Source organism: Callospermophilus lateralis, unplaced genomic scaffold (assembly GCF_048772815.1).
Source record: "Callospermophilus lateralis isolate mCalLat2 unplaced genomic scaffold, mCalLat2.hap1 Scaffold_101, whole genome shotgun sequence".
Classification (NCBI taxonomy): Eukaryota; Metazoa; Chordata; class Mammalia; order Rodentia; family Sciuridae; genus Callospermophilus; species Callospermophilus lateralis.
Window position 1 is genome coordinate 839,162 of NW_027510272.1, and position 72,089 is coordinate 911,250.

Here is a 72,089-nt window from a genome sequence, read left to right on the forward strand (position 1 = left end):
GTGTTGACACAGTCCTGGGTCAGCTATGGTCTCAGAAAACAGGTTCAGCACTCACTCCAGGGCAAGCAGAGATCCTGTCTCCAAATAGTCACATTCTGAGCTACTGAGTTAGGATTTCAACATATGCACTGTGAGCCTGGAGTTAGCCCATCACACAGATTGGGCTCATTCCTCTCCAAACACTGGGCCACTGTGAGAAGTTACATGATCCAAGCCATGTGAAAATTGCTTAATCTATATCAACATGGTAAGGCCATTTTGAATTATGCCAATACTGTGGGGAGATTTTAATCAATACCAATCCAATAAGGCAAATTTAATCTATACCAAACCAGTAAGGCCACTTAATCAATACAAATCTGGTAAGGCAACTTTAATCTATAATTGAATCTGTAATCCTGTGAGGACTTTTTAATCAACACCAGTCCAGGGAGGATAATCCCATTGACACGAGTCCTTTCATCAAGACAAAGTGGGGAGGACATTTCCCCTGTACGTGGTTGAACTGTTCTGCTCTAACTTCTCAGGATAATACCAACATATGTCCAATTACTATGTGACAATTAGGAATAAAATGACATAATTTTATAAGTTAAATTTAAAAAACTCACTTAGGATGTTAAAAAAAAGACAAACTTGGGATGGGGTAGTGGCTCAGTGGTAGAGTGCTTGCCTAGCATGCATGAGGCACTGGGTTCGATCATCAACATCACATTTAAAAAAATGTTAAATAAACACAATAAATGTATTGTGTCCATCTGCAACTAAAGATCTGGGGAAGAAAAACAGACTTAAGGGGAAACAATCCTCCCCAAAATAGGAAAGAGAATCTCAGATAACAGCAGTGGACTTGACTGCTGCCACCCTCTAAAAAATGAGTCAAAGTTACCTGCCTTCTACACTGTCAGCAGGTACACAGAGGGTCCCTAAGCAAAGGAGACAGGACTGGCCACACCCTGGCTAGCTCATAGCTGGTGAGGTTGCTGTGCTTAGCCAGGCCTGTCTATGAAACCTCCTCCCCAAGCATTTTTTTTCCAGGTCCAAAGGACAGGCTGGGTGGGGTTCCTTTCACAGGGAGTACTCAGGGACCCCATATTCTTATGCAATGGTTGTGCTTTGCAAAGAGTGGGTCTCTCTGATTTGCTGTAGTCCACAATGTGGAATAATTCTCCTCCTCCTCCTCCTCCTCCTCCTCTTCCTCCTCCTCCTCCTCCTCCTCCTTCTTTCACAGGGAGTACTCAGGGACCCCATATTCTTATGCAATGGTTGTGCTTTGCAAAGAGTGGGTCTCTCTGATTTGCTGTAGTCCACAATGTGGAATAATTCTCCTCCTCCTCCTCCTCCTCTTCCACTCCTCCTCCTCCTCTTCCACTCCTCCTCCTCCTCTTCCACTCCTCCTCCTCCTCTTCCACTCCTCCTCCTCCTCTTCCACTCTTCCTCCTCCTCCTCCTGCACTCCTCCTCCTCCTCCACTCCTCCTCCTCCACCTCCTCCTCCTCCTCCACCTCCTCCACCTCCTCCACCTCCTCCACCTCCTCCTCCACCTCCACCTCCTCCTCCTCCTCCACTCCTCTTCCTCCTCCACTCCTCCTCCTCCACTCCTCCTCCTCCTCCTAAACTCCTCCTTCTCCACTCCTCCTCCTCCTCCTCCACTCCTCCTCCTCCACTCCTCCTCCTCCTCCTCCACTCCTCCTCCTCCTCCTCCACTCCTCCTTCTCCACTCCTCCTCCTCCTCCTCCACTCCTCCTCCTCCTCCTCCTCCACTCCTCCTCCTCCTCCACTCCTCCTCCTCCTCCTCCACTCCTCTTCCTCCTCCTCGACTCCTCCTCCTCCACTCCTTTTTTTTTATCTTCTCTCACTTTCTCTTACTGTTCCTCCTCCTTCTCTTCTGTTCCTTCTTTCCTATGGCTTTTTACCTTTCTTTCCTCCTCTTCCTTGTCTTCCTCCCCTGCCTCCTCCTTTCCCTCCACCTCATTCATTTTCTCTTACAGGTGAAATAAGAGGAAGAATCCATTGTGCTTTATTTCTATGACTGTGGACACCAGACATTACTCTGGGATTGCTTCTGCCAGTTCACCTCTTTTTTGACCTCTGGTTGCTTCCATAAGGAGCTGTGCCAGGCACACTAATGAAACTGGCATTGTCAGTATCAGAGGAATGACATTCTTCTTGGGGATAAGGCCTTCCAGTGGCTTCTTCAGGTCTTACTCCCAAGATCTGAGCCTGGTGGGTTTCCCGATGGCCATACTTTCAAGGAACCAAGGTGCCCATCACTGATCTTGAGAGGCCTCTGGCCTCACACCACTTACTGGCAATGTCCTTAGCATAGAAGGGCCTATTTTTAGTGGTTGAGAATCTGACATGTCCTTGAGACCACAGATCCTGGGCACTTTAGTCCATTTTCCTCAAAATGGACATGATGAAGTCAGATGATGAAGTTCCAGGGTTCTAGAAATTTCAGGACTGAACCCACTGCCTGTCCAGCATAGGAAGCAAAAGGACCTTGAGGTCATCACTCACATTCCCCTGCATCTATTGTACCGCCACCTCAGACAGACTGGTCTTGTTTCCACAGAGCAACCTCTACAGTGAAGATGGCTTTGGGTTGGCAACACACAGCACAATATACTGTCCTGTCCTTCTGTCTTCCATGTTTCTCTCAGCTCCTAAGTCATGTGTCTCCATTCCACATCCCTGCCCCATGAGGGTCTGGGTGGCCCTCAGGGACTTCTCTTAGGAAAGCAGGCATCCATGATGTCCAAATCTCTTCAACTCCCCAGAGTCCTATGAAATAGCCATCAGCAACATGAAATTGTTTTCATTCTAAATAATTAAAACCAAAAGTCTATTTCTAAGTCTCCCCAGCCACAATTCACAAGCTTAATGGCCACATGGGACAGACACTATCCAGGAAACCAAAGCATGCTGAGCTAACTCTGCCCAAGACCCTGAAAAGACAAACTCTAAAAATTGTCATTTCCTCTGACAAAATATTTGACCCTTACCCCGAGATGAGGTTTGTGGCTCTCCATCACTGCCACTGAGCTCCTGAGGGTTCACAGATTTTGCACATTCATAAATAAGTGGTTGACAAAACAAAATGTCACAATGACTCATTCTCAGAAATTCAGCTTAATGAAAAAATTTTCATCGACTGATGTCTGAGAATTTAAGCATATTCATAGATTTACTACTACTTTAAAGGGGATCCTTTAGACATTTTTTAAAAATTCTGAAAGGTATTTAAATGTGCTTGTGTCACTCTAGAATTTTGAAATTCAAAAAGGACTTGAGATATGCTTAAAGATCTAAGGTCAAACAGATCATATTGTTGGAACTGAATTCTCACTCAGTGGAAATGGAAAGTCAGGACATTCAGTATTGGGGGGTGGAGGGTCATCCTCTTGCACTTGAGCTGACCAAAGTCAGAGGTACTCAGCATGTGCACAAATATTAGCCTCAGGGAGCAGAGCCTAGGGGCTCAGGCTGTAATTCAAAAGGCTGCTGACAGCCCATATAATCATATATGATGCAAAATTCTAGGCAGAATTGGGGAGAAGTCACTTTGAGTAATCTTAGAGTGTGGAAGATGAGATGGAGTTCCATTACACTAACCAGAATGGGACAGGACAAGAGCTACTCAGAGCTCCCAGATGACACTTTGGGGTATCCATCTTCAGGGAAGTTTCCCAGAGGGGCTGTCCTCAGGATTGATCTGGAAAGCCAGGAAGAGATGCTGAGGGCAGGAGAAGAGGTGAGGAAAATTCAGGTACAAAACTGGGGGAGGGATTATGGAGAGTCAGAGACAGGTGGTCAGAATGGTCAAGCTGCCACTGCACTTTGCTCCACATTATATGGGAAGATCTCCCAGTACACAGGCAGGATAGCCACCTACATGTTGGGTAGGTAGCCCCAACACAGGGCTTGCCAGAGTCTGACAACCAGTGTGGTCAGGGCTGGTACCCTCTGAGGCTTCTCTCTGAGCTTGCAGATGGCCTCCCTCCCTATGTCCTTATACTGGTACCTCTGGGAATCTGTGCCCAGTTTTCTCACCTAAGGACGCTGATTGCATCTGAATGGAGCCACCAGAAAGCGTCATTAAATTTAATAATCACTAAAAAAAAAAAAACCAAAAAACCCTGTCTCCAAATACGGGCATATTATGAGCTACTCAGTTAGGACTTCAAAGTAAGTATTATGAGGGGCTAGGAATCAACCCTTCACACGCACAGGGCTCATTCCACTTCAAACAAAAGGCTACTGCAAGAAGTTATGTGATCCTAACCCTGTGAAGACAGCTTAATCAATACCAATGTAGAAAGATCATTTTTATATATACAATCCTGTGAGGACAGTTTAATCAATATGAATCCTGTGAGGCCACATTAATCTAAACCAATCCTATAACGACACCTTAATCTTTACAAATCCAATAAGGACATGTTAATCTATGCCAATCAAGTAAGGCCACTTTAATTTGTCGCAATCCTTTGAGGACTTTTTAATCAACACCAGTCCTGGGAGGACAGTTCCATCTACATGAGTCCCTTCACCAAGGCAAAGAGTGGAGGTCTTTGACCCTGTACATGTTGATTGAACTCTACTGCTCTAACTTCTTAGGATAACACCAACATATGTCCAATTACTATGGGATAATTAGTAATAATAATGCTTTTACAAACTAAATTTTAAAACATTAAGAAAAACACAGACATGAGGGGGAAAAATCCTCCTCAGGATAGGAAAGAAAGTAGCAGTGGCCTTGATTGATGCTACCCTCTAAAAACTTTGAGTTGAGGGCATGGACCTGCTAAACTGCCCAGTAGCTCCTCAGATGGTCCCTAAATGAAGGATCCAGGTCTAGCACTACACCCTGGCTGGCTCATGGCTGGTGGAGGGTGCTGTGCCTAGCTAGGCCTGGTCATTCTGCTTTGCTTTTCTGGTCCAAAAGCCTGGATGGGGCTGCTTCCACAGGGAGCACTCAGGAACCTCATGTTCTTATTCAATGGTGGTGCCTCCCAACTATCAGGTCTCCCTGACTTGCTTTCACCCACAATGTTCTCTTTTGTTAAAACATTAATTCTCAAAATAATTCTCTTTACTTAAAAGGAAAAATGCAATTTTGGGGAAAAAATAAATTTTGAGGGAACTGTGTCCTGGCAAAGCAGCTGGAGTTTCACCATGGTGCTGGAGGTCTGTGTCGACTTTCATTCTTACCTCCTTCTCTTCCTCTTTAGAGTATTCTGTTTGAGAAGAATGAGGAAGCTGCTTTCACCAGTTTCACACTTGCTTCCTGTTGGTGGAAATGTAAATTGGCACAATCATAATGGGAAGCAGTATGGAGGTTCCTCAAGAAATTAAAAAAAGGCCTATTATACGACCCAGCATTCCCACTTATGCTCAAGTCAAAACATGTTACCTGCCTTAAATATACACAACTTTTACTTGTGATTTACACATGAATTAAGCTGGAGAACAGGAAGTTGGTAGAGAAGCAATAAAACAATGCATGATTGGAATACTTCCATGCAGAAATCTCTGAACAGCAATGAAGGAGGAGAAGGTCCTGCTGCTTTTAGACCTTCCAGGTGTCTTGTCCCTCATTCTGAGACCTGGTGGAGAACTCCTCTGTTTCTGGAAAAAAAAACTCAGGTCCCAGGCATTGATGGATGCCTGCAGCTTTGGTTCAGCTGGAAGCCAACTTTGAGTCTTTGGGAGTCTTAATGAAGATACCAAAGTCAGAAAAAAAAAAATAAACTTCCCAGATGGTCTTCTGTCTAAGTATTTTTGGAAATGTAAGGAGATAAAAATCTGAGCTCTGTATAACACTGGACTGGATTCTGGGAAATATCACCCAAAGGAGATGCAGTAACCCAACCTAGAAACAGCAAGGCCAATGTGTTCCATTCTCAAGTCTGACATCTCTTCTGAGATAATGTCCCTTCTTCCTTAAGAAACAAATAATATCCTTTTCTTTACTGTCTTTTCAATACTTTGGTCATTAAGTCACACTTACATGGTGGCAGATAGCATTGCAACGGAATAGAAAAAAATGTTTTAGTAAGCTTTTTTGCTACTGTGATTAAAGGAACTGAACAACACAATTATAGAAGAGGAAACCCTTATTCAGAAGCTCATGGTTTTGGAGGTCTTAACTCATAGAAGGCTGGCTCCATTTCCCAGGAGGCAAAGTGAAGCTGAACATCATGATGGGAGAGTGTGGCAGAGCGAAGCAGCTCACATCATGGTGATCAGATAGCCAAGAGACAGACTCCACTTTCCAGATATAAATATAGACACTAAATCCGTTCCCTAATTCCCACCCCTACCAGTTCAGTTATCACTCAGTTTATCCCTAGCAGGGGATAAAATCATTGATTAAGACTCTTACCACCCAATCACTTCTGAACCTTCTTGCATTGTTCCACATGTGAGCTGGGGGACACCTCACACCCAAACCACAACAAAAGATGAATGACAAGCACCTGGTGATGAGGTGATAAATTATTCCTAGGAATTAAACTATTTCACTTATACGTGATGCTTGAGGCAGCAAACCTCCAAGGAATTTACCTAAATAAAAGAATCCATGAATACAAATGACCATACAGTCAACCTGAGTTGAGTCAGGCACTACAGAGAAGTTTAATCTCATTTAATCTTCATATCAACCTCAAAGTGAAGGGAGTATCAATAAATTCATTTTCAACATGGGAGAAGAGGGCCAAGAGGAAATTCAGAAATGAAAATGTGATCCCACAGAGGTCACCATTAGCAAAGCACATACTAAGGCTAATAGAGAGTGTCATTTTGATATCTTCTGTCTCCCTTCATTCAGGAAAAGCAAATCTGGAGGTAGCACATGAGGGCCTCTGAGGCATGGGATAGTTGCTCTCTGCTCTGAATGATGGGAAAATTGTCAGGCTCAGCATAACCTGAACAAGATATCCATCACCTCCCATCTCACTTTCTTTTATAAACCCATGAAACAAAAAGTATCTGCCGTCTGTGTGGAGGAGACAGAATCAACCAGGAGACTACTGCCAAAGTCCAGATGAGAGATGGCAGAGGTGGTGCTTATGTGAAGAGTTTCCTTATGAGGAGAGATGAGATGTCATTCTGTGGGTTTGGACTTCAAGGACTGCTGGCTTATGTTGGACTCAAGAATAAAGTTTGAAACTTGCTAGATTTGGATGCCTATTTGAAAGCCAGAGAAGTGCTGAGTAAGAAGGCAGGTATGGAACACTGAGGTAGAGGTGAGATATTCTGATGTAAACTTGAGAGGGATTAGCACATCTCTGGTACTTAAAGGCCCACAGTGGAAGAGAGTGAAAGAGATGATTTGAAAAGAGTGTTGATTTTAAAAAGTGTGTTGATTTTTAAAAACTGTATAGAAAAAAAGTAGGAGAGTATTGTGGAAAATCTAATTGAAGAACAAAGTTGTTTTTACAGGAGTGAATGAATTATAGGAGTGTACTGTATTGCTCAGTGCAGGTAGTAGAATTGCCCAAAGATTTTGATAGGTCATATGATTTGCATTGACCTTAGGCAAATTATGTTAATTGACAGAAATAATCAGGATTGTTTTTCAGCTTTTCTAATGCTTTTCTTGACTTTCAAATATTTTGAGTTGGCCATAGTAGCTTTTCCTGTTTCGATTTTATTTAATTTTCAGAACATTTTCTAAATCTCAAAATATGCTAACCATTGGAGGGTGTTAACATTGAACAATGAGGAAATAAAGGATTATATATTCCTTCCTGTCATAAATCTTTTACTATAGTGAGACAATTGTATCGCTAGACTAATTATGTAGTATATAACCCGAGTTTAAAAGAATGTTGGCTAAGAATATACTAGGGTTACAACAATTAAAATTCAGTTTCCTAATATGTCCCAAGCAACTCTATTTTTATTGTACGTATTATTTTTTTCCTGCCTCATTTGAGAAATGGGCTTGGACTACTTGTGTTTCCATTTACTAAACCACAAGTATGACACTGAGTCCATTCTCTTTGACATTACCTGGTCCTGTAGACTGATTTCTTCCCACAAAAATTCATATATTGAAGCCCTAATCCCCAAATTAAACTTTTATTTTTGTGATAAGTTCTATAAGGAAGTAATTAAGGTTAAATGAGGTTATATAAATGGGGGCTTCGATATGGTAGGATTGATGTCCTCATCAAGCCCTCCCTGTAGTTGTGGAAGAGAGCCTTTCCAAAAACCCAAAAGAAAATTGATCTTGGACTTTTCACACTTTAGAACTATGAAGAAATAAATTTTCTATTCCTTGAGCCACCTAGTCTATGATATTTTATTTTATGCTAACTGAAAAAGGCTAGAATACCTGGGAATAAGATGAAGTAGTTCCGGTCTCACCTGCAACTCACTCCAACATGTGTTAGGTATTTTAGCTTGAGTCTTACTGTGTTAATGTGGTAATGCAATCATTCAAATATCTATTAGCTTATATTTGTTGTGCATGTGTTACGTGACAGACACATTTCTAGATATTAGATATACAGAGGTGAAATAAAATCCACATGCAGCCTATATTGCAGTGCACATAGAAAACAAATAAGGAAATGCAAACAATAATTTCATTTAGGTCACGTGTAGAGGTACCTACAGAAATAAAATTTCAACCCTCGATTTTGATTTTGTTCTTTTAATTGCTCCCAATAATTCTTCCATGCCTGAGGAACATTTTCCACAAATTGTTGCTCAAATGCTCAGATGTTAACTCCAATAAACATAATGGCCAAAATCTCCATCCACAGAATCATACTTCCTCAAATTCTTTTCACTTTCCTATGTAATTAGTCAAGATTCAAGATTTTATATATATATATATATATAGTGTGTGTGTGTATATAGTGTCTGTATGTAGTGTTTTTAGAAATTTCGTTCAGAAAATGAAAGCATATCTTTGTCTCCCTTAAGAAGTAGGCATGCTTCCCTATTTTATATAATTATAAACATATATTTAGTCAGCTCTTTGGTAGTCAGAAACAGGCGGAAGTTTTAGAATCACTTCTGGAAAATCCACTCAACCCATGGAGGGTTCATGTTGTCATTATTTTTATTTGGACTTCATTTTGCTGATTGTGCTTTAACTCCTCTCATTCAGGTTATACATTTATATGTGATAAGAAGAGCTTCATTTAGAATCTTGGAACTGGTAGTGTAACCCCTTCCTGAAACAATAGTATTAAAAATAAATGCTTTTTCAAAATAAAGGAACATAATAGCCATCATGTATACACAGTTGACCTGTTTATATATGAAATTTTCACATTGTCTATTGATATTGTACACAAGGTAGAAAAGTAACAAGCAACACCATTGTGCTCAAGCTAATGGATGAAGACAGCATCTCTCATGCTTCTAGACAGACAAAGGACAGGAAAATGTTAATTGCTTCCAAGCAAAGAGTAGGAGATGATCTCCCAGGATAATCAACTAGGCGTCCTAAATTTGCCGGGGGGAAAAGACGACTGAGACTGATTATCACATGTCTCACAGGAATATTTCTCTCAAACAAGCCATATTGTGTGGATATGTAGGTACTAGAAAGCAGAAGAGGGGAAGAAACTACATACAGGAGAGATTGAAAATCTTGCAGTAAGAGAAGGGATTTGCTTTCCTGTTCGGAACTCTGCTTCAGAGCTGAAGTGAAGACATCCATGCCCAAATTCCACAGAATCCAGCCAAACATCACAGCAACTGTAAGGCTTCCAAAACTTCAGCAAGCCATTGCAATCTTGAGTTTATTAAAATTGACTCAGGGTGGATATAGTGCCCTGGCAACCCCTAAGAGGGTTCTGGTGTGATCACGTGATTGTCTTCCTTCTATGTTGAGTGACTGAGTTAACCCCAGGCAGGCCTGCCTAGTTAGATTGAACAGCTTCTTTCCTTGAAAGGGACCCTGGAAGAAGAATGAGCCCTCTATCTCCTGGAATTGGCCATTTCCCTTTTTATAGTCCTCTCATTTACTTTTCCCAGATATCTCTGCTCCCAACTAGAACAGATACCCAATGAGTGAAGAGAGTCCACCAGTTAACAGCAGCATTTAGAGAAGAAGGATAATATGTATCCCCTCGAATTAAAGACAAAGATGGGAAGAAAACCAGGTTGGTGTTTGGCAGATAATAGCTGCATGACAAATGGCTATGGATTACTAATCCAATAACCTCTTTCTTTTACAAACCAAATGTACATGCAGCTTGAAAACTGATTTCTGCACTCAAGCGTCCATCTCAACTGGAACCAAGAAGGTTCAAGAATGGAACCAAGAAGGTTCAAGAATGGTGATAGTTGAGTAAAGGACATATTCCCCTACTTCACATCCATTTATTCTTTGGGCCAATAATTAACTCTTGATTTATATACTTTACTACACACATCGACATGGGCCCAAGAGTATCCAATCTCCAACACTAAAGCACCCCATAATATAAAAAATATTTAATCACATCCAATTTTTATGAAGAAAAATCGAGATTTTATTCTTTTAGTTATTGAAGAGAGGAGTAATTCTTTACTCTTGAAACTTCTATATAATTCTCCCAGGATTTGGGGATATAGCCGTGCCAGTTACTTGCAGAAGATGTCCATATTTCACAACATATGCCTTAAGGGGAACTGAAATTAGCCTAAATATTAAGAGCCTTTATGTGGTTTGAGGCCTGACATTTTGTACTTTGCTTTTGCATCCAGTTTAGGTGTCATAAACCATTATAAACATTGGGGAGAATGACCAATATAATTAAATTTGAGAAAGAGTTTCCACTATAAGCTTTGTTTTTTTTTTTTTTTTTTTTTTTTTTTTTTTTTTTAGAAAGAGTGAGAGAGAGTGAGAAAGAGGAAGAGAGAGAGAATTTTTTTAATATTTATTTTTTTAGTATTTGGCGGACACAACATCTTTGTCTGTATGTGGTGCTGAGGATCGAACCCGGGCCGCACGCATGCCAGGCGAGCGCGCTACCGCTTGAGCCACATCCCCAGCCCTCCACTATAAGCTTTGATTTGAGGACACTTGAGAATTTTTAAATAATTCCACTTTGGTTAAAATTTTCCATTTTGAGTTTTTGCCCAAAGGTAATTTCTTTGTTTTTGTTTGCTTTGGAAAAAATTGAGGGAATTTAACAGTTTGAGGGTTTCAATATATTTATTTATGATTAATTTTGATGAATACTTTTATAAATTATATTCTAAATGATGTAAATTTCCTGAATTGAAAATTACAAACTTGGAAAGTGAAATGATCATTAGAAAATGTTAAGCTATACTAAATATTTGTAATGAACATTTGAATTAAGAAGAATGATCATACACACCCACACATGCATAATTTTATATTAAATATAAAGAATTTGGGTCAAATAAATTTCAGCTCACACTCTGTCTTGTACCTACAAAAATCTGAAGAATGTACCCTCCTGAATTTAATTAGAATTCCATAAGAGAAAATTCAACCTTATTCTGTCAATTCCCCTATCTCATTATATTAGAGTAAGGAAAAAAAATCTGTTCCCCTTGAATATTAGTTTTTGATTTTTGTTTAAAAAACAAAAACAAAAACCTGTCCTCCCTGCATGTTTCCACCAATGTAAATATTAGTAGTGGAGATAAGGGTTTTAATGAATCTAAAGATGTCAGTTCCTATATACAAGGATCCTGTATTTTGTCATCCCTATATTACCATAAGAAAAAGCAGATTACTACTAACAAATAAACTCCAATAATTTTTCTTATACACATCAGAAAAACAAATTTCCAGGGCAAACTGCCTCCCCAAAATCTGAAAAAGCCGGGGATTCAGAGAGTCCCAACAGAGACTTTGTTGCCCAAGATCTGAAGCAGAGGTCACTATAGCCATAAACTGGTGGAAAGATTTCAGTAGCAACTTTGAGAAACTGCTGGAGGCTTAGTGTGAACTGTCAGGAGATGATTAACTCCTGGGAGCTGCAGCCTGAAAGTTTGGGGTTGTACCTCTATGTTTTCTATGAGGTTCTCATGGTAAATATCCAAGAAGATCCCTTCATGGCTCTGACAGGAAAATATTTTGAAAAATTCTTGTGAAATTACCCTAGAGTGTTCTCCGTAACAGTCTACTCTTCAGGGACTGGAAGGGCAGGGGGTTGGTTAGAACAGAACAGAAAAGAAAAATGGAAAAACTGTCTTTGCCACAAAATCTCAGGTAGAAGAGGAGCACACTCTATTCAGCTCCTTTAGCATTCCTATTTCACTTTAGAGAAGAAAAAAATAGTGTGAAGGTCAGATTTCATGGATATGGACACACTCATGACTGGCACTTAGTTTTGAGATTAAGGATTCATTACCATCACAGCAACAGAGCTCTAGTATAGTGGGCTACAACTTAAGTGATTGAAAGATCCAGACTCCCTGAACAAGAATATTCAAGAGGTCAAAATCAAGACAGGATACAAAGGTAAGAACCAAGGAGTAACTTAAACTCCTTGCATGGACAGCGAACAAACCTTCAATAAATTCCAAGCCTGAGACAAACTAGCAACAATTTTCACACTCTCTGCCTTATGTACTTTGATGAACAATACATCATTCAATAAAAAAGTGTATAATAAGGATTAAGACAAGAAATAAATAACAGTGTGAAGAGAAGAAGCAAGTAGCAGAATCAGATTCAAATATATCAAAGGCTCTAGTATAAAAGGCAGACAACAGAAATGCAAAAACAGACAGAGCATGGAGATGTGAACTCAGCAATTGTTACGGTTTGGATGTGAGGTGTCCTCCAAAAGCTAATGTGTGAGACAATGCAAAAAGGAAATGATTGGGATATGAGAGCCTTAACCCAATCCATGGATTAATTCCATTGATGGGATTAACTGGGTGGTAACTGAAGGCAGGTAGGGAATGGATGGAGGAGGCAGGTCCCTGGGGACATGTCTGTGGGATATTATTTTGTATGTGGCTACCAACATTCCTCTCTGCTTTCATCATGTGAGCTACTACTACACTCTGCCACACTCTTTTGCTATGATGTCCTGCCTCACCTCAAGACCTGAGGAACGAAGCCACCTGTCCCTGGACTGAGAGCTCTGAGACAGTGAGCCCCCAAATCCACTAGTTGTTCTTGTAAGATCTTTTGCTCATAGCTGCAAAACTGCTGACTAAATCAGATCTCAAAAATTCTCCCTCTGTCTCTCTATTTCTTATATATAACAGAGATTAACTCCAGCAGCTAGATACTATATCAAAAACTTTTCACCCACATATATCCACCTCAAACTACAGAAAACAAGACAGAGAAAATCTTGAAAGGAGTCTAATGGAAGAAATACTGCACCTATGGAGAACAAAGTTAAGAATTATAGGGACTGGAGTATAGTTAAGAATTATAGCTCACTGGGGTATAGAACACATGCCTAGCATATCTGAGGCCTTGGGTTTGACCCTCAGCATAACTTAAAAAAAAAAAAAAACAGACGAATTATTTGAACTTATTTCTTCTTTCCTATAAATTATATGCAAGCAAATGAAGAGTACAATGAAACATCTAAAGTGTTGCAAGAAAAAAATCCAAATTTGAATTTCATATCTATAGTTAAACAAAAACTTCCCACTGTGTACAGTGACTTTCTTCAAAATATTAAATAATGGATTAGGATTTTAAAAAAACAATACTTTTACATCAAAGAAGCTATATGTACCACTCATAGGATGTATGAAAATGATACTTTATATCTGAGATTTTATATCTGAGATTTTCCTGGTAAACACCCACAAACCTGACTTAATCAAAGGAATATAGCAAGAAAATACCAGTTAATTGGCATTTTGAAATAATGTTTGTATTATGAACTCTTAAGAATGTATAGATCTGTACCATTGAATATAGTTACTTCTGGCCACATATGATCATTGAATGCTTGAAATGTGACTAGTATGAGTTAAGGAGGACTATACATGCAAAATAAAAAACAGGTACCAAAGAATTAAAATAAAAGGAGGGATACAATTAGTCATTAAACACCGATTATGAACTGAAATAATGATTTTTATATTTGAGTCAAATTACATTATTAAAATTAAATTTGTTGATTTTTATTTTTTACTTTAAAATGTTTAATCAGCACATAAAACTATATATATATTCAGGTATGCAAAACGATTGTATGTATGTATGTATACACACGTAAATGTGCACATATCATGTATCATGTATTGATCACCATGGTCAAATTAATTAATATAGCCATTACCACTCATAGTTACTATGATTTCCAGCATTTTATATGTAGTAATTGGAACATTTCAAATTACATATGGTCCATGTTCTATCATAGACCATATCTATTTGATTATTTTTTTTTTACCATGTTCATCGGATCTTTATAGAAATCTCATAAAACATCAATCATTATAAATGTAAAAAAATATCAATACCTTAATCATACCATATTCAAACTGTGGATAACCAAATATAAAGAAAAATAAATTAAAAGAAGTTCTATTAAAAAAAAAAACACCTTAGCTCTTTGGGAGCAAGCATGGAATTTATCAGACATTGGTAAGAAACCTTACAAATAAAAAAATGCAGCAAAATATTTAAAGCATTGAAATATAAAAAACCACCCACTTAAAATTCTGTATTCAGTAAAATTATCCTTCAAATGTGAAGCAGAGATAGAGATTTTGTCAACAATAATTGAGGTATTCTTTGACAGTATATCTGCCCTGCAAGAAGGATTAAAAGAAATGCCACAGAGGAAAAGAAAATAACACAGCTCAGAAAACACATCTACATATAGACATGAGTATTAGATGAAGAATAAGTTAAAGCAAAATGCAAAAACAAATTTTTTTCTTATTTTTAATTAGTCTAACACCATTGTGCTAATACTAATTAGCTGTATTTAATTTACATCAATACAATTATACATTTTGCTCTCCAGCCCACATGAAACACCAGCCAAATCAAACCACCTTCTGCACCATAAAATACACCTTAACGAACAAATAGAAATTACAATGCCTAATCTCAGATCACAATGAATAAACTAGAAACTGACAATAGGAAGATAGTGAAAAGCCCTGAATATTGAAAAGGTAAAAAAAAAAAAAAAAAAAAAAAACTTCTGAAGTGACAAATGAGACAAGTAAGAAATTTAAAAGCATTTCAAAATAATCTATAAAAATTTGTGGGGAACATTAAAAAAAGCAGAAAATTGATAATGTTGAATGCATATATTTAAGAAGAAAGATCTGAAATAACCTAAGCTTTTCACTTAGGAAACCAGAAAAAGGAAAGCAGACTAAATCTTAAATAAACAGAATAAAAAGAAATAATTAAAATTAGAGCAGAACTCAATGAAATTGAGAACAGGATACCAAAAGAGAAAATGAATTAAAAAAGATGGTATTTTGAAAAGATAAAATTGGTTTTAAGAATCTAATCAAGGTAGCTAAAAGGGGGGGGGGGAGAGAAGGAGAGGAATCATCAATTACTAATATTGGAAATGAAAAAGAGGCCATTCCTAAATATTCTCTGAATGTTAGAAGGATAATAAAGTAATATTATGAATAGTTATATAATGAGAAGTTTGAAAACCTAGATGAAAAATTTCTTGGAAGACAAAATCTACCAAAATGCCTACTACAAAAATAAGTAGATGATATGAATGGTACTGTATATATTAAAGGAATTGCATGAATACCAAAGGGTTATTGTATTTTAAAGTTAAAAACAATGTGTTTCTCCATTTTTCCCATGTCTAACTCCTCTCCGCTATGGATCAGCATCCACTTACCAGAATATTCTGCCTTTGGTTTTTAGGGATTGACTTATTTCATTTAGCATGATATTGTCCAACTCCATCCATTTACATGCAAATGCCATAATTTTTTTCTCTTTTAATGTTGAGTAACTTAAATTGTTGAGGCTGGGGATATTGCTCAGTCTTTGAATGAAAGAGGTAGAAATGATACCTCATCACATTCTATAGGGACACACAATAGAGGCCAAGATCCTGCAAACTAAGAAACTGCATAGACATCTATCTTTCTCACAGGTGCCACAGGATAATTTTATCTTTGAAATTATCTAATCTTGGTCAGAATGGCATATCCTATTCATGAGACCCTTATGTGATAATTGAATCAAGTTTATGAAAAAAAAATTCCTTCATGTTCTCAGAATAATAAACTAAATGAGGTAAAGGAAAATGCAAAAGACATGGAAAGAAAATGATGAAATGGATAGATGAAACAAGGAGGAAAATATTAAAATTATTTCTAGCAAAATTAGTTATTACATTAATTATTCAATGACTAAGTTCAAAGCCAAATAAGATATACTTTAACTTGTGAGGAAAAATCCTGATAAAAAACTAGACTTGAAATATTTGGATTAAATTCTAATCATATGATGAAAAACCTGCTTATGTGTATAAGCACATGTAAATCAAGACCTGACAGGTTACATTTTTCAGGGGTTCTTTTTATCTTCCCTTCATATTTTTTGCTGGTTCCTCCTGAACTTAGTACTAGCTACCCTACGTTTTCTTACATCAGGATCCGGAAGCCTAACTTTCAGATACCTCAACCATAAATATATTGGCTTTTGAGAAAAGCAATTTTCACAAGAAAGACAAAAACCATCTTTTAGATTTGTCAATAACAAGAACAACTACAAAAAGCAAAAACTCACTATAAGAACGTTCAAGACTTGGAGTCGGGGTGGGGGGCTCGGGTTGTGGCTCAGCTGTAGAGCGCTCACCTGGCACGTGCTAGGCCCTGGGTTCCATCTTAGGCAATGCATAAAAATAAATAAAATAAAGGTATTTTGTGCAGAGCAGCACACCCCAGCAACTCACCCTCAATGTCTTTTTCTTTTAAAGTCTTCTCCCACAAACCCGAAGAATGGAATCCTCAGGCCAGATGGAGCAAGTATTTGTTGAAGATCAATGTAGAAGACTCTCAGTTCAACACACTGCGTGAGGATGCGTCTTCTTTTCTGCCGCCATCGCCTTCTTCGCTGCCGCCTCCTCCTCCTCCTCCTCCTCCTCCTCCTCCTCCTCCTCCTCCTCCTCCTCCTCCTCCTCCTCCTCCTCCTCCTCCTCCTCCTCCTCCTCCTCCTCCTCCTTCTCCTTCTTCTTCCCTGCCGCCGCCGTCGTCGTCTTCTTCTCCGTGGCCGCAGTCGTCTTCTTCTTCTTCTTTGCCGCCGCCGCCGCCGCCGCCGCCGCCGCCGCCGCCGCCGCCGCCGCCGCCGCCGCCGCCGCCGCCGCGGTCTTCTTCGCCGCCGCCTTCTTCTTCTTCTTCGCTGCCGCCGCCTTCAGTTATCTTCTGCGAAGTGTGCCTAGCAAGAGGCCTTATATAGCCCTCCGGTTACTGTGATTGGCTGAAAGTTATGCTAATTAGGGTTTGAAAAATGTACCAATGCTATTGGTCCAGACTTTGGCCAATCAGATTTGGAAATGATCTAATGCTATTGGTCAATTCTTTTTTCCCACCATTCATTCATGTCTGCCCCACTTCCATTTTCTCAATGGAGGTTGAGTAGTGGGAAATTGAGGTTGTGGGCCCAGCTGCAGTTATGCATGGCATGGGCTTCTGCAGCAGGCCTCCCTGCTGTGCCAAGGCCTGGCTGCTGCAGATGACAGGTCTGACAGGTCAGGGAGCCTTGACTCCCTAGGCACTGGCTCCAGGCAGCAGCAGGGCCGCTGAAACTCTGACCCACCCAGGCCAACACCCCACCTCTCTTGCTTCTTGGCAGGGATTAGTAGACAGGCTGTGTGACTTTGTAGCCAGGGCCATCAGTGCTTAAATACACAAATAAGATAGACTTTAATTGCAGGGGAAAATCCTGATAAAACTGGATTTAAAATATTTGGAGGGCTGGGGATTGGCTCAAGCGGTAGCCCACTTGCCTGGCATGCGTGCGGCCCGGGTTCGATCCTCAGCACCGCGTACAAACACAGATGTTGTGTCCGCCAAGTACTAAAAAAAAAATAAGTGTTAAAAAATTCTCTCTCTCTCTCCCTCTCTCTCTCACTCTTTCTTTAAAAAAAATAAATATTTGGATTAAATTTTAATGATATGATTAGGTGTATAAGCACATGTAAATCAAGACCTGACATGTCTTGCAGAAAATGATCAACAACACTGGGGACAAAGCCAGGCACAGTATTGGTACTCAATAAATTTGAGCTATTGGGTATGCATGTGTATCTGGAATGTTTTCCCACTAGAGGAGAATGTTACAGTCAGCTCTTGCAGTGTAACAAGACAACTTAAATTTTCAAGGCTGAAAACAACAAACTTTATCATCTTACATTATTGCTTCTCATAATTTAGTGGGTCCAGAATTCAGGTAAGGCACAGGTAGACAGTTCTGCCCCATGTGACATTGGTGGGATTCAGATAAGGCATAGCTAGACAGTTCTGTCCCATGTGGCATTGGTGGAGTTCACTCACTGCCCTCATCTGGTGGGACCTTCCAGGTCACACTGGGCTAGAAACTCCAGGAGGCTCCCTCACTTGCCTGACCCCATGGTGTGTTTCCATGTGGTTGCCCCTACTTCATGGATGTCTCATCGTTCAGTCATGGTGTGAGTTTCTTCACAGCATGACCTTGGCTTCCAGAAAGATGGTGGGAAGGGCCAACCCTGTTCAGAATGAGGCCCCAAACTGGCAATTTGTCAATTCTGCTGCATTCTGTTGCCCAGGAAGCCACTTGATCCAAAGTGCCAGAAGATGTAGCCCACCACTCCTTGGGTGGAGTACTGAGTGTGTTAAAGAGGAAGTCATCAACTGTGAGTGTCTTTGAAAGCCACATCCCACAGAGAGGATCCAGAACTTTCCTGACTATCCAAATGCTCCAACCTATCATGCCTCTAGCTCTTGGAACAAGCCTTTCTCTCCCCCTGCCTCGCTTGGCCTGACTAACTTTCTCCTCACTCTCCCTGGTCCTGATTCAACCACCCCTGCCTCTGGCAAGGCTTCTCTGTTCCCCTAGATTGACTTGGTGCTCAATAGCTACTTCTCAAACATCCTGTCCTCTCTTCCTGAAGTAAGGTTAGCACTCCTGTCAGTAATTATAAGTCTGGTACCTGGAACCTTTCAAACATGGAAGACATGGAGTACAGGGTCATCTGTGAAGGACTTCATTCCCAGATCCTGATTCAGGGCCCAACACCATAGAAATAGACCACAGATGTCATCATCAAGAGTGTTGACTCTTGTGTTGTAGCCTCACCTTGGTCCCTTCCTCCTGGTATGGGCTGGAGGTTGCAGATTCCCGAGGAAGCAACTTCTGGGATGGACAATGTTCAGGACATTTAGTGGGATGGGAGGGAGGAAAAGGATTGGGGCTGGAGGCTGAGGATGTCACTCAATGGCCGAGTGCTTTCCATGTGCATGAGGCCCTGGGTTCTGTACCTAACAGCAGGACCCCCCAAAAAAGCAAGTATCATAGTGAGAGAGACTGGGCTGTGATAAACCTGAACAAAGCCATTAGCCAACCCTGTGAGGACTCTGAAGATGGGCCATCACTCGGATTGTGGCCAGGGTCTGTGTTATTATTACCAGGCTTTACCAGTCTTTGGAGGCCTGCTGTTTTGAAAGAAGATGTAGCCTTGAGCAGAGGGGACACTTCAGTGGAAGCCAGTGCCTGGAGCGGGCTGGAGCTGAAAATATCTCTCTGACACCATGAGTTCAGGGGAATATGTCCTTTGTCCTGAACTGGATCTGCACAGCCTGCAAGAGTGACACTGGTCTAATATCTCTGGACTTCCTGTTGTATTTCGGTGATGAAGAGAAAACCGGTACACCATCTTCCCCAACTCCCAAGAAGGTCTTAACAAATGAACCTGGAAATGCCACCAAGTTTCTTGGGCTGCTTTGCCAACATTTACACAGACAGGCACCATCTGGCTTCGGAGGAGGCACTGCTGATCCAGGAAGGGACACCGCACCCTACAAACATGAGGGGAAAACACAGTATTATCTTGATGGGAAGCCCCTCTGCATGGGTTCAGTACCCATTCTGGGTTCTCCAGGCTGACAGATCACAGTGGAAGAACTGAGCCTCCTGCTTTCAGATCTATGGATGCTTGCTAAGTCTTCTGCTTCTAAGCCAATGATATAGCCAAGGTGCTTTGGTGGATATTTGTGTGACAGTGACAATATTTCCTGATCACCAAGATGCCAGTGGCTATTGACCATTCCCTGACATGTCTATTCAGGCAGCAAAGAGAATGAGAAGTTTAGATCATGGGAAGACTCTGGGCAGGAGACGCTTGTAAGAGGCCATCCATGGGTGATCTGTAATAATGGCAGCTTTCCCAGGCTGAGACCAGTCTGTTAGTTTTTAATGATCATGTGCTATTACCAGGCTCAGGGCAAAGTCCTTCAAGTACTTTGCCTTGTTGAATCCTCAATACCTTCCTCCCATTTTGCTGACAATAGAGCTGAAGCTCACATGATCTCACCAGTGGCAGTGACTTCAGTGGGATTCAACTTTTGGAGATCTGGATCTCCAAAGCCTAGGTTAGCTCTCAGTCACTAGATGCATCATGTAGCCTGGCTAACATCTGTACATTGAGGGAGTTCTAAAGTGAACTTGGCCCATCTTGTCTTTAACTGGCTGGCCATGTTAAATGACAATAGCATGTGACACAGATAACAATGCTATAGATGTTTCCCCTTATTCCTGCACACTCTTTCCTCTGTCTCTTACTCTCTCCCTCTCTTTCTTCTCTGCTCATTGATTGAAGGTCTATGTTATGTGCGACACTGCAGATATACAGAAACTGAAGCCACTTGTCCTCTCCTCTCTCTGTCTTCTGGGAGCTGCAGCCCTAGGAAAACCAGACACACAGGCAAATGTTTACAAAGCAGTGAGAACTGTGAGAATGCAGAGATTCAAAGAGAGGTCCTCAGGAACATGCAAAGGCAACCTAATTGCCTGGAAAAGCTTAAGCAAGGGGCCTCGTGAACATTGACTTGACCTGGGTAGACAGAGAGCCCAGTGGAAAAAACAAAGGAGTGGGGGAGACCTAAGCCAAAGGAAGGCCCAGTACCACGGCACGTGTGCATCCATGTAGAAGCAAAGGAACTGGCAGGCTGGGGAGACCTGGGCTTGGGTGGAAGTCTCAGATGTGAGGGGAAGATGGCAGGGCTCCAGAGAAAGCTCTTGTGGTCATGACAGATCTGGAATGCCATGCTCAGGTGACAAGACTTAGGACTGGGGACCCATGATAGATATTTAAGTGAGAAGGGATCAGATCGGTTTCATGGCTTGGAAAGATCAGTAAAGAGGTGTGTGTAAGCTGAACAGAGGACAGAATCAAGCTGGGGAGAAACTGGAGGCAGGGAAAAGAAGCCAGAGATGGCTCAGGCGGAGGGGTGTCTTCTGTTCCCCATGGCCCTGGCCTCTGAAAATCTGTGTGTGCCAATGGGTTCAGCAGGGCCTGCTTTGCTCTCTGCAAGCACTTGCCTGTGTGAATAAGATGGGGCAAGGCAGGCCTGGAACAAGCCATCCTAGGGTGGGCTTTCAGGCTGCCCAGTCCATAGAGATACGTTTCAAAGTTCTTTGAACACTCTCAGAGACCACCATGTCTTCCAAGCTGACCTTTCCCAGGTTCTCTGTGTATTTAGCTTTATTTCCATCAAAGACCTTCACTAGAGTCAACAAACAGGTTGGGCCAAGATGGAGGCCACCCCATTATCTTATTGAGCAGCCCCATAGCTGGTTTGTCCCCAGCAGAGTAGAAAGTGTCTGGCAATAGTTTCTCTCTTCCACCCTGAAATAAAAGACAATGTGGCTGGTGTTTTTCTGCTCTCAATTTTTCCAGCCACTCTCACAAGCCATGCCTCAGTCTATATTAATACTTTTACTTGGGATGACATTTTCTCCTACTGTCGTTCTGTCTTTTTTGTCTTCCTCCTTCATTCCCTAATTTGCCTAATGTGCATAATTCAAGCCTGTGTATCAAGTCATCCACAAAACTATCACATTACTAAGTTCCTTCCTCTCTATTAACCCCATCTCTGTCTCTCACAGAAATTAGAGGGAGGTGACTGCAAACCTGCAAGGGCAGGAAATAGAATTATGAAATGTGTTAATTGGGACATCAAGTCAGCTTTTATTCCAGGCACTTCCATCCCTAAGCCACTTTGAAGCTTACCCTTGTGACCCTGATTCTCATTAGATGGTGCTGTTAATGGTGAGTGGTGTTTACACATGGTATATATATGTCATTCCTAGGCCTTAAGAATGGTGGTCCAGATGATTGGTGGATCCAAGAAGAGGACAAAGACAGCCAAGAGGGTCCAGGTAGTAAAGGGCAGAGATGGCAATGAGAATGGGCATTAGGGAGAAAGCATGCTGGGGAGGTGAGGTGCGGGCTACAGAGATTCCACCAAAATACATTGTTTTAAACTTTCCCCTTTGTATGAAGTTCAGGGTCTGCAAGTTCATTGGCAAAATACATTACTTTTTTCTCCTCCTTCTTTTGTGTTCTCCTCATGCTCTTCCCAGCCAGACATGGACCTGCTGCCTGCTAGGCTTCTCAGGAATCTAAGCCAACACCTTGCAAAGTGATTGAAATGAAAGTTTGTCCACATTTAAGTGGGTGGGGGTTTCCCATGGAGCAATGGGATTTACAGTCAGGCATAGGATAAAAGCCTTTCTCTCTGCCTCCTGGTAGGGCTTAACATTTTTCCATAAACCTATAGTCATGGCAAAATGACAACAAGACTCAGCCAATATGGTGCCAACTTGATGCTCTGTGGAGAAAACTGAACTCTTCCCTCCATTTGCTGCTTAGCACTGGGATGTGGCTCTCTCTTCAGAATGACTTTGACAGTCACAAAAGACACCTTACAGTCTCTGAATTCTGGAAGACTGAAAGTAGGAGACAGCTAAGCATCAGCAAGGTGAGCAGGACAGGAGAAGAGCTGACAGTGTATCTGTTGAAAACCTTCCTCAGGATTGTGATTTGTTACTTATGTTCAACTTCACTTAATAGGAGGTCCAAGTTGGCAGGAACTATTTTTGCTTCATTCACTGTTGTGTCTCCAGAGCTCCTGGCCCCAGTGCTGGCTCTTGGTAGATGATCGAAAACCACTTGTTAAATGAATGCATCAATATACATGTGCCCGATTGATGCTCCCAGCAAGATCAGGTATTATTGTTCCAATTTTCCTAGTCACAATATTAAATATTTTAAATAATGCTGATCCACTCTCTCTCTTCTCTTTTGCTGACAATGGTAGATGAGGGTGGTTACATTTATCATTTCATAAGCAACAAGGAATTGAAACAGGATCACAAAAGAATAGAAGACTAGACAAGACCCAGGAAGTATATGCATTTGTGGCTAATTGCATTCATTGACAAGATATGGATTATTTTCCTTCAGGGAGAAGGTGGCTGTCTCTGTTGGAACAGAAAAATGTGGTTATTTGGGAAGAACACATTGAAAAGTATAAATATGTGTAATATATATATATATATATATATATATATATATATATATATATATATATATATATATATATATATATATATATAATGAATCATCAGCAAGGGAGATAGACACATGACAAGCCTTCAATTTTCAGAAATCTCTTGCACAATCTCTCTCTCTCTTCTTTCTGTCTTCCTAATGATTGATTTAATGTATGAACCCCTCCTCCCAATCCTTCAGCCAGCACCCTTGAGAATTCAGTCTTTTAAATATGTTCTCATTAGAGTCAATAATTCACCATGGCATATTATATAGTGCCCTGATTATCTATAAAGCTGTTCTTTCATGTTGTACATCCTGGGGTGCTCAAATAATTAATTTGACTAGCTATAAAGAACAATACCTTCTATTGTGAGTGGTAAAAAGTCTCTCCACAGAGGCAAATGTATAGACATGGCTGGGAGACAAGCTCTCTGGGAGAGTTTCTCAAAGAATTTTTATGTTAGAGTCAGGTAGTCCTGTGCTTGGACGTATATGAAGATATACAATAAAGTGTAACTGTGACTTGGAAGTAGTCCATTACCAGTTGATCTGAATACTTTAATTTGGCATTTTCTTCTTCTTCTCCTCCTCCCTCCTTCTCCTCCTCCTCCTCCTCCTTCTCCTCCTCCTCCTCTTCTTCTTCTTCTTCTTCTTCTTCTTCTTCTTCTTCTTCTTCTTCTTCTTTTTCTTCTTCGAGTAAGAGAACTCTCAAAATTAGTTAATTTGGTGTCTTTAAGAACCCTTGCTTGAAGGGTGGGTGTGTTGGTGCACACAAGTAATCTCAGCTATTAAGGAAGCTGAGGCTAGAGGATTACAAGTTCAAGGCCAACCTGGGCAACTTAACTTGACCCTGTCTTAAAATAAAATTTAAAAAGGGCTGGAGATGCAGCTCAGAGGTAGAGTACTTGCCTGGGTTCCATCCCCAGTACCACAAATAAGCAATAAACCCCAACAGACTCTTGTTTAAAATAAAGCATTCCAAAGACATAAGACTTAGACCCAGGAGAAAATCCCAGCTAGTCTCACACAGACTCAGAATCGTTCAGGTTTTAAAATAGGTATTTGAGTGAAAGTTAAGATTTCAATCAATTCGTACTAAGGAAGGCAATATATATCCCAATTTGGCTTTTTAAGAAGGGGGATAATGATATGAACATCAACAGTTTGATTATTTCTAAGTAAAAATACTCCACTAACACTCCATTATTTCTGAGTAAAAAGACTCTAATATAGTTTGTGGCAAATGAATAACAATTCAGATACATTAAAAGAAAGAACCTTTTCAACTTTCATGGAGTAATTAAGAGGCCAGAGTTTCAGATTTTAATTCCAATTTTGCCAATAACTAACTAGTGTCCTTGAATGGGTCACTCAATTTAACCCAGTCTTAGTTTCTTAACTCCTTTAAAATAGAGATTAATTCCTCCCAACTCTGATATTCTGTATTTCTTTCTATGATCATTGCTTGATTCTCTAATGAATGAATTATTCATCAATTGGAATAGAAAAGTTCAATAAGCATTGCTTTGTTCCTTGAATAAATTCTAGGCAGCAGATATTTATGGGAGCTGAGAAATGGATGAACTATTATCAAAATATGTATATTCACTTTAGATGGGAGAGTTCCCAGTTTGAAATTTTTGTTTGATTGGAAAATGACTTAGCAAACCCAAGCCAGAGTGTCTATCCATGAATTTCTAGGTCATAGTATGAAAATTTCCATTGGAAACTGAGCAGTTCTTAAGTTGAAAAACAAAACAAAACAGACCGTGAGACCTAGTTACCACAAATGTAGCCACATTCACCAGCTGCAGGATGAAAGGTGTTGCCCCAAAGCTCAGCTGTGCTGCAGTACAGCAGCCCTAGGCACCTGGGCACAGTGCTGCCTGGTAACTCCAGGCATGCCCTTTGTCTCATCATTGGGTGCATCTTGAATGACAGCAAAGGGCTAAAAGCCTGAGAAAACCGAGATTGAACTTTCTTTCTTGGGAAAACTAAGTACCAACTCAACCAGATTGTACATTTATGTTTCTTTCCTGCCACCCAGCAGGCAATAAAGACATATTAAGTGATAGTCAAAATCAAGGGTTTGCATTTCTAAGTGTTTTATACATTCAAATTGTAGTGTGTATAAAATTTGTGTCCTTGTTATAAAATGATATTCTGTTGTAGGTAATATAGAGACTGTATTTTATAGACTGAAACAGTTCCTAAATTCAATTTTCGAGTCTTAGTGAAGAGGCAGTTTTTATTGCACATTTTATCCTATTTATCACTATAGGTCCTTTGTCTCCAGGCATATCAATCTGGGTAATATTCCTAAGAATTAGTACAACTTTTTGGAGTTAATAAAACTGTGTTCCCACTGGTTTCCATTGCTGTTTTGTGCACAGTTCCCCACTGAGTATTTGATGAATTTCTACTCCTTGGGGGCACCAATTTTTGTGTGCGTACACTGAGGATCCACATCTTGTCACAGGGAGGAAGATGATTTCCTCTGATAGCATTCTCTTGGCACCTGTGGAACTTATCACAGCCCTTTATTTGGCTGTTTCTGTTATGCTGGCAAGAGTCCAGAGCACCGGGAAAGAAAAGGTTGTGCTTTTACAGAGAACATTTTATTCCCTCTTGAGAAAAGGGAACATGACTCCATGTCAGGAAGGGAAATTCTTCATACAGATAAAGAGAATGAACATCCACCTCCCTCTTTTAATAGTTAAAACACATTTAATGGTACTTTTGTGTTTTTATTTTCTTGAGGAGTTCAAATTGTTTTAGGAAATCTCTTTTCTTTCTTTCTTTCTTTTTTGGTACCTGGGATTGAACCCAGGGGTGCTTAACCACTGATCCACATCCCCATCCCTTTTTTCTACTTTTTTGAGACAGGGTCTTGCTAAGCAGTTAAAGGTCTAAGTTACTGAGACTGGCTTAGAACTTGGGATTCTCCTGACTCAGCTTCCCAGGTCACTGGGATTATAGGTATGTGCTACCACACCCAATTGGAAATCTGATTTCTTCAAATCAGACCAGTCCCCATTTTGGGTGAAGAGAGATTATTTTTTTCTCTCTTCCCAGAACTGAGTGGTGCAAAGGGATGAGATGGTGAGGGCAGATAGGGAGCAGGTAGTTGGAGGAAAGATTTCTGAAGTAAAGGTCTCAGGTGGGATGTAAACTGGACTTTTTCTCTGCAGGGGGCCCGAGAGAGGGACGAGAGTTATCAAAGACTGATCAGGTGAAGTATCTGATCTCTTGTATGGGAATCTTGCTATTAAATCCTCACAAATTCACATCCTTTGAAAAGGACTAGGGCAAATCCTCAGTTTACCATCATCATATTTATCATTCCTCATTTGGAAATCTGAACTTCTTTATGAGAACTATACATCTCCAAATGTAAGGACTGTTCTATTTTATTTTCTAAAAAAGATTATTTTTTTAATTACCCAGAGCACTGGATATGTGCCTAGTTACACTGTCGGTGCTTAATAAATACTTTATAAATTAACTGATCCACTTCTTGTAGATAGAGGTGCACTGATTCCAATTTTGCAGTTCATAAAAGCTCCAGGAACAACCCTGCCCACCAGATGAGGGGCAATATAATTTTTTGGCTTAACATCTCTATGATGAAAACACAGATTTATTTATAATCAAAGCAGAGAACAATTTGTTTGTTCTTTGTTTTCTCTTGACTCTGTTAGTCCAGATGCTCACAGTGCAGAGACTTGCCCTCCAATATCCATTCTCCATATTTATATTCTTTAGTAATTCAACTCCAACTTTTTTGTGTTTGTTTGCAGGACTCATGTCATACCAGAATACACATTACAATCCCTAGCTTCCCTTATGGTTAGATGTGGCCACATGATTCAGTTCATGTAAGTGAAAGTGTAACTTTTAGATAGTGTTCTGAATGGGAGGGGAAAAGTCTTTCTTCTCTCTTTTTTTTTTTCATTTTATTTCCTGGAATGTGAATGTAATGGCTGGAGCTCCAATAGCTGTCATGGACCATTCTTTTTTGGAAACCATGCATGCAGAACAAGGTAGAAGAAGTTGAACATCCTGAACCATGGAGTTTCCATATTATCTCTGGTTTCCTGGTCTCCCTGCCTACAGACTTCTTCATTATAGGGATCTAAGTATTTTGTTAATCCAGTTTTGTTTGGGGCTTTAATCTGGTCAGAATCTATTTTAACCAATTCTGTCCTCTGAACAAGCAGTCTCCTTCAGTTATCAACCATGAATATATTGTATAAAACAAGATGTACTTGCTTTATGCATCCCATAAATTCCTGAACCTCTTTTCAGTAAGTTTGAAGGTCTTTAAAATATAATTTTAGTGGTTGTACTTTAAAGAAGCTAAACCAAAAATTGTTCTATAGAGTATTTACCTTCTTTTGTTATGAGAATGTTTTATATGTCAAATCTTGGAACAGAAAAAAAGAATATTAGTGAAACTGTTAGGAACTGAATAAAATCTATAGTTGTTTATTAGTTTTGTGCCAATGTTCCTTTCTTCACTTTGATAATGGAACCATGTTTATGTAAAATGCTAAAGTTGGGGGTATCTAGTTAAAGGGTATATGGAAACTAGGTACAGTCTTTTATTATGATAAAAATACATGATTAATTGTTTACTATTTAAGATATTTTTAAGTGTACAGTTCTGTAGTATTAAGTACATTCACATTGTTCTACAACCATCACCACCAACCATTTCTTGAAATTTTCTCATTCCCAAATAGAAAATCTGAACCTATTGGACCCTAACTCCCCAGTCCTTCCCATCCCCCAAACCTTGGCAACTGCCATTTTATGTCCATCTCTGTGAGTGGGACTACACTAGGCACCTCATATAAGTGAAACCATACATCATTTGTCCTTTATGTTGCTGGTTTACTTCTCTTAGTATAAGAGAAATCTTGAAGGTCCAACCATGTTTGTAGCATGTGTGTATAAGAATTTTCTTTTTATGGCTGAATAATATTCCCTTGAAAATGCATATTATGTTTTGATTATACATTCATCTTTCAAAATGAAATGTATTTACTTATTTATTTTTGTGGTACTGGGGATAGAACCCAGGGACTCAGACATGCTATGTTGATATGAATGTTGAAGGACACAGATAGCATCCTTCCAGAAGACATTTACGTTCTCATCTCTGGAACCTATGAATGTCACATAATATGCGGCAAAAAAAAAAAGGATTTTGAAGATATAATTGATTTAAGATTTTGAGATGGGGCAATCACCCTGGGTTTTTTGGATAGCCTTGCATGCAGTCAGACGAATCCTCATGAGAAGGAGGCCTAGAGAGACTTGAGGCAGGAGAGGAGGAGACATAGATGAGAGTGATATGGACACACGCCAAGGGATGCCCACAGTCCCCAGAAGCAGGAAGAGATGGAAGTGTGTGCTCCCCAAGAGCTTCTGGAGGGAGTGTGACACTTGATGTTGGTCCCTGACTCTGATTTTAGACTTCTGACTTCCAGAAATGTGAGAGAATAAATAAATGTTGTTTTAATCCACCAATTTTTAAAAAATAATTTGTTATAGCAGGCACAGGAAAATAATATACAATAGAAAATTTAGTTGATGTTTTATTAACATAATACCAACTGTTCAGCTGATGAGATATAATTTACATAGACATATGATGCTTAAGACTAATTTTTCTTTATCTTATTTAGAATCATTGAATTAATACTCCTCAGAATGTCTGTGCTTGTTATAATAGTCTTAACGTATATTTTTCCTGACTTGAAAAATGATACATATTAGATGCAGAAAACTTAAAAAATATGAAAAAGTATGAAGAATTAAATAAAACATCACCTACAATTTTAGCACCCAGTTCAGACGACACTTAGATAGACTTCAGTCAAGTCTTTGTTTTTGATATACAAACTACATTTTTATCTTATAAATATAGTATTTATTTGTCTTTCCTCTATCAAATCCTGGACCAACCACTTTTCCCCGACTGCCTTGGGAGGTATAGGAAAAGGAATGAGCATCAAAGGCAAGATAAGGGAGAAAGAAAGTGAGGCAGAGACAAACTACATTTAAATTAACAGCCTGAATTCAGCTTGTGTTTAAAATGCATTTATGGATAAAATGATATTTTATATATGAAATTATTGCCCATGAACTTTTGTGGGTATAGTGAACTGGATCAGCTGAATTCTGTATATGATGACTAAACTCACATGATGGAGAAAAATGTTAATTATTCCTTGTTTTCTGTCTCTAAAAATTTGTATTTTAGGTTAATTTGTGACAAAATTGTGATATCATGGTATATAATTACACATTTTTAAGTTTTATTTAAAGAGAGAATTTTTAATATTAATTTTTAGTTTTCGGTGGACATAACATCTTTGTTTGTATGTGGTGCTGAGAATCAAACCCGGGCTGCACACATGCAAGGCGAGCGTGCTACCACTTGAGCCACATCCCAAGCCCACATTTTTAAGTATTACTATTCTGTTTTTTCACATATCAGAATCCCGTTTCCATATTGTTGGTACTTTTTCCTGAACATGATTTGAAAAGGTCATATAATATTCTGATCTATATTTTAGCCAGTTCTCACATTTCAATTTTTTATTTAAATCATTTCCACTTCTCATTGTTATAATCAGTACTCTGGAGAATAACCTTGCACATAATGATTTTGAGTACATTCTGAAGTTTTTTTGTGAATTGTTCATTCTATGTAGTTCATCAGTTTTTCTCTGAAGGGGCTTTTGTTTTTTTTTTTTTTTTCTCTTTTCCTCTTTTCTTGCAGTGTTAGGGATTGAACCCAGAGCCTTGTGCATGCTAGGCAAGTGCTCTGCTATGAACTGTATTCCCACATCAGCCCCATGGTGTTTGGTTTGATTTACTAATTTATATAATGTATAAATATTTTAAATGTCAACATAAACAGATTTTTATCATTAATGTTTGTATAATTGTAGATATACTTGAACAGTATTGTGAACCAAAATGACAATTATATTGTAATAAATCCAGTTTCCTGATTACCTTCAAAAAATAATTTTGGTTTTATACATGCAAGACAAACCCTACTCTTAGATAGATTGAATTTTTTTTACTTAAGAATGATACAAAAACATTAAATAGTTGATAATGTTGACCATCACAACTTTAGTATTTTAGAAAATTTCTGTATAGATCTGCTAACATTATCCAGTACCATCACCTTTCTTGGGAAATACTGATTTCAATTATTGAGATGAATGTTTAGAGAAAATTAGAAATGGGAGCTACCTATGCTGGAGATAGTAATTCTGAAATCACACAGATTGTTGGTTTCAAAATGATTCTATTTTCAGTTGAAGAGCGAGGTCTAAAAGAAGAGAAGAAAGCATAAAACTCTTTGCTCTTGAGCCCTTTGAACTGACAATATGTACTGAAAAATATTTTTAAAAGATGTGTTACCACGAATAAATAAAACAAGGGGTTTGCAGAGTGGAGTGGGGGTTTTTCAAAGGCAATGAAATGTTCAAGAGTTCAGGAAACTGTTAGATATTTTCCCAAATGGAGGCTGAGGAGAATAATCGTGGAACTAATAATCTTCATGTGAGGGCAGAAGGAGACCAGGAATTAATCAGATGCTTCACTGGAAAGCAGATTGCAATTCCAGCTGCAGATGGGGGGGGGAATGGGGCTATAACTCCAGCTGCTGAAAGACACTAAACTAGACAAGCCTCTTCATTTCATCATGCCAACGTTTTATTTTGTTTGCATATTCAGGTTCTAATTGTGTGTACTGCTTAAAGAATCTCTTGTTGATAGAGTTCACATTATTTTTTCTTCCTTTTTCAAAGTTAAAAGCTCTAGGGAGACCTCCTCCTCACCCCAGTCTGTGGCCTCTGGTCCAGGTTCACCCCTGGAATAGTATCAGATTTAAGTATGCCATCTTGGTGCTTCAAAAGATATTATGAACAGTTTTGAGTATAGTAATAAAGTTGAAAATGTACCATAAATAACTTATCACATTATGACACTAGTAGAATTGAGAAGAGACACGTGGAGGATTTTTCTTCAGTGTAAGAAATTTAGCAGAGACTATTTTAAGGCTCTAGAATGGATATCCACCTAAAGTGATGTCCATAAAGTTCTTTCAGAAGCAGATGAATAGACTAAATGCTTTCAGAAAATCTTTATGTGATGTAGAGATTTGAAATTCCCCAAAAATATTGAGATGGTGTTCCCAGAAATATGCATGCCTTTATCTCTTTTAAAAGTTTGAATTAAACTATTATTTATAAAGGCCAATTTCAAAAATATGTAACGAAGTCACTTAAAATGATAAACACTGTACTATTTTTACATTTTTTTTTATTAAAGGGGTCATAATTGAACAACCTTTGATCAATTAATCAACACACATTGATAGGACCTTTTTTTAAGAGAGAGAGAGAGAGGGAGAAAGAGAGAGAGAGGAAAGAGAGAGAGTGAGTGAGAGAGAGAGAGAGAGAGAGAGAAAGAGAGAGAGAGAATTTTTTTAATATTTATTTCTCAGTTTTTGGTGGACACAACATCTTTATTTTATGTGGTGCTGAGGCTCGAACCCAGTGCCCTGCGCATGCCAGGCGAGCGCTTACCAGTTGAGCAACATCCAAGCCCCGATTAGGCCTTTTTTTAAAAACATATTTTTTAGTTGTTGATAGACCTTTATTTATTTTTATTTATTTATATGTGGTGCTGAGAATCGAACCCAGTGCCTCACACATGCCAGGCAAGTGTGTTAGTGCTGAGCCCCAGCCCCAGCCCTCTTTAAAAAAATGCATTGTTATGTGACACATTGCTATGTGACATACTAGAATGCTTCACATTCTAGTAGGGGAAAATGCTCCTACAGATATTTAAAAATAATAAGAGAAGTGAAATTAATTCACTCACTTATTCACTTTTCCATTCCTTCAATATTGAAAACAACTCAGTCTGATTTTGGTTACGTAAGCTTAAAGTATAATGGGGGTGGAGAGGGATGAAGCAAATAAACATATAATTAAGAATGGTGATCATTTCTATCAGTGAACACAGCTGGTGCTATGAGGGAGATTAGGAGGAATTAAGTGAGGCTGGGGGCACGAAAGCCTATCTGAGGAATGTATTTCATCTGAGGTCTGATGGCTAGTAAGGGATAGACAAAGGGAAAAGGTGCAGAAGATCTGGGAAAGGGAGTAGCTTGTCCTGAAGGCCCTGGGCAGGAATAAGCTTGTCTGGTTCAAGAATCTAAATGAGGGCCAATGTGGCCCTACCCTGGTGAGTACGGATGAGATAATGGGGCTGAGGGTGGAGAGAGGCACACTGAGCTTGCTGGGTCTGGAGGCCACATTATCTTCATTATGGGGGAGTCTCTGGGGAAGTTTCTACAGAGGACTTACCAGATGGGTGACTGAGAAGATCCTCTGGGCGATAAATATTCCAGAAAGCGAGGGGCACATGAGTAAGAGCAGGGAGGGAAGTGTGACTCTGTTTGTGTGTGTGTGTGTGTGTGTGTGTGTGTGTGTGTGTGTGATGTTTTTATTGAATTATAAACTGTGAGACAGGGAGTGGTGTCAACTGAGTTGGGAGTGTAGGTTAAAGATCTCAGTGGGCCTCAGGGGATGTTTCAGGAGAGCATACGCCTCCTAAAGTCACTGAATGATTTCTGAGCTGTAATTTATAGTACAAGTTGTAGCCATAGTACAGGAGGTGGCAGTAAACCAGGCTTGAATTAGGATAATGGCACTAAAGGTGGTTTGAAACAGAAAAAATGTAAAGGTAAATTGTAAAATGGCAGCCATTGGTGAGTGATCAGGTATGGAAGGTGAGGAAGCAGAAGAAGTCAGGGTTGGAGCTCAGGTTTCTGGGCTGAGTGGCTGGGTAGAGAACTCAGTCTGGGATGTTTGTGTGGGGGGAGCATACTGAACTCACATCTATGGTCCCAGCACAGTGGAGAAACCATATTTGACACAAAAGGTGAAGAAGACAACCGAATAGTTGTCTAATTTATGAAGGTACTCTTTCAAACACCTTACTTATTTAATCCTCATAACAACACTGTGGGTAGGAATTTCAAATATCATTAGCACATGAAACCATGAAGTGCATACAGACTTCAGTTCTTTATGTGAAAGGTCATCATACAAAAATGGGGAAGTAAATATCCCCGAGTTGATGAAGGAGATTATAGTGTGGAGGAAGTGAAGATGCATGCACAAACATGGTCTAACAGCATTAAACTCCAAGTTATATGATTATAGCAATGGGCGGTGAAGACACCTAAATGGGTAGAACAGAAAGATTTGGGAAGTCTTGGAGCGGCAGGTATGAGACCAAGTGGAGAACCCCAGGGGTATGGCAAATGGCAAAAGTAGAGCTTCTGGTTTACCTATTAGAACCACATAGGGTTTAACTTTCTTCAGAGGAGTTGCATGACATCAGGACAAGTAAACAAAATCTAGACGTGGGTGTCCTTGGTCCTTCAGACTTCCACATGTTCTAGGCAAATAGATAATCAGATATTTTTCAGAGAAAATCCCATTCCTTTAGCATGACCCTCTTCAATTTTATTTTATTGGTTATTTTTAGTTCCACATGACAGTAGAATCCACTTTGATATAATTATACAAGCATGGACTATATCTTATTCTAGTCTCTCGGCTGGGCACAAATCACGAGTCTCCACACAGCTTGTAGATTCAAACAGCAATTCTTTATTCCCGAACTCACACCGGCCGTCTACAAACACGTTCTGGGGGAATCCACGTTCTCTTTCCAAATCCACACTCTGCCCTAATCCACTCTCTCCCAAATCCACTCCACATGGGCTTCTGTCTCCCAAAATATACTGTCTGACCCTAAGCACTCAAGAGGAACTCAGCAGCAGGATACGCCCTATTCCAAAAGAGGAACACCCTAATCTCCTATTATACTAAACCGCCCTATTCTAAAGGGGAAACACCCTACTCTCCTATTATGCTAAACTGCCCTATTCTAAAGGGGGAACACCCTAAACACGGATCCTGCCCTGGTCCTTGAGCAAGGTCACCTTTCAGAAGTCCTTCCACTAGACAGCATGGGAGTAAGCTGGCAAGAAATTTATCATACCTACTTGGCTGATGGCTCCCAGCATCTCCCCCCTTCTGATTAATTAAACAACAAGTAATGTGGCTTAAGGACCGTGCCTGGTAGGTTGTCCAGTTCAACATATGGCTCTTACCCGTCATTGGAAAACTGACCTTTAGGCATCAGCCTCCTGTCTTAGGTTGATACCACTGCAACTGGATCATACCCGTCACTGACTACCGGTCCAGCATACAGCCATACTTGTGGATAGGTCTATGCACCAGTGGGGCGGTGAGGTTCTTTGCCTCACCTCTGTTGGCCCCCAAATTTGGCCTTGGTGCCAGTGGGGGAGTGAGGTTAATGTGGCTTAAGGACCGCGCCTGGTAGGTTGTCCAATTCAACATATGGTTCTTACCCGTCATCGGAAAACTGACCTTTAGGTAACTGACCTTTAGGCGTCAGCCTCCTGTCTTAGGTTGATACCATTGCAATTGGATCATACCCGTCACTGACTGCCGGTCCAGCATATAGCCATTGGCCCCCAAATTTAGACCATCACTAGCAGAAGGGAGGAGGATACAGAAATGCCACGACACCAAGCCAATTGACAATTCCTTTGGAAAAATTGCATCATTGGTGACACCATCAGCAAAGATATGCCAGCATTACCACAATTTGCTGCACTAAACGTAGTTACATAGTCCAGGCAAGTTCTGTAACCAGTTCAAAGGGGAGGAATCTATCAATCTGTCCGTCCTTCCCAAAGTCTGTTTCCTCCCAAAGTAAGTTGACTCCTTGATTGAGCATACTTGTTGAGTTATATTCATTGGAATGAAGATAGGAATTCTGGCAATGATGCTAAAAAGACATTAACCTGAAAAGAATTATTAAATATAATGAAAAGGAAAAGTGAAAGTAAACAAACAGATCTGTTAACCTCCTTAAAAAATAATCCTTAACAGCTGTTTACCTGATTTAAATTAGTAAACAAGCAGATCTGTTTACCACCTTTAAAAACAATCCTTAACAGCTGTTTACCTAATTTAAATTAAGCCATTTAAATCACGTGAATAAAAAATAATAATAATTTGGATCCATTTTCTCATGAGCGCTCCTCATATATGAAATATGGACATACGCACACACAGACATATAACACAAAACACAAATGTGCAAACAAATGTACAACACATAAGATAATAATAAAGGCCTTGTAGCTTTACCTAGGTGAAATATCCATTGCAATGTTTAAAAACTCCATAGTCAAAAAAATAAAACTGATCAGAAAAACATTAACCTAGGTTTGTATGAGCTCAAAAAATAAAAAATAGAGCCTTATGATGTGGAAAAATGCAATAATAAAATAGATATTGAAAAAACCATCCTGGTTAATCACAGTCGCAGATGTAAGAATGGCCAAGCTGGAGTTCTGGATATCAGCTGTTACGGATTTGAGTCAAATCATCTTCTTTTCAATCTGTAGAAATCGTTTTAGTTAGTCCTTTCTGGAATCCAAATCGGTTGCTGTTCTCCTGTGGAAAAACAAACAGAACCCCAACTCCAGAAAATCACTGGGTCAGGATCTTTCCATTGTCCTGTTAGAATATCTTTCCAAAGTACTTTAGTCTTATGTACATTTTTTGGATACATATGTCTTTCTGTAGCACTAAGTCCTGATGAATCCAAATTTAAAAAATTTAGAGTAAAAAGGGTTACTTTAAGTTTATCTTTGGGGGAGATATACCCCTTTCCCATTTTTAAGATTAACTAGGCTTCGAATGACGCAATCTTTCCTCCGTCATGAAGGCATCTTAACCACCTTCAAATTAACCTTTTAAAGTCTTACAATTATCATCTATACTGTACTTTTAAATGTACTTTTTCACCACCGACAGCTTCACTCTTTTAAATGAGGCTTAGATTCTGTTTAAATCGCTTTCAGGTTAGTTTACATGGCTGCCCTTCAACCAAAGGCCTTTTTTACTCCATTAAGAAGCTTTGTCTCAATCTGCCATGTACAAATACCTTTTTCTTTTTCTTCCTTTCTCAAACTTTTAAAGTAAGTCTAGTTTCCTCAAAATCTTTTTAAATGGCATTTTACAACTTTTTACTTTACCACACAGAGATTATCTCATCTAGAAACATTTTTTTTTCATTTAACCTTCCATATTAAAATATATTTTCACATCTTGAATCTTTTTATATCTCTTTTTAAGCCGTTAACCCTTTTTATAAATTCACATTCTGAAATAACCCTTATAAAGTTTCTGATTTAGACAAATTACTTCACTTTAATAAGATGAAATACTTTTATGTTTTTTATGGTACTATAATACTATAATTAAAACCCAACTGAAACTTCTTATACTTTGTATATAAATTACACCTGATAGAATCTTAACACTTAGTAACCTTGTTTTAGCAAAGACACAGACCAAAGCAATATTAAACATTTTCCATTCACCAATTTATGAAAACACACATAATGATTAAATATATTACCTTATGGAACTTAATAAGTAAAGAGTACTTGATTTCATATTTAGTGGTTGATATTTTAACACTTTAGCTTTGTAAATTAATTAGATGTCTGTAAAAACCAAGATCTTAGACAAGCATAGTAAACAGAATTAGCCATCTCTTTCGTGTTGAAGAAAAATCCTTCTACAGGATACCATGATGGCCCCATTGATATACTTAATAACTCGTCTTTAAAAAGCCATGGGCTACATTTTTGTATTGTATCAACATATGCCCTAGCTGTTCTTGGTCTTACTGAGGTGCCTTTTTTCTCTAACAATTTCTCTCCCTCGGAGGTGAACAACTTTAAACTTTGAGTCAACCATTTTCCCCAGTTTGCCTGAGAAAGTTCTAGGAACAGGCAACTTGAAATAAAAACAAAATAAATAAAAACAAGAACGCATTGTTTTTTGAAATGCTCACCCATTCCTTCGCTCTCCTTCAGGGGCGAGTAATTTCACTTACTTCCAATTTTTAGACGTTCCGCGTACGAGCCACCAAATGCCGCAGTCTCTCGGCTGGGCACAAATCACGAGTCTCCACACAGCTTGTAGATTCAAACAGCAATTCTTTATTCCCGAACTCACACCGGCCGTCTACAAACACGTTCTGGGGGAATCCACGTTCTCTTTCCAAATCCACACTCTGCCCTAATCCACTCTCTCCCAAATCCACTCCACATGGGCTTTTGTCTCCCAAAATATACTGTCTGACCCTAAGCACTCAAGAGGAACTCAGCAGCAGGATACGCCCTATTCCAAAAGAGGAACACCCTAATCTCCTATTATACTAAACCGCCCTATTCTAAAGGGGAAACACCCTACTCTCCTATTATGCTAAACTGCCCTATTCTAAAGGGGGAACACCCTAAACACGGATCCTGCCCTGGTCCTTGAGCAAGGTCACCTTTCAGAAGTCCTTCCACTAGACAGCATGGGAGTAAGCTGGCAAGGAATTTATCATACCTACTTGGCTGATGGCTCCCAGCAGGATCCCAGTCTTGTGGATGTACACAAAGGTGAGATTCACTGTGGTGTATTTATATGTGTACACCAGAAAGTGATGTCAGATTCATTCCACTGTCTTTCCCTTTCCTATGTTCCCTCCCTTCCCTTCATTCCCCATTTGTCTAATCCACTGAAATTCTATTCTCTCCCACCCCCCTTATTGTGGATCATCCTCCATATATCAAAGAAAGCATTTGATCTTTGGGTTTTGGGGACTGACTTATTTCACTTAGCATGATAGTTTCCAAATCAATCCATTTAACAGCAAATGTCATAAAGTCATTCTTCTTTATGGCTGAGTAATATTCCATTGGGTACTCATACCACATTTTCCTCATGCACTCATTTGTTGAAGGCACTTAGGTTGTTCCATAACTTGGCTATTGTGATTGTGCTGCTGTAAACATTGATGTGGTTGCATGACTGCAGTGGAGCATACCCTCCTTATTCTTTTAAAGAGCTTCAATTGCTCTCATCTAACACTTCTTGCAATAGAAACTGATCAACAGAGTTGTGCAATGCAGTGTCCTGGACTAAAAGAATTCATAAGGTAATGTCAAAACTTAGCAGTAATTTATATACACAGACCCAAGGCCATGGACCACGTGAAAAGTTCCTGCTCAACTACTCTTCTGATGGTGTTGACCTACAGCTGAGGGTGAGAGGTCACCTGCCCAACCAGCATATATACCAAATCTCATCAGCATACCCACAGCAGCTGACACTAACATGAGGGATTGACTTCCAAAGATGTCATTGAGGTAGAATATTGGCACCATAGAGACACTTGGCATCCAAATTGTGAATTTTAACAAGTACGTTTTATTTTATACATAATTGATAGCTTATCAGTTTTGGAATGAGTGTTTGTACAAATAAGAATATCAGTGACCTTGGTTTTTAAATGCCGGGATCTTAAAATTTAGGCCGGGATCTCTTGTAAGCTTTGAATCCTGACCTTAGATAAGTCTATGTCCATCCTATACATTCTGAAGATAAGTAAAATTAAAGGCTAAAATGGGAAAAAAGGTGTCTCCAAGGGTTAAGCTAACCTTGATTCCAGGTATTAGCTTGACCTAGATAAATTTGATGTTTTTATAGTAAAAACAGTTTGGGTTTCAGCAATTTCATGGGATGTGACCCAGCAGTACTAAAATCCCTGCCCAAGAGCAGTAGCCAACACTTCTCCACAGCTCCAGGGAAAGCTCTTTCACAACTTCCTCTGGCAGCCCCTTCTATTGTCTTGGAATTCATTCTTTCAGGAAATTCTTACTATTGGCCTAAATCCCTCTTGAATTAATTAAAGCCATTTTACTTCTCCTGTCCAGAATGAACATTGAAAAGGACAGCTTGTCATTGCTTATTTGAACCCCCTTCATCATTTCCAAGACTGTAGTCAAGTAATATCAAGTAATATTTTATATTATTCAGCTTTCTGTTATTATAACAAAATGCCTAAGATGATCAACTTAAAAAGAGGATAGGTTTATTTTGGCCAACTGATTTGGAAGTTTCAGTCTATGGCCAGTTGGTCCCATTACTTTTGGGCCTGGGATGAGGCAGCACTTCCTGATGGGAGTGTGCAGCTGAGGAGGCTCATTCACCGCATGACTGGAAAGGAAAACAAGGAAGAAGGAGGTCTTACAATCCCCTTCAGGGTCACATGCTCAATAACTAAGATCTCGCAGTAGGCCCCCTTTTAAAGGTTTCAGCACCTCCCAATAACACCATGGACTAGAGACCAAGCCTTTAACTAGAGCACACTTATAATCATAGAGAATAACATTCAGACTATATCAAGAATTTCTAAAATCAGAAAGGTTTAATAAATAGATAAGGTTTAATGATAGACAACCTCAACAACAACAATAACAACAACAACAGAAAGATATGAAAAGGCTTTTTTTTTTTCATTCAATCGATATTTATTGAACAGCAAATATGTTCCCAGCAATGGGAATACAGCAAAGACAAAATATATAAGATCTCTGCCTCCATGAGCTTACAATCTAGCAGTCAGTCAGCTGGTAACATCTATAATTTTACAATAGTTATAAGAACCTGACAAATTGAATATGCTGAGAAAATTTAACAAAAAGTCTAGATCTATACTGAGAAATCAGAAAAGGACTGCCTGAGGAAGAAACTTTTAAGATGAGCTAAGTGGAAACTGGAAGGGTGTGGTGAGCAGAGAGAACAATCTTTGTGAAGGATTTGAGGAAAGAAGATACTTTATGAAGGCCAGCCATGGTGTCTGAGGCACAGGCAACAAAGAGGTGTATTATGAGACAAGCAAGGTAGGCAGGGCCTTATTTATGCAGGGTCTTTGAAATTAGTGTTTTATTCTAAAAGCAAATGGGAGCCACTGAAATATCTGAGCAGGAAAGTGAGATGTTGAGGTTTGTATATCACTCTGATGACAGCATATAGAAGGCAGAAGTAGAAATGGAAGGACAGGTTAGGAAGTTTTCCCAGCTGTCTAAACAAGAAGTGTTGGTAATTCAGAGAAAAGAAGATAGATTCCAGTGATATTTAGCAGATAGAATCTACTTGGTGAGTGTCTGAGTATGTGAAGAAAGGTGTGTGTTTCTGGCAAGAGGTACTAAAGTAGGATACTCTGGAAGAGGGACAAATTTGGGCAAATTAAGCACATACCATAGGCACAGGCTTTGAAGCTGGCAACAAGAGGAACAGCATAGCTTCAATTCTCAAATAAATTTAAGGTTTAGTTGAGCAAACAAGATACATATGAGATCATTGCAGAGTTGATTAAATATCACAATTATTGATCCAGGTAATTCAAGGATTCTTTCATTCCATAGGACTAGATTCTATCAATCCCAATGAATTCAGAAAACTGAAGCCAATAGGGATAACCCCACCTTTGTTCATGCTTCTCATACCACTTAGAAAACTTCTGTGCAACCCACCCAATGTCTCTAGAGACCACCTTCCTCTGAGCTGGGTTCAGGACCCAACCAGGAAGATGTACTAAACTCTCCTTGGTTCATTTTTGCCTGCTGCTGCCAGTAAGTTCACCTGTACTTCTCCATTTCCCTCCCATGCTTAGGTTATAAGGGGTGAAATCTAGCCATTGCTCCTGGTTGGTTCTCTTTTGGTCATTGGGAATTGTCTACCTTACTTAGTTCTCTCTTTACATGCCCCCTGTCAAGTCACCTCTTTTGGAATTAGAATCTTTCAAAGTCAACCCTGTTTATCTCACCTCCTCTAAGTGGAAAGGTCCACAGGTGAAAAAGATACCTCTGTTGTGCTCCCTCACCAATATAACCCAATCTACAGGCCCTTTTCCTACTCCAGTTTTTCTAGGAGTTAATAAATGCCCACATCTTTGCCTCAAAAAAGTCAGAAGAGAAATTTTACTATGGAATGAACAAGAAGCAGCCTCAACAGCTATTCCTAAAAAGGTTTTCCTGGCTTACTCTTTGCCTCTGGAGTACTCTGCTGATTAACTCTTTCCCAGTAACTGCTGACTAATCAATAGGCCTACAGTTTCTTATTGTGCAACAAATCCAGGACAAACCCAAATACCAAATACTTGGTCAGAGACAGCATTTTAAAATGTTACCATGAAGTTAAGAGATTGAGAACAGTCCCTTTAGCCTTTGGAGTTGGGCAGACTTGGATTTGCATCCTGACTCTAATGGTAACTAATATCTCTTTGCTAATGAACACTTCTAAGTTTCAAAAGACTTATCTGGGAAACAGTGTTTATAGTATTCATTTATGGGGTAGTTGTAAGAAAGAGGGTGAATAAAGTACCCATTATAATATCTTGACTGGATTATCTGATGACCATTTATTTCCTTTCTTTCCCTTGGGTTTCAGCTACTAAATACTTTTCTAAAAAGACAATAAGAGGGGGAGGAAGTGGGTAAGTGCTAGGGAATGATAATAGCCTAATTACATTGTTATATTGTGTGCATGTATGTAACAACAAATCATTATCATGTACAACTACAATGCACCAATAGAAAATATGGAAAGAAAAATTTAAAAAAGAGATTAGCCAGGTTTTATGGTCAATGAAAGTCATTCCCTACTCCTATCTTTGTAAAGATCCCATGTTTCTACAGCCATCTCATTTCTGCCATTGCCGAAAATGTTCTTCCACCCCTCATCCTTGTGTAGGATTTCTTTCTTTTACTATCACCTTCTACCTGAGCTCCATTTACCTCTTCGCCCCTACAACTCCCTATCCAAGATACTGTGCCTTCTTGTGTCATCCCTAAAGACTAATTAATTCATTTCTAGCATTCTCCCTAATTTTTGCAGAGCAAATCAGAAAGGAGCTGGAGAATAAGATTCATACTTCAGAAGGTCACCAGAACTACAGTTCAGATCCCAAAGGGAAAAGGAGGTCTGAATCCAAGCACCCGACACCCTCACCTCTTTTCCTCAAAGACAGAAAAAGGCAAACTCAAATTATGTCTTAATCCAGACAAGCACACATCTCCTTTCCTATAGCTCTGTGAGGTCATCATTGAAGTAGAGCAGTATTGCAGGTATGTAGTGTGTACCATCCATTTTGAGATAGTCAAATTCTTCCTCCTCATCCTGGATCCCATTCTCTTCCAGGGTATGATACATGTTCAGGGTCTTCCCTTCATATTTCCACGTGTAGCTGGCAGCATGTGCATTATAGGGAAGATAGCGGTGTAGGATTTCCCACATTGACTCCAGAGCTCCCACCTCCAGTATGTGCTTCTGCGACCTGAGAGTGTTAATGATGCGAATATTCCGGGTCTTGGCAGACAGCTTCCCCACCTCGTACTGCGACCCTTTCCACCAGGGATTCCCAAAATCATTGGCCCAGTCCGATCGGGGCAGCTGAGGTGGGACGTGCACGAAACGGCCCCGCGGGGTGCGGTACCTCAGGCAACCAGTCAGGGGATCTATGTGCTTGCGGATGTCTCCAGTGTTTGGATCAAACCAGTGGCCGATGTCCTGGCCTGCAACTTCCACGATGGGTTTCAGAAGCAGGTTCCCCTTGTACTCCTGAGCCAATGGCGTTAGGTCGTACACGTATCCCAAGTAAGACACCCAAAGGTCTTCGGGCTGGTTATGTCTGGCCACTTCTTCCGGCGTGAAAAAGCGACGCTGGAAGCCCTCAAACTCTGGCCCAGCCACTAGGCCCCGGCGCGGCATGACTCTTGCTCTATCGGGCACTGGGTCCCTTGGCTGCTTCCTCGCTCCTCAGAGCACACACACATTCTCCGGGTCCAGGAGCTAAGGTGAGTGCGTTTACCCGCTCAGATGAAAACCATTGTCCTTTCCCGGCCACCGTCCACTGAGATTAAACACTGTGAGGGCAAGGAAGGGCTTGGTCTGTGCGAGCTCACGGGAAACGTAGTCTGATTCCGACATCAGTCACATAAACATTGAATAATTTGAGTTCCAGGGAAAAGCGAACACATTCCATTTTAATCCAGAGGTCTGGACTACAGGGGATATTCAGGAAGAACTATCTTAAGGCAGAAAAACAAGGTGAGGAAGCAGGATGGAAGAAGGTATTCTCGCTAAATTTCTGGGTTTCTAAAAGATGTGTAAGAAAATACAGGTAAATTTCTCGCGATCCGGCGTAATAGGTCTCGGTGAACCATTGCCCTGGAATAGGAGAAGCTCCCGAGATTTCTGCAGTTGCCGAGGAGACGAGGAGGAGGAGGAGTGGTGATCGCGTGAAAGGAAATACGTCGGGAGCGTTCGCGAGATCTCAGACCACCAGACCCCAAAGGTTTTTAGGAAGTTTAAGGGCCCAGAGGGGCCCGTGGGGCAAATGGCTGGAGCTGGGCCGACCATGCTACTATGAGAGGAGAATGGATGTTGCAGCCGGCGACAAAGCAGTTCCAGCGCCGGGGTTAGCGCGGACTCGGGTTCTGGGATTGAGGGGCAGTCGGGCAGCAAGATGGGGGGGGGGACGAGGGAGGGGAACTGCAGCTCCCGGCAGCCTCTGGGCTTCTGAGTGCCCCGTGGGTTGCTGGGAGCTGTGGTTTCGCAGACAGTCGGGCAGCAGAGACTGCAAGGTCTGAGTGTATTCCGCCCGGAGCAGGACTCGGATGGGGAGCGCGAGGACTCGCCGGCTGCGCGTGCCCGGCAGCAATTAGAGGCGCTGCTCAACAAGACTATGCGCATTCGAATGACAGATGGACGGACACTGGTCGGCTGCTTCCTCTGTAGGACCGCGACTGCAATGTCATCCTGGGTTCGGCGCAGGAGTTCCTCAAGCCCTCGGGTCAGTGCCCAGGGGATGCACACCCGCTTGGGAATGTGGCGGAAGTTCACGCAAGGCATTTTCCCTCAGGGCCTGACAGCACTCCTTGTTTTGTGGGGCGTGTTTTCGTGGCTCAGAAGGGGCGGGACCGAGTTTGGCCTGCCTCCCTGATGCTCTGACCATTCTTTCCAGATTCCTTCTCTGCCGGGGAACCCCTGTGCTAGGCCTGGCCATGGTACCGGGACACCACATCGTTTCTATTGAGGTGCAAAGGGAGAGCCTTGCAGGGCCTCCATATCTCTGACCATAATTAGGCATGTCTTTCAAACCTCATTAAACTTATGACTGATGTGCGCTGTGTCTGTGTGTAGCTTCGATGCCAGGACAGAGAATACACCCAACCCCTAAAAACGGGGGTTCATCTGAGGCCAAGAGCATTTTCAATCCTCCCCCAACCTGTGCCCAGGGGTGCCAAAATTTCCCTTCAGTTCGAGGTTGGGGATGGGGAACAGGCTGTAAACCAACAGAACCTGGGGTGGACCCTCGCATCTTCCCTCCCATGCTCCTGCTGCAGAATTGTGGCGGGAAGGGGTGTCATCCTGCTCCGGAAGGCCCATTGTTTCCCGCCCCGGCCTGGCAACATTGAGTTCCTCTATGCTGGGGTCAGAGAACGGGCTGGGTCCCCAAGGGGAACCGGGTAGGCGGGGGTGAAACAAGGCCGCCTCTGCTATTGATGTGGAGGTGACTTTGGGGTCAGGGACAGAACTCTGGGGTCTAACCGGGAAGAATGGATAAATGCAATAAGGAAATGCCAGGAGGCTGAAGGATGCTTCCCGCCTGAGTATTTGTAATGTCAGGAACTCGTTTCCTGCTCCTGGGCACCCCTCTGCTCACAGCACACTCCTGTTCATAAATTCTTTATTGGTGTGTTTTTCTTCACCTCCAGCATTGCCCCTCAGCCCTGTAAAATTCTAGAGGAGCTGAAGCTGAAAAGGATGGCACAGGTTCAGTTGTCCTGATCACGTTAAGGGAGTGGGAAGGAGGGTGTGCAGGGTCCAGCCCAGATATTCACGATTCAAATGTGGGTAGTCACAGGAAAGCAGTTTTTCCGGGGCGTGGGAGTTTTCGCCAGCACTGGGGTCCAAAAATGTTGCTGTCCCCCAAATGGATGCTAGAACCCGGCTCAGGTAGGGGTGGGGGTAGGGCAGAAGATCCTGGCTTTGAGTCCTTGGGCCCCACGGGAAGGGAGGACGGCACTAGTGTTCTTGACTAGAGGCTCCTCAGACCCAAACCTTTCCCAGCATAGGAACGGCTTGGGACCCTGGTGAGCCCCGGGTTTGCCGCGGCTGCGGGGCTCGTCTGCGGGGCTCGTCGGCGCCGATAGAGGGCCCGGCTGTAAGTCACGAGACAATCGGCCAGGCGGAGGCGTAGACAGGAGGCGGTAGCTGGCCAGGGCAAGCACGAGCAGCGGAACGAGGAGTAGGAATCCGGTGACCAGCAGGGCGGTGAAGCCCGGGTCCCGTAGGTGCGCGGTGCAAGGGGGTGCCTGAGAGCGCAGGAACTGGGAATGGCAGAGGAAGCCGAAGCCTAGCATGGTGACAGCGGGTAGCAAGATGGTCCCCAGCACCAGCGCAAGCAGGAGTAGAATGAAGGCAGCCACCATTAGGTTCTGAGCAGTTACCAGCACAGCGCAGGCCCCGCAGTCCAGGGGATCTCGGGGCTCTGGGCTGCTGCCGAGAACCGGTCACTGCGCCCCGGGGACATCCGCCATGGCCTGGCTCTGAAAAGGCTTTTTTTTTAATTTTATTTTTTGGTACTAGAGATTGAACCTAGGGGTACTTTACCACTGAGCTACACCTCCAGTCCTTTTTATTTTTCATTTTGAGACAAGGTCTTGCTAAGTTGCTGAGGGCTTTGCTAATTTGCTGAGACTGGTCTTGAACTTGGAATCTTCCTGCCTTAGTCTCCAGAGTTGCTGGAATTAAAGGCATGCACCATCATGCCTGGCTCAGAACAGGTAATTTCTAAACAGAAGAAACACAAACAGCCAAAAATTGTGAAGGCATGATCAAGTTCATTCCTAATCAGGAAAATGCCAATTTGAGATACCATTCCATACCATCAGATGGCATACAGGGGGAAAAAACCAAGAAATTTAGTTGTTATAATATTTTACAAGGTATACATGCATCAAATTATCACATTGTCTACTTTCAATAAATACCATCTTTATTTGTCAATTAAATATTTTAAAGCTAAACAAACCAGACAATACTATATTTTGGCAAGGATTTGGAATGATGAGAACATAAATATCTTTCTGGTGACTGTCTAAATCAACACAGTCACTTTGGGGAACATTTAACACAACCTGGACAAGTTGAAGGCACATACGTATTCTAAATATCAGAAGTCCATTCTCACGTGAGTGGAAAACTCTTGAACACATTCATCAGAATATGTGGTCAAGAATTTTCAAGGCAGCCTTACCTGCAATAAAAAAATACAAATGTTCAAGAAGAGCAGATGGAATAAGTCAGTTGTGTTGTCTTATTACAAAAGAATACCATATAGTAGGAAAAGTGATAAAAATACAACTATTCCCTATAACATGGATGAATCTCAAAAGCATAATGATGAGAATTAAAAAACCAAACATGTCACAATGTATACACAGCATGATTTCACTTTTATAAAATTTAAAGCCAGACAAAAAAAATTACACATACATAAACACTGGAATGCAAGAAAATCATTATTACTGCAAAATACAGGGCAGTAGTTACTTCTGGGAGGAACCCACAGGAGTTTCAAAGGAATTGGTGTTTATTTGCATGGGAATACATAAACTTTTGTTTTATTTTTAAATTATTATTTAAAATGTACATGTGTGTTATAATATTCTTTTTATGTGTAGTATACTTTAAAATACATAAAGAGAGACAGAGGTCAAATTATGCGCTATCTTACTTTTTGGAGATATGATTATTTTTAGAGGACTCCAAAGATTTACAAAACCCCGAGAGCTCATTAAAGCTGGATAAAAATACACAGGCAACAATAATTGTTTCTGTTTACCAATAACCCATTTAGAAACTATCACTTCAAGAATACATAGTTGCCAATATCAATAAAATCCTTAATTTTCCCACGAATAACCTGACAATGAGTGTGTAACATTTGCATGAACATCACTCATTTGCATGTGAGCGTTTACTACAGGGTGTGAAGTTCTGAATGTGTGCAGAGAAGTACTTGTTGACCTCTAGAAGTCAGCTCTGAACCTTCTGTCTCATCTGTCCTCCAAGCCTAATGAGGAGGAACACAGATCTGGTTGGTGGGTGCACATGTACTGATTGTCCCTTTTTCTTGAGGGCAGGGCTTTTGAGACTTCATCTTTGTCTACAAGTGCCATGATATCATATAGTGACCCCCAAGTCTTTTTCTTCCACTAAGCTTGGCCACTTCTCCATCTTTCCTTGGGCCCTCTCCTGCCTTAGCTGTCTTTACCTTAGATACCATTTTTATGATGGGTAAATGTGTTTTCTCTGTCCATGGATGTCCCTGGGGCCCTCTTCTCTAGTACTGGAGATTATGGCATTCCATCCCCCTGAAATGGCAAGCTTTAGTGTTTAGGGCTTGTCATGGCGGTGAGGGTGAAGGAGGGTGATGAGGGTTGTGGGAGGTGAGGGTGGAGGAGTGTGGTGGGACAAGGATGAATGAGGACTGATGATTTGCTGTGGGCAGAACATATTCTTTGATGCTTGCCACTTGTATATAGCATACAAAAGGAGATCCCCAGTGGGTCCAAATTAGCTTGCTAGAGTCCTGAAGATGATGTAGCTTCAGTTAATAATAAATTGTTTTTCCTTCTTTGACACCTTAAAGAAAAAAAGAAGAGTTAATTCTGCCAAGGCAGAGTTCTTTTCCACTAACATCTCATCCATTTTTTTTCTAATGATTTTATGTTCCTGAATAGGAAGATGAACAATTGTAAAGATGTTCTCCAAATTAATTAAAAATTAAATGAAATTTTAGTAACTGTGCCAAGCAGTTATGTATTTATCTTAATGATCTTACCAAATTGCTTATCTTGGGAAAAAAATGTAAAGTAATGTCCAGAAAGTACAGAGGATACAAGAAAGATAAGGGAATTTCGCTAGAATTTATCAGCATCTACTCCAAATCCACAAAAACTAAAACAGTGGTACTGGCCTAGAGATGGATAATAGGTCAATGAGCACAATAAAAGTCCTAGAAACTACACATTTCTATGTGTATTTAATGTATGATAACAGAGAGCATTTAAGATTAATGAGAAATTTAAACAACAAATATCACAATTGGAAGACACTTGGGGAAAAAAAAAACAGTTCACATAACTACCTACAACTATAGTAAAAAAGAAATTCCAAGTAGTTAGCTATACAGTCCCTATCAATTGAAGGAGATAAAGATAAAACATATGTACAGTCTTAAAGCAAGGGTGATATTCCTTAGCATATTGCTAATGTCTGACTAGATGAGAGGAAGGATGAACAGATTTGACTTGACACAAATTAAAAGCATACGGATGGAAAAAGAGGCCAAAAATAAAGGTAAAGTTCCAGAAATAAACTGGAAGACATATTTATAAAGGGAGATAATGACCATAATATATTCAAGAGATTGAAACAAAACAGAAAAGAAAAAAGAAAGAAAAATAACCCATGAGGAAAAAAAAGGATAAAGTTAATTTTCTGGCAAATCATAGTTTTGGGTAGAGGGGAGGATATGACCACTAGTATATTTATTAACTTCCCCAAGTGTTTCTTATGAACTCTCCACTCTCCATTAAGTGAGACTCACAAGGGAAGAAATGAATTATTCCTTTCATCCTCTTGACAAATGCTTCTCATTTATATTCAAAGTCTTCAGAAACAGTTGACACATTGTCATGATTTTATAATCTTCATGCTGAAGACTTACCATTTTCTCCTCCCTAGGCTCCAGGTCTGTTAATACCAAATTTCTTGTCAACATTTTGCTTTGAATATCTTGTAATTATTTAAAATATGCAAAGTCCAATTCTTTGTTGACAGATACTTGACATGAGTTTTCATAAGTCAAATTAGGGTTCCATGTTGTATTTGTTATTTATTGCTACTTAACAAATTACCACAACATTTAGCAGCTTAAAACACAGTTTCTGTGGGTTAGGAATTTGGATACAGCTCAGCTAGGTGCCTGTGCTTCAAGATGGCTCACTCACAAGGCTGAAGTCAAGGGACTGGAGCCGAAGTCTCATTTGAAGGCTAGCCCAGCAGGAGAGCATATGATGGCCTCCAAACTCACTCACATGTTTGTTGGTGGCATTCAGGTCCTCGCAGACTGTTGGGCTGAGATTTCCCTCAGTTCTTTGTGAAGTGGGCATCTCTATAAGTCAACTGAACAGCACAGCAGCTGGATTTCCTCAGAATGAGTGAGAGCAGGAAAAGACACCTGAGGTAGAAGACGCAATGTTCTTGTAATCTACTACCAGAACTCATTTCCATCATTTTTGAGTATTCAGTTGATCAGAAGTGAGCAGACAGGTCTATCTGACACTCAAGGCGAGGGTATTCCATAGGGCACAGATACCAGGAGGTGAGGGCCATTGGAGACCATCTTGGAGGCTGCCTATCACAGTGCTGAGGTATTCATATGAACTGGTGACCCAGGCATGGTTTGGAGTTCAAGCAGATGAGTTGAGTTGGGCATTAAAATGTTCAAAAGCATCTGCCAGAACAGTGCAGAGGCAGAAACTCATGGTCAAGGGTGACAGAGTGGGTACAAGTTGAAATTTAGGGTTCAGAACTGCTATAAGAAAACAGTTTGGATGTTAAATCTAAACCAACATGAGAACCATGGCTCAGGCAAGCAGAACCCCAGCACAACACAGCTGTGATTCGACTGATTTCAGAACAGATAAGGAAGGTTTATGGGCAGCGATTGGATGGTGTGGGCCAAGAGATACAAATAGTTCTGATGGAAATTGTGCATGTGTTATTGCTTATCATAGGGATCTCTGTTCCTCATGAAGGGAATTTTTCAGAGCTCTTATATTTATTATCTTTCCTTCTGAACCTAATTCTTCATCTCAGATTCTGAGATTTTGAGAGGGGCATCCTAATTCTCCTTAGGGCTTGATTGGTCCCAAACTCTTTGGCTCTTCTCTCTCTTTCCTTCTCTCTTATTTACTTCATCTCAAATAATTGTTAGGGAAAATATATATGAAAGCATCAGCCGTTATCTGTGGAACTCAGGTAGATTATACAATCATTCATTCCATAAATATTAGCTGTGCACCTTGGCAAATATCAGGTTGGATCTGTGCTGACTAGCAGGGTAGCCATAGGCCACATGTGGCTATTGAGTATTTGAAATGTGGCTGGTGTAACTGAAGAACTGAAATTTTAATTATCTTCAAGTTTTAATTATTTTAAGTTACAAAGGGTGCAGTGCAATGCATTTTTCTGTTAAAAAAATCTGTTGAAAACTAAAGCAAATCATTTTGGTAGGGCTACATTTATCATCTACATTTAGATATGCTCTAAGTGTAAAACACACTGGATTTTAAAGACAGTATGAGAAAATAATTTTATACTGATTACATGTTAAAATGATTAATAATTTTGACATATTGTATTAATTAAAATGTATTATTAAAATCATCTATTTCTTTTTACTTTTTAAATGTGGATACTGGACACTCTTTAATTATATACATGAATTGTTATATTACTATTGGACAGCATAAGGTTGAAGTGTTATTTAGTTATAGTCTTAAAATTTCTGGGTACTATAAGGTTCTTATAGTCTGAAAATATCTTTATAACCCCCCCCCACTCCCTTTAGGATATATTTCCACAGTTGTTAACTTAAATGATATCCATGATGAAAAATTTTGTTTAATGCTGAAAAGAACTTAGAAATAAAATCTTTTTAAATTTTTTTTTATCTTTTAGATTTCTGTCTACTTCTTTAGAAATTTTCAATTTACAGCTGAGCATCAACAGGGTTTTCTAATACTACTGAGAAGATGTGGTGGCATTTGCTACAGAGTAGAAATTGTGTTTGATGCTTCCTTCTAAACTTGCCAATGAATTTCAAGAATCATATGCTTGAGATTTGAACAAATTACCAGTAGATGGTGACCTTGCAACTTTTCCACAGCTAGGACTTCTAGACTGGCTTGACTTTTCTAAGACTATAAACTTTATGCTACCAAATATTGAAAAATTATATGTTGAATGGTTACAAAATTAAATTCACTTTGTTATTATATGTGAATATTGTCAATATTTTTCGTGTGCCACCATGAAATCTGTGGCTTATGAACACACACACAAGTCTCTTTCTTCTTATTTCCCAGTTAAATGATACTTTTCTGTTGCCTTGGCCTCTCATTGATTCTTTGTGAAGACTTTGCTAAGCATCTGCCTCATCTCTGTCTAGTTCTAGGGAGGGCCTGGGTAGTTCACCCTGCAAACTCTGCCTATCACCATGGTGGTCCCATGGAAGGCTTTCTGGATCTCAACTTATCCTTTTACAAACATCTTCCCTTCACCCTGTTCTCTCCATGGGAACATAGAATCTTCTGGGTTGCTTACTTGAGACTCGGGGGTTGGTCACCTCTCTTCTTTGGCTGTACCTCTGTACCTTCTTATTACTGTTGGTCCTGCCCCATGTTGGCACAGAGAACCCTGCCAGAGGATTCCTCCCAGGAAACCAAATGGGAAGTAAGGTAGGTACACATCTGCCTCAGCCTTCCTCGAAAATATGTGCTAACTCTTCACTGTCAGTCTGTAGCTCAAGCACTGGAGGAAGGACCCCAGGACTCATGTACCCTATCTCCTCTCACCTTTCCTAACTTTTTCCCTCTGACTGCTGCTCTCTTCACGGCCCCCAGCCCAATCTCTCTCTGCCTTCTCCCTTTGACTGGATGGAAGCACTTTGGTTTTGTGTTCCTTTCACTCTGGATGTTATTTCCCTTAAGTCATATGTCTGTCCTACACAACCCCAGCATTATAGCTAAGCCTTAAAACAGGTGGAGATGGGAAGAAGACTGATTTACTGCTAAGAGTAGTCTAATCAGTGAAGATTTTAAAAATATCACACATAATCCAAATATACTTTCACATCATTTTCTAAAGTGTGCAAGGAACAGAAATGTCACTTTGAACCCTCTTTGGGTGAAGGAAAGATAAGAATTTATGTCCAAAATAGTATTAAAAGAACTTTTAAACGTTTTTTTTTTTTTTTTTTTTTTTAGTATTTGCATCTGTGTGGTAGCTATAAAATTCTTTCTCTTGGTCAGTAGTATTTTGTAGCCTCTCTGCTGCATGAGGTCACAGCTTGCCCAAAGAATCAAAACCTTTCTTTTCAGTTTAGAAAACTAGATATTCAGCTTATCTAAATGGGCTGTCTCTATCCCCTACAGATATAATTATAATAAGATCTCGTTCTCAGCTTTCCCTAAGTTGAAACTAAAATTGCAGGTCAAATATATTTCTACTTCTCAATCACTCTTTCTTCCCAAGACCTTTCTTTTTCTAGGAAAAAGATTGTGGGGCATGAATGAGATGTACATGATGGCTCATGATTTAGACTGTGATCTCCCTATAAGATCCTATTTTCTCTGATTCTGTCTTAGTTAATGAATGCACACATGAAATCTTTGACTGAAATCTTCCATCCAGAAAAGTGGTTAAATCCTGTAGCATCTACCAAAAATATTAGGCTTAAAATTGTTTTTTTTCTCTCACAACATTAAGATATATTTTAAATCAGCAATAGGTTTCTTTTTAAATTTTATTTATTTATTTTACTGATGCCATTATAATTCTACATAATAGTGGGATTTGTTGTTACATATCAGTACATACACAACACATAATTTGGTCAATTTAGGTGAACAATAGTTTTCTTCCTTTTACCAGCATCACAGAATGAAACATGGCAATAGTAATACACAGTGTCTAGAATCTGGTTTGCTGAGCACTACTCCGGTTCTGGAATCAGGATAAAAGGATATAGTACAGTCCTGCCATCATTACAACGCATCTTTGAGCAGCTCATTTCATTTTACTGGGCTCCAAATTCCTCTCTCTATAAAATACAGAGTTATGTTAACTTTTTTCCTAAGGTTTTTACTTTGATAGATATCTGTGATTCTAATATCTAGAGAAGGAAAGTGACCACATACTAAAAAAAATACCCCCCCAAAAAAGACAAGGAAACATTTCCACCAGCTACCCCCACTTTAACTGTGCCCTTATACATTTCCCGCCAAACCAACAAGGGATACAGACTGTCTGGCAGAGTCACTAGGACAAAGGATTAAAGGAAGAAAAAAGGATCCAGATGTTTCCATTTGGGGTAATTGAATTTTCAGACACATCTAATTCAGATGAGCTGTAGCCATGAACAATTGAGCCAAAGACATAAAAGTGAATCTTATAATTCAACTGGGTTTTCATGACACCACTTCCCATTCAGTGGTCTAATTGATATTATCCCCTCACATGCCTGTGATGACATGGTAGGAGTCAAGGGGAAGGACAACCTTAATCAAAAGGCAAATTAAAACCTCTGGGCCCCCAGTGGTTTCACAGCAGAATTTATTGCATGCCCACTGAGTATTATTTTAAATGAGATGAGAAAGGGATAAAAAAAAATAAGGATTATGGTCTTGCAAAAAGTTCTCAGTTTAGTTGAAGAAAACATGTGCACAATAAAAAAGCTTTATGAACTTTAAAAAGTCATATGAATAACAAATACCTTCGCTTGCACATTAAATGTTTCCTTTAATCCTTCAAGTTTAGACTCATATAAGTTTAATGAATTCAACCAAATCTTGCATCTCCCAGAGAAAATTTAATCTTTATTTATTAAGTCTTTTAAATGTCATGGTAGACTTTCAATTTTAGGAAATAAATAAGAAATCAGAGCCAGAAATAGACAGGGTGAGTATATAATTTATAATTCAAAACTTTTGAGAGTCAAAGGGGCGCTTTTAAAAAAATTTGTTTTAATTAGTTATACATGACAGCAGAGTGCATTTCAACTCATTGTATATAAATGGAGCGCAACTTCTCTGGTTGTACATGATGCAGAATCACACCATTTATGCAATCACACATGGACATAGGGTAATAATGTTTGTTCATTCTACCATCTTTCCCACCAAAGGGTCACTTTTAATAATTTTAATTATAACAGGCTTAACCTGAGACTATTTGGGGTGAACTAGGAAATATGGCTGCCCTTTCAATAGGGAAAATAAATTGTCTAAGTTGACATCATTGATATGAGCTTTACTGAGAGTCAGAATATTGGAGCAAAATGAGAAATGGCATTCCATAACCTGCTTAGTTAAATGTTTCAGCCAAACTCCTCTCCTGCCTGGAAAATTTGAGGTGATCTCTGTCATCTACTTTTCCCTATATCCATTTTCTTAGATGAGCTTTGTTTGGAAGGGTGTATACAAAAGTTAAAGGTATGACCGTGTTTAGGAATTGGTTGCTGGTGTTGACAAATGAACTTGAGTGTGACTGACAATCCTTAGGTATGTCACTGGGCACTATGGGATAAGTTGCCAAATACATCGTACAAACAGTGAGTTGAGATTTAGGAAGGGGGAGAGATCATGTTAGGATGAGGAAAGTGATAAGGCATTAAAAGTATTAGGAAAAGTAGTGGGATTCAAGTTGGGTCTTGAGGGATGAGGTGGACATTGCAATTTACAGAGTAAATCTTGATGTTTTCCATCTTTATTCCCAGTGAGCAAATGACCAGATATGAAATACACACACAAAGAAATAACAACAACAATAAAATAAAAGTGATACAAGCTCTATTATGTAAAAGGTTTTATACATCCTTAAGAGAAGGATAAATAGCTCTGTGGAAAACTAGACTAAGAACGTGAAAAGACAATTAACGAAAGAAAAATGACCAGAATATATTTGAACATTTATTTACTTAGTATGAAAAAAAGTGAAAGATACTTGATGAACAGGTGGAAATAGGTAGAGGTCTAACTGTTTTTTTTTTAATCAGCTTTTTCATATGTACCAGTAAGTATATATTCTTTGGTTTCACAGAAATTCTTTGGTTCAGAAATACCACTTTTAGCAATTCATCCTAAGGATTTAATCAGATAATTGTTCAAAGATTTAATTACATGAAAGAATGTTCGACATAACGCCATTTACATCTAAATGAAAAAGGTAAAACCTACTAGTGCTAATTAATAAAACATGCTCAGTGCATTTTAATAAAAAATAGTAAAAATTACTAATGGATATGTTTATTAGCTTGGTTTATGTTAATAGTTTATGGTAATAGATGTGTATCAAAACATCACATTGTACAACTTGGTTATATACAAGTTTTGTTTGTTTATACCTCATAAAGTTGAAAAATTCACATTTGTATGTAGTCACAGAGAAGGTTAATATGCAACAATATTCTTTGGCGTATTTTAAATAAAAAAAATCTGGGCGAAAAATAGCATAATAAGATATATAATGTATAATAAGACTCTTTCTCTATCTGTATATAAATATATAGAAAGAGTAACTTGTTGAGATGTTTGCCTAAATATTATCACATTGTAATTTTAGTGGTAATACTAGTCGTTTGCATTTGGAGAGGGGGCTAAGCTCATAAGTTTGTTTTCTTTTTATAATATTATATTTATTTTATATTTTGCTTTTATTACATTTAATTTATATTATATTGTTTGAGTCTTACTCAGAGAACATGTGTTTTCTTTATAAACAGATTATTCTACTAAAACAATTGAAAGTATTTTGCATTTTAGTATTCAGACGTCTTGCTGATTTGATAAGCCATGTTATGTTCACAGAAACACATTTTCAAGGTTCCTCCTTATAGAAATCTTCAACATAAAATACTGATGTTTATTTAAAGCATGATTTAGTGCAAGAAGTTCTGAGAAGGTCCTTGTCTTTGCATGTATGTCTTGATCCAGGGATCTACTTTTGACTGTCTAGATGAATGGGTGTTTAAGCCATTTCCTCCAATATGAAAAAAAAAATGATGAATTACAGTGAACTCAAGATTATGATACTTCAGGACAACTCGGTGGAACCCATCTGACCTATGCAGTTTGTTTCCCATGAAAGACCTATGTCTTACTCATCAATCCTAAGGGTAGAATCAATATTCTTTTGTTGATGCTAAAGAACTTATTAATGTCAGGAGAAGTATCTAGATAGAAGCCACTCCTCCTCCTTTCTTAAGTAAAGACTCCTAAGCAAGACTGAGCTTTTCAGCAGAAGAGAATTTTTTTCTTTAGGGCACAAATTAATGCATGGTTAGGTCCTTCTGCCCATTATGTAGCATTGCCAAAATAGTATTGGCTTAAAATGTTCCAAGATGTTATAAACATGATTGCCCTGGACAAACCACTAAACTCTCCATGAACTATATGTATAAAATAAATGTCTCACAATGAACACTGTTAATTCTGTATTTAATCCTCCCAAATACACTGTATTGGTAGGTAGCTAAATAAGGAAATAGGTTGTATGCTATGGTTATTTATAAAACAGAAGAAAAAAATTTAAAAATAATCACTATATTTTAGAATCATGAATCTGTGCCCCTATTTTCTGGCAATATTACCTAAGGGAGTCAGTAATTTGCTGAATTCATTGCTAATTTAAGATAGAAAAACACATTGTTTGCCTTAAAAGCAGTCCTGTCTGGTCTTTGTAGTTGCAGTTACAATATAGTTGGTCCAAGTAAGTTTTGTGAGTAAGCCAAGTAATACAAAATAAGACTATTTAAAAAATCAGGATCCACTCACTCTCAAAGATCAGAACTTCAGTCATATGGGAAAATGTTAGAAAAATCATAAATAACAAACAATTTTAGAAACACACACACACACACACACACACACACACACACACACACACACACCCGCCAGATTGTCAGGCTCTATATACTCTAAAGCTAAAGAAAAAGAATCAATGTTTGGTGAAACCTGAAAATGCGTATTTTTAAAACACCAGGGCAGTTCTGAGGGGCAGCCAGTTTGAGAACCATTGCTGTAAGGGAGAGCCATCTGGCCCCACTTGGCCTTCCTGGCAAATAAAAGGCAAGCCCTCCATTGTGGGACTTTTAAGCTAATAAACAGTTGAAACAGTATTGGGTTTGGAACTAACTGTATCTTGGAACAAAATGCTCCATAAACCTCCAAGGTTGGGACTAGTCATCATTTTGTAAAAAAATATTTTTCTTTCGAAATATTTTGCTGTTTTTTCCTTATTATAAAAGTAGTAGATGTTTACTATAGAAAATTTGAAAATAAAATAAAAGAGAACAAAGAAGATGAGAAAAATTCCTGTACTTCTATCAACCAGATATCACCATAACAATGCCTATATCTCTTCACTTTTTATATATAAATGGAAGTATATTATAGTACAGTTTTGTTACATGCTTTCTAAAATCAGCAATATAGGAGAAGAATTTTCCCATGTTGATATTCTTCTATGAAATCATGTTCAAGGGATACAGGAAATATATTTCATATTTAATGTTATTGCTTTTCCAGTTTTGAAAATTTTAGGTTTTTAAAAATTTTCTCTAATTGCATTTTGACACATCATACATAAATGGAGTATAACTTCTCATTCTTCTGGTTGTACATGATGAAGATTTTAGCTTTTTGATTTATGATTCAAACAATCCTGCAATTTGACTCTCCTTTGACTATAAATTTTGAATATTTTCTTAGGAGTGCTAGAGGTGGGGTTGTGAGTTATAAATAAATATTTACATCATTTTATGCATATTGCTTAGTTATACCTTGGAAATATACTAATTTATTTTTCAACCCAAATTTATAAGCCGTGAACTCTTACCAATATTTAGTATTTTTTAATTTTGTTTATCTGATTGGTAATAATGTATCTCAAGTTAATTTGTGTTTCTTTGAAACAACTTCTAAAGATCGTTGATATTTCCTTCATGGTTACTGGTCATTTATATTTCTTGAGAGAACTGCTTTATCATATTCTATACTTATTTCTCAATTAGGATGTTCCCCTTTTCCGTCATGATGAAACCTATCTGTATTTCTCATGGGCAGAGTGTATTTTTCCTTCTAATGTCTTAGGATGTACAAAAGTTGATAATTCAAACATATCCCTACCAAAGAGTAGGCTTGAAAAGTTCATCAATTTGATAAGCATGACGTCTACCACCCTATACTGATCACTTCAAGCTCCACACAAAATAATGGCTATAAACTCATAATGTCTGGTTTAGCAAAACCTGAATATGAATTTAAGCTGCTATTTCATATCTCACTTGTATTTTAAGCTTTGCCTCTAGTTAAATACCATACTATGTTAAGGAAAATTTAGGTATTGGGGAACAGAGCAGAGAGGTAAAATCAATTCAGCAATGTTGTTTTGAACAGGCATGATATAATATAAAAGTCACTAAATAACCACATATCCATCTGCCTATGTATAAGCACAGCTGTGCAAACATGCCATACTGAATATCATATTTTTGAAACTTCATTGATGTAAATGTAGGCCTTGTTTTATTTAATAATGAATATAAAATAAGACCTTGTGGCTATGTAGAACTTTACAATTAAAAAAAAGCATTCATACAATATTTCTTTTGATTCTCAACAATGGATAAGTTAAGTAGTGATCACATTCACAGCTAAACTGGTGAGAAAACTGGGCCTTGGGGGTGTTAAACGATCGATCCATCAGCTCAGCTTCCTCAGTGGGGGATTAGTTCCATGGAGATTAAAGTGCAGGATGATCCAATGCTTAGTGAGGGAACTTCTAGTTTTAAAAAACTCCACAACATTAGGAGAAGGCAAAGGAGCCAAAATAAAGTCAAAAGAAATAAGCCAGAGAATTTTCCAAAATCCAAGGGAAACATGGGTGTGGTTGAACTTGAATGTAGCTGCAGATTTGGTGAAATGCTTGGTTTTCTTTTATTTTCTGTATTTTAGAGCCTGACTATTAACACCCCCAAAGCCCAGTTTTCACAGTATTTTATTATCACTAAAAGAGAATTTCATCTTCTGTGGTTAAGGAGATATTTTTCTTTTCACAATAGCAATGTTGAAACATCTTTCTGTGTATCAAAGTTCTACACACACACAAACACACACACACACACACACACACACACACACACACACACACTCAAACACACACACACACATATATAATTTATTTTTTGAGTTAGATTTTTTTTTGGTTGAGTAAGGCTGTATACCTGGATTCTAGAGTCTATATTCCATGCATGTTAAGCAATTTGCAAGACACAGAAATATAGAGTTACAGCATTGCTTCCCTTTACTAAGGGGCATCACAGAAGGTGTATACTCATGATACAGCTTATCTCTTTCTCCAAACTACTGGCTTTTATTTGAAGCTACGGTTTGTTTCCTCTTCAAGTAGCCCTAAGCTGAGATGGCACAAAGTCCTTTCATTGAAAGGGGTTGCCAAGCTTCCAAAAACTACAAGTTTCCGAAATACCAGCAAATATTTTTACATCCAATCTTCATGATACTTGGTGGTAATGATCAGTACACAAATACCACTTGGCTCACCAAATTTTGTTCTTCTGGGTTGAAGTGTTCGTTTACAGTAGAAGTTTTTACTTTTAGGTTTCACTCTGTTCTCTCCTATATAGATAGATGAATTTGGAACTCTAAATCCAACATGGTTTGTAAATGCTTTAGCACCAAACTCATTTCTGTAGTTTATAAGCAGTCTAGTTTAAGGCATTTTTCTAGAGCATTCCAAATGTTCAAGACCATCAGTCACTCCCAACTTCTCCTTTCCCCCATCCCTTGGAAGCCACTTGTATCCTTTCTGTGTCTGTGGATTTGCCTGTTCAGGGCACCTCGTATAAAAGGAATCATGCAACATGCGACCTTCTATGCCTGGCTTCTTTCATTTAGCATAATGTTTTTTTTTGTTGTTGTTGTTGGTACCGGGGATTTAACTCAGGGCATTTGACCACTGAGCACATCCCCAGCCCTTTTTATGTATTTTACTTAGAGACAGGGTCTCACTGAGTTGCTTAGCACCTTGCTTTTTGCTGAGGCTGGCTTTGAACTCATGATCCTCCTGCCTTAACCTCCCAAGCTGATGAAATTACAGATGTGCACCACTGTGCTTGGTGACTTAGCATAACATGTTCAAGGTTCATTCATGCTACGGCATGCACCAGTACTCCATTCCTTCTTACAGGTGAAAGATATCCCACACTGTGGACAATAGCATGTATTGTATATCCATTTATAAGATGATAGACATTTGAATTTCTTCCACCTTTATCTACTACAAATAATGCTGCCATGAATATCCATGTTCAAGTTTTCCTGTGACCATGTTTCCATTTCTCCTTGATGTGCGCCTCGCAGGGAGACTGCTGTCACATTATTACTCTGTTCAACCTTTAAGAACTGCCAGATTGTCTTCCCAAGTGGCTGTACAATTCACAGCCCTGCCACCAATGCCTGAGAGTTCCACTTCTCTGCATCCTCACCTACACTTATTACCACCTGTTTCTAAATCGTTTTGCTAGCCATTTTTCCTCAAACCAAGATCCATCTAGGATCCTGCCTAGTGAGGACTCCTTTGTCTTCCTTATCCGGGACCAGCTCACCAGCCTTCTTTTGCCTTCCCTGACGTTCACTTTTGTAGAATAAAAACAGGTCCTAGTCCAAAGGAGGGACTTGATTCCAGGCAGCTTCTTGAGCACCTTTCTCATGCCCACTGCACAGAAACCTGAGCCTTGGGAGTGCAGCCTCTGAGATAAGCTGGAGCCCTGCTTAGCCCCAGCAGAAGGCTCCTGCGGCTCTTCTCTGGGGGATGTGCCTCAATACCATGAGCCATCCATGTAGCATAATGAGGCACAGGGGAAGGACAGCAGGTCAGGCTGCAGTGCAGACAAGGGAGGCTGAAGGGCACTGGGGAATGTGGGTGCCAGCCTCACAGCAGCTGGGCTGTTCTGTGTGGGAGTTAATTGGGGTTGCTGAACTACTACAGGATACAGCACTGGAGAATAACACCCACCAGCCCAACCACAGTAATAAGCTCTGACACATATCACATCTCACGCTGCAGCTAATTAAATACTCCACAGCTTCTTCAGCAGGAGCCCAGGAAGCCCTGAGCTGAGGAGGAGAGAAGCAGGGAACCCGGGACCCAGTCCTGGCTTAGCAAGATTCCCAGCATGACCCGGGAAACGTCAACCTGACTCTCTGGGCTCCTGCCTACTCTACCATGGGCAGGGAGAGGATCACAAGTGAGGTTGCTTTAAGCTTCAGGGGTCTCATGTGCTAGGCAGGACACTGTCAGTTAATGTCACTGACAGTAACTAAGGCACATTCCTCATCAATGGGAATCCATGGCAAGGACTAAATACAAGACAGCTTACGCCTCAGCAAACTCTCAGCATATCACTGAGCTAGATAGGTAGGGGTTTCCTCAGGGAGTTTTCAAATGACAGGGAAGACGACTAATGAGTGACAGCAACAGAATGGAAGTCCCACATCCTTAGGGAACTACCAGGAGTCCATGGAGGGTCCCTTACAGGGGCTGGTGATTTGCCTCAGGTGTCATTCACACAGGTGTGCTACTGAGACCTCTGGCCCTCTTTACTTCGCCAAAGCAGAGGGAGGTGAGAGCCTCACTGGGCAGTAGTAACAGTCCCCTGGGGCTTTCTTGGCAGTAGAAGAAGGTGGTAGGACACAGTTCCTTTGTACAGTGCTGAACCCTGAGCTGCATGATGATTGCACAACCGTGCCCAAGGGCATCTCCAAAACACACATAAGTCTGAGCAAGACACTTAAGGTCTTAGGTGTTGAGCAAACTCCCCGAAGCCCTTGACCCCACCAGCAGCTGTGGGGCTGTTGTCAGGGCCAAGAGACCAATCCTTCCCTCTGGGCCTCTCCTTCTCTACCTGTAAGGGGAATAGGTTGAACCAATTCCTGTTCCTTAGCTCAAAACTATGTATGAGCCGTCAAAACTTTTTCTCTTCCTTTCTCTGCCAAAAGCCAAAGACATGGCATGAGTTGATGAGTTTCAAAGATGTCTCATAAAATTAAATTAACAGTGTCAGGAATCTTTACTGACCTCTGAAGTCAAATTCTTCAAGGTCAACTGGCTGAGCACAGCTGTTTAATAATGCACCCCCCCACCACCAATCTCACATTCCTTTGTAGTTAATAGGGCCATCCCATAACTCATCCCAGGAGAGAGGGGAGAGAATGGCCAGTGTCTGTGCTTTCTGCAGAGGCTGGTTCATAAAGTATATTTATACATTCCCTTTAACCTGACATTTCACGAGATCTATTATCAGTTAATTAAACTGTAACAGTTTTATACATTGATGTCTGGTGGTGATCAGCATCTAAATTCACAGATCCATGAGGTCGCATTGACTCGCATGATGAAACTAAATAATATTCACTTAAAAGAACATTAAACTGTGCAGAACCATCATGAGCAGTCAATAAAGGCTTCACGTGAAACAGAATTTAAAGGGATGGTATTTGCTACTTTACTCCCTTGAGAAACACATGCTTTCAAAAGTTATTTCCTACCCCTGAATTCCCTGCCACTGGAATGGTTTTGACAATTTTCTGATTTGTTTAAAATGGATGATTATAAAACTTTGTTAGAGGCATTTGCATTCATTTAAAAGGGGGTGCATCCTGGGTCCCGCCACTGTCATAAAGGAAAAAGAGACAGGAGACTAATTAAGTAACAAAGGCTCAGCCAGCAACCTCGCTTCCAGAGGCATAATATCCTTTGCCAGGCGCAGGGCAGATGACTGGCTGCAGCTCGGCCCAGCCTCCTAGGCCTAATCCTCCCTCCTCAGCGAGCAGCATTCCGCAGTGTCTGGAATAATAATGTAATTACAGACAGCTCAAACACCTGATCCATGAAGGGCAAGGATTTGGGTCCTTTCAAATATGGGAAAGAGAATCAAAGCCACCAAAGGGTGGATCTTTTGTGGGGGCAGGCCATCGAAATTTTATGTCTCTCTCATTTTTTTTCCTGCTAATGTATACAGAAATCCCTCATCATCCTTGGGGGATATGATCAGAGAACCCAGTGGATACCTCAAATCGCAGATAGCACCGAATCCTTAATGAACTGTTTTTTTCCTGTACATAACACATCTATGGTGAAGTTTAATTTAGAAATTAGGCACAGTAAGAGATTGACAATAATAATAAAAAATAAAATCAAAATTATAACAATACACTATAATAAAAGTTATTTAAAACTTGCGAATTGTTTATTTCTGGAACTTTTATTTCCTATTTTGGGGCTTTCGGTTACTCTCTGAGTAACCGAAACTGCAGAAACTGCAACCTCAGCTAAACAGGGTCAACTTCTCAGAGGGGAAATATTGCTTTTACCAGGACATGATGGCCAGTTAGGCCAAAGTAACCCGGTACTCAATGGAAATCCAAACAAAAGAGCCTCGAGTATATTCCGCACCCCAAATTCTGTTTTGTTCACATTGCCCCTTCATGCTTTCTTGTTGGGTGTAGGTTATAAAGTCCTCTCTGTTATGAAACAAAAGATGCAGGATTAATGCACAGAGATTGCAGGAATTTCAAATTCCCTAGACCTAGCACAGTGACTGGTACACAGAAGGTGCTAAATAAATGCTTGCTGTTTGGTATCAGTTACACTTCATATTATGTAAGTTACATCTAACTTTACTAAACTCACTTTGAGAGGAAAAAAATATCTTGCAGAACATTTTGAGTATGGCATACTTAGGAACCACAACAACCAAAATCCAAACCATAATCTAGAGCCATGGTTTTCAAATAGCATCCCAGAGGCTTTGGGGTGTTCTACAGAGGTGACGTGGGTGTTTTAGGAAAGGAGTCGGAAGAGCCTGCTAGGCTGCTGCTGCCCAAGGCATGTCCATGTCAATCAATAAGACTTACCTACCCATTTCTTTTTTTTCCATATTTCTTATTGGTGCATTACAGTTGTATGTAATGGTGGTTTATTACATATTCATTCATGCCCACAATATCACACTATAATTTGGCTGATGATATCCCCCAGTTTTTGCTCTTTCCTCCCCTCCTCCCTCTCCGTGGTCTCTTCCCCTCTACTCTCCTGTCTTCCTTCAATTTATGAGACAAGCTGCACTCCCGACTTTTTTTTTCCTTTTTCCTCTCCAGCTTCCACATCTGAAAGAAAACATACGACCCTTGACTCTCTGAGTTTGGCTTATTTTGCTTTACATAATATTCTCAGATTCCATCTATTTTTCTGCAAATAACATAATTTCATTCTTCTTTTTAATTGAATAAAACTCCATTGTGTATATACACCACAGTGTTTTTATCCATTCATTCACTGACAGACACTGAGGCTGGTTCCATCCACCTCTTTTCCATGCTAGATCTTCCCATAAAATTTCCTTTAGAAGAGAAACTTCTTGTACCTGGATATTCATATAGTCTCAAAGGATCTCCCCACAAGATACTTATTAATTGCAAGAGGAAGAAAGTAGCTTTATACTAAGGAATCTGGCAGATATCACCTTAAGCAGGTGATCAAAGTTGCATAACGGTAATAAGATGTTGGTATTGCACCCCAGACTCAGCGAGAAGGGCACAGGTCAGCATGCCCACTGAATCTGTCAGACTAATCATGAAAAAAACATCAGACAAAGCCAAACTGGGGGCTGTCCTACAAAGTAATTGGCCACTCTTTCCAAAGGTGTCAAGGTCATGGAAAAGAAAAGACTGAGGAAATGTCACAGAATGGAGGAGACTAAGGAGAGATGACAACTAAAGGTAATGCAGAGTCCTGGATTGGAGGCTAGAACAAAAAAGAACAATGGCAGGGAAAGCTGCTGATATTCAAATAACGCTGCTTCCACATTAATTACACGTCTAGACAAGTAAACTATGATTACGTCAGGCATTAACTTTAAGTGAAGCTGGCTAATAGGTAAAACTAAAGTCATTGCAAAATAAAAGAAACAAGTTTTTGCAATGAAGCAAAGTTTGATAAATCACCATTCATGAGGAATACAATTGCACTTTGTTGGGATGACCTTCCAGTATAACAGAGCCAGGCCTCACTGGGGGCCAACAGCAATTCCAACTCCTGATCAAAGCCTGAGTTTGGAAAGATGGTGAATAGCTGTGAATAGCCGGGGCAAGGAGGCATTGCACCTGCCTGAGGCAAAGTCAAAAGAGCAGGAAGTAAATACTGTCTGCAGTGAGAGGCAGGCTGACTGTCTGCACCAGTGTCAAGAAAGCACTGAAAACCCACATCCTTATAAGTGACAAGAGTCACGAGCTAGAATGGAAGTCTAGGCTGACTGATGTCCCTTTTATCTGGGGGTCAGAGTCCAAGTATGAGTCTCCTCTGGACAAGTCACATAGTCTTGAACTTATTTTATAGAAAAGAATAGAACTCCTGTTGTGCCAAGGGTGCAGTTTCATGTGTGCGGATCTTAGCATTATTCATCTGAAAACCTTGACAGAGTTTCTCCTGCCAGTGCCCTGCTCTCCCCAGCATAATGGAAAGACTAAACAGTGACAGAAAATGATCAAGACAATAGACAGCAAATAAGGAAAGATGCTCTGTGGTTTGAAGATGTTTGGTGCAGGGGCAAAGGACCTCAGCAGGCTGGGAATGCATTCTGGAAGCTGCTCTTCCTAATGGCATGTAGCTATAAACAGAACAGGGCTGGCAGAGGAAGAAATCCAGACAGCAGGCTAAACCAGTTCGGTTTAACCAAAAGTCCCTGAGGATTTTACATTTTACTTCATAACATTCTTGGGTTTACTTTTATATAAAAATCATGGTCCCTCCCAACTCAGGTCTTGAAAACAAAGGTTGGATTTATTCTGCAGATTCTCACAGCTCCTGGCACTTACTCTAACTTCTAGAAGCATAATGCAAATGGCTCGGCGATCATTCATTTATGATTATTGCATCAGGATATTCTGTTAGTACAAAAAATGTTTTGGGGAAGATTTCTAAAAACAGATTTAAATCTTAAAAGTGTGGATATATCTGCAAAATCCATTCATCCAGTAAAACCTTACTCCCTAATGATGTCAGATAAATGAAGCATCTCCACCAGAAAGTTGTGTTAAGACCCCAGGAAATCCATGTTGTACATTTATTAGTCATGCATGGGAGAAGGAGGCTTGCCCTTTCTTTTACTGTTATGAAAAGTGTAGGTTTGGTAAATGTCCCAATGGTCCTTTTCTTTCTTAAAGAGAATATGAACTGCTGATAACATGTTACTTGTTTCTTAAAGTGTATTAACATTCCATATTTGCCCCTTTTATTTTACTTTGAAAGTCGGGATTCCTTGTTCTGGGTGTTTTTGATCTTGGGATACTAAATGAACATCCAAGTCTCTGTTATTTAAAATATAAAACTGGGTGCCCAGTTTCACCCCCCCCCCTTTCTAGAGCCTACATGAGGCATCCTCTGGTCTTGGGGAACCAGCTTTCTTCTTGACTTGTGGGACAGCCTGTCCCACAGGATCATGAGAAGAGGTACAGCACCTAGTCCACAGTGAAGCTTAGAACTAAGTGCTTGACCACAAGAAGCCAAAGAAGGCACGAGGGGCTGGCCCAGTGACCCTGAACGCAAGCTTCAGGCAACAGCTGCTTTCCTCCTGCTGGGGCAACCACACTGAACCTGGAGGAAGGACATATGGGAGGACAGCAAACAGCAGCAGCACTGCAGGATCAAAGCCTCTGGATCCAACCTTGCCTGTAAGTGGTGCACCCCTAGAATTTCAATAATAAAAATTCCTGTTTTGGTTTAAGCTACTTTGAGATGACATCTTTAAAGAGTAAAACAAATTAAGATGGCAGAGATGAAGTAGATTTAATTTTTTTTTTAGTTGTAGATGGACATAATAGCTTTATTTATTTATTTATTTATTTATTTATTTATTTATTTATTTATTTATTGGTACCAGGGATTGAACTCAGGGGCACACAACCACTGAGCCACATCCCCAGTCCCATTTTGTATTTTATTTAGAGACAGGGTCTCACTGAGTTGCTTTGTGGCTTGCATTTGCTGAGGCTGTCTTTGAATTCTCGATCCTCCTGCCTTAGCCTCCCGAGCTACTGGGACTACAGGTGTGTGCCATGGCACCTGGCTTATTTATTTATTTTTATGTGTTGCTGAGGATTGAACCCAGTGCCTCACCAATGCTAGGCAAGCCTCTACCACTGAGCTACAACCCCAGCCCTACGAAGTGAATTTATAAGAGACCTGCAGTTTTTTTTTAAAGCATAAACATCCAATGTTTAAAAACCTAGACAGTTCCCTTAAAGATTCAAATGTCCAGCTTCTCTTGAATAGATTGGCAACCCATGCTGTGTTCCTGCAAATGACAGCTTCACTAGGGTGGCATGCAGAATCCTGAGGACACACTAAACCTGCTGAAATGCACACTCCAAAAGTGACCTCTATGGATTGTATTTAAATAAAGTGGGAAGAAGCAGAGCTTCCTGTAGGATAAGGTGTGGACCAGACTGTGACATAGACCAGTTGGTAACTTCCCAGCTCCCCTTTTAAAACCTTTTTCTCTTCCCAGGGAAAGGGACTTGGCTTTCAGCCAGCCACCAGGTAGAAAAGTAGAAGCCATGCTAGACCCAGAGGCAAGAAACTCTGATTCGTCACTTTCTGGCTGTGTGACCTGATACAAATCAGCTTGACTCTCTGGTCCCAGTGTTCCCCCTATAAAATCAGGCAGCCCTGAGCTGCTCAGGTAGAGGATGGTTTTGACCAACATTAGAGATGACATATGTGAAAACACCTTTTTAAACTGTCAAGAGTCACATCAGGTACGATAAATTCATGACCCATGACATACATGTCTATCCTATGCCTATGGCAGAGGACAGTCCATAGGTCACAACCATCCTCACTGTGGCAAACACTACAACTCGTCTGTCCAAGAGTTGTCCTGTGCCCTGTTATGTTGGCAGAGCCCTGACTTTGACACAGAAACCTCACTTTCCTCACGTAATTGGGGGACACATCCTGGTGAGTCAATGCCAGACTTGGGTGGGCCTGTCATCCTTACTAGGGATTGGTTCAAGGATAGAGGCAATTGAGGGATTTTCTTTTTCTTTTTTTTTTGAAATTGTGGATGGAGAGCATGTCTTTATTATTATTTTTTTAATTTGTTTATTTTTACATGGTGCTGAGGATCAAACCCAGTGCCTCACATATGGAAGGCAAGCACTCTGCCACTGAGCTAAAGCCCCAGCCCAACTGAGGGATATTCTGGTGTTAGAAGCAAGGCTTGGGGAAAGGATTTCCTCACTGGTTAAAAAGTGGCCGAGGAACAAAACACCATATTCTCTGCTCCTGGCAGGGCCTCCTGCAAGAAACTCATATCTCTTAAGGTAAAGAGCAGAAATGTGGAAGGTGATAGAAATGAAAGACAGAAAGGACCAGGTACCTGACACCATTACTGAGCTGCAAAATTAAGCAGCTATGAAGCTGCCCTGCCCTGAAGTTCTTGTTATTTCATATATTAAAGGTTGTCAGTACTCTGGTTATTCTGAATAGGTTTTTCTGTTACTTGCAGCCCAAAGCACACTACTTTATAAACTCAGTGAGGTGTGATGTGGCCTTAGACATACACTCTTTCTGGTTTTTATTTGTTTTGTTTTATTTAGAGATAGGGTAGTGGGAATTGAATCCAGGGGTGCTTCACAGTGAGCTACATTCCTGGCCCTTTTTATTTTTATTTTGAGACAGGGCTTTGCTAAGTTGCTGAGGGCTGGCTCAGTTGCTGAGGCTGGCTTGGAACTTGTGATCCTTTTGTATCAGTCTTCCAAATGCTTGGAGTTTAAGTGTGCACCACCACAACCAGCTTATCCTTTTTCTTAACATAATGCTTCAGAAAGGCATTATTAGTTGATCAGAATTTCCATTGGACATAAAAATATATTTCCCTTCCTGGGGCAATATAATTTTTTCAAAGAGGTCTTGATAGCAGTAAAACATTCCTGATTTTTGTCTCCCTTCCTGGAATTTGATATTAATAAAAGGACCCTGAAGACAGGTTAAAACAAAACAAAACAAAACAAAAATCCTACAGGAACTCTGGGACCAACAGGGCTTCCTAAAACCAAATAGCTCTGGGTAAATATTTCTCTACCAACAGGAACAATTTCCCAGAGTGAGCTCAGTATTGATGAGCATCTAACATGTATGTAAGGGGCGCTGAAGGAACTGAAGTGATGAGGAGAGAATGCTCAAGTGCGAACACAGTCTTTCCCATCTCTGAATCCCCACAGAAAGACACATACACACAGCAACCAGACAGCAGAACCACTGGAGCAACACCTATGCACCAACTAGCTCACAAGACATCAGGAACCTGACGTACAAGTGGGTGGAGCAGACTGCCATTATCTATGAGGCCTGCTTGTCCTCAGTGTCTCTGTGGGATGAGGCAGGAAGCAGTGGGAGCAGGGGCTGCCAGTCCTGAGAGCAGAACACCAACTAGCGCAGCCCATGGGAGCCACTGAAAAAGCACCACAACCCAGTGAGCCCACACCAGGGAGGCTCTGCCTAGGCCAACGCGAAGTGAGCACGGGGTCTGCAGGAATCCCCTGAGGAGCACTGGCGATGTCCGGCCCCTGCGCTTCTACCTGCCAGGGAAGACGGAGACCTGCACTGAGGAGAAGCTGCAAAGAACAGGACGAGAGTGGTGGACACCCAGAATGAGGAGCTGTTGATAAAAGAACCAGGAAATATAAGAAAACAAGCCACCCTATTTTCTTTTTTCAATATTTTAAAGAAGAAGCTCTATGAAATTAGAAGAGTCTTCCTGAATTCTACCTTATTCAGAAGTTCACAAAAACTAGTTTCATGAAAAAATGGACAACAGAATAATATTGATGTCAAATCTCACAGGAGAAGGCAGGCACAGAACAGCATCTCAGAATGAAAGCCTGAAGGAGAGCCTCTCCAACCAGATGGAGCTGCAACCTGCTACTTCATTCAGTTAAAAGACATCAACAAAGTGCTCCAACATAGGAAATAGCAACATAAATCAGCCTCTGAAATGAGGGCACACACTCTGCAAAGAATCACAACCAAAGGGAAAAAATCATTCTGAAAATGAAGGCTAAACTAGAGAAAAAAATAGCTTAAAAATACCAACAGGAATGTGCTGAAAGGTGAAAAAAAAATTACATCAAGAAGAAAGCAGGGAGGGGGGTAAAGACTTAAGAGAAAGTGATAGAGAGTGAAGATAAATATCTAATATGCAGACAGGAAGAGACCCTGCAGAAGAAGAAAAGCAAAACAACATAACAGAAAAAGAAAAAATCTAAAAACTATAATGCAAAAAAGAAATGTAAAGGGGCCAGAGCCAAGCTCAGTGGCAGAGCACTTGCCTAGAATGAATGAAGCCCTGGGTTCGGTTCTGCCACTGGGGAAGAAAATGCAAAAAGAAGACTTGAAAGACAAGTTGAAAAAGCACACTGCATAAGTAAGAATATCAACTCAAGACAACACTAAGGGAAGGTCCAGTACATTTACTACACAAAGTGGAAGGAAGAAAGGAAGAGGGATAAAGAGTATATATGCTTTTTAATGAGTTAGAAAAGAAAATTAGATTACCACCAAATGTCTTGACAATGATACTTCATGTCAGAAAATGGGTCACAACTACAAGATACTCAAGGAAAGAAAATGTGAGCCCCAAATTTTATACCCAGCAGAATTGACTTTGAAGTGCAAGGGGCAAAGGGGCTCAAGAAGTACTGTTCCCATGAGCCCTTCCTAAGGCATCTACCAGAGAATAAGCTTCGGACAACCAAACCAACTAGAGAGGGATCAGCCTAGGGACTGACAGCAAACATTAAATTGTTACCAGCGGAACCAAGAGTAAGCGAGAGTTAAGAGGAAGGCGTGGCATAACACAAATACCAAATGACCATGAAAACAATGCGGGGAATGGGGCAAGGCATTTCAGCGTCTTCCATAATGTACTGGGGAAGTCCTAGTGCTGTTTTTCTGCCTATATAAAGTAGGATGCAAAAATGTATTATCTCCTTTGTCCTTGAAAACCTGGGTTCTTGATGTGAAGAAGGGGCATACAGAGATGGAACAGAGGAAGGAAAAAACAGACTCTATCCAGAGACTCTTGAATTCAAATTGAACACAAATTTATGGACTTGTGGTATTTTATCTTTAAATGTAAATAAAATATAAATATAAACATATTTATAATTTCCTCTCTGTCTAATGAAAAAGCCAGAAGCACACTCTGTAGCAAAGGGCATCCCTAGTACCCATTTTGTGGTCTTAAAATATTATTTTTCTGAGCTAGAGAAATGACTGACTCCAGGTCTGGAGCAGGAGACACATGGGATGAACCTGGGAATCGTCACACGGCAGCGGCCAGGGAAGCTGTCAAGGAACACTGGAGTGCTATGGCCCAGACTCAGGGCCCACCTGGAGAGACTCCCACTGAGGAAAGGCATCCTAGAGCTGGACCACAGAGCACGATAGAGAGCACAGCACCACGTGTGTTCTTGCCTGAGGGATGAGCAATAGTCAGGTCAACTCTCTGGATCTGGTGCTGATCTATAGCAAATGAAGAAACTGGAGTCATAGGTCAACCCGACCACGAGTGTGCAATCAGAATATCCAGCTAT

The 72,089-nt window shown here is 40.0% G+C and overlaps 3 pseudogenes; 1 reads left to right on the plus strand and 2 right to left on the minus strand.

Annotated features, from left to right (window-relative positions):
* Positions 1 to 42,504: 42,504 nt before the first annotated feature.
* On the minus strand, positions 42,505 to 43,324 carry LOC143639962 (cytochrome b5 domain-containing protein 1 pseudogene; annotated as a pseudogene).
* A 530-nt stretch (positions 43,325 to 43,854) lies between these two features.
* Positions 43,855 to 44,633, plus strand: LOC143639958 (N-alpha-acetyltransferase 38, NatC auxiliary subunit-like; annotated as a pseudogene).
* A 617-nt stretch (positions 44,634 to 45,250) lies between these two features.
* LOC143639963 (transmembrane protein 88 pseudogene) lies at positions 45,251 to 46,100 on the minus strand (annotated as a pseudogene).
* Positions 46,101 to 72,089: the final 25,989 nt, after the last annotated feature.